The sequence below is a fragment of the Mesoplodon densirostris genome, chromosome 10 (genome assembly GCF_025265405.1).
Source record: "Mesoplodon densirostris isolate mMesDen1 chromosome 10, mMesDen1 primary haplotype, whole genome shotgun sequence".
In the NCBI taxonomy this organism is placed as follows: domain Eukaryota; kingdom Metazoa; phylum Chordata; class Mammalia; order Artiodactyla; family Ziphiidae; genus Mesoplodon; species Mesoplodon densirostris.
In genome coordinates, this window is record NC_082670.1 from 34,452,072 (window position 1) to 34,523,784 (window position 71,713).

At 47.5% G+C, this 71,713-nt stretch overlaps 1 protein-coding gene and 1 non-coding gene across 2 annotated transcripts; one reads left to right on the forward strand and one right to left on the reverse strand.

The window, feature by feature from the left end:
* Positions 1-7,621: 7,621 nt before the first annotated feature.
* LRFN2 (leucine rich repeat and fibronectin type III domain containing 2) lies at positions 7,622-43,995 on the forward strand. The gene is made up of 2 exons (XM_060110633.1): positions 7,622-9,021; positions 43,026-43,995. Exons 1-2 carry the CDS (start codon positions 7,622-7,624, stop codon positions 43,993-43,995), a joined length of 2,370 nt encoding a protein of 789 aa, XP_059966616.1.
* Positions 32,146-32,252, reverse strand: LOC132498123 (U6 spliceosomal RNA). The gene has a single exon (XR_009533735.1). It is a non-coding gene; the product is annotated as a U6 spliceosomal RNA (small nuclear RNA).
* Positions 43,996-71,713: the final 27,718 nt, after the last annotated feature.

Consider the following 71,713-nt stretch of genomic DNA (forward strand, 5'->3'; position numbering starts at 1 on the left):
TATAGCATGAGAGTTGTAAGTAAGTGTGCCCTGGGCTGGATTCCCCAGAAGTGGACTTGAAACAAGGATTTGAGTGTAAGTGGCTTATTTGGCCCATGATCTCAGGACACCCAGGTAGAGGAAGAGGGATGGGAGGTGAAGCGGGGAGGGGAAGGCAGTCAGTCACAGGGTGTGTTAGAAGCAGGTGACTACGAAGGGCCACTGAGGCTCAGTCTCACTGGGGACCCATGGGAGACTGTGCAGAACATGCTTCGGAGTCGTTCCACCCAACCGGCGAGGAAGCTGAGGTCTTTATCTTCCACCCCCCTTTACTAGCCTTGGTTGGGGGGCTGTTCTCCCGGCATGAATGTGCCAGCCTTTCTGGCCTGCCCCAGACAGGGGCGAGCACACTCCTGCAGTAAGAAGGCGTGTACAGTGTCGAAGGTGCCAAGGTGTACGGCTATTCATGCTGGAGCATTCATTCATTCATTTGGTCATTCGTTCATTCATTCTCTCATCAAACATGTCCCTGGTGCCTGCTCTGTGCTAAGTACTGGGCTTGCTACTGGGGATTCAGAGCTGAACAAAATACAGTCCCTGCCAAGAAGGGGTTCCCAGGTGAATAGGGTAGAAAACAGGGAAACACATAATTACACTGCAACAGAATCCAAGCGATCGTGGACGCGTTAACATTGAGGCATCTGCTGTCCCTGAGAGCAGACAGGAAGCAGTTCTGAGCTTAATAACTTACTTAGGATAACAGCTGCTTACCTTGCACAATAGAAGTTTAAACAGAGCCTAAGAGGGCTCATTCTGCCCTTGGATGTTTTAGACTTCGTTTCCCTTTTCTTTCCTGTTACCTCTGCTATCTAAGACCAGTCTTTTTAGCTAGTTTATGAAGAAGTCTTAGGATCTGGGATGTGGCCTCTGTCTGCCCGGCTTTGCCTGGGGACAGCACAGGGCGTGTTTCTGCCCATCCTGTGTGGGTGTCTTTCTGCAGCCACGGAGCTAAGATCTTCCAAGGGCAGGCTTTCGGGTTTGCTGTCTCTGCCTCTCAGTCTCTCTCTCCTTCTCTCCCTCTCCCTTCAAACTAGAATCTGTGACTCCAACGTCAACATAGAAGCTGCCTGTGGTCAAAAGCTATGCCTCCCCCATCAGACTGGGAACTCTCTGAGGTCAGGAGCTATCTCCCTCTCCAACACATTCATTGAACTTGCCCCCATCCCCTCTCTCTCGAGATTCTAGAAGGATTCCTGTGCAAAGCAGCATCAGGGAGGGGGATGGAGAATATCAGTTCTCTGATGCTAACTCATTGCTCTTACCCTTAGAAGAAGCCCCAGACTGTTACTTCCTAAGGGCCTGAGAGGCGGAGGTGCTGGCGATGGACAGGGGCTGGAAGCCTCACACTGGAACCATGCACCAGGCTGGAGACAGGGTCGCCACCTGACGACTCCTAGATCCGAAAAGCAGTCCCTTCAGGAAACCCGTGTCTGGAAATCAAGGTTCCTTTTCTGGTCCCCTGGTTCCTCTGCAGGTCCTTTCAGGGCTCGCCTTGAGTGGTGCGATTTATGGGGAGCAGCATGTACTCTGAGAGGGCAAGTCTGGAAAGGAGACGCAGGCGGCTGCCTCTCCTGGCAGATACGACCCCCTCCCCCTCTTATTAATTCCCACTTTCCTGTCGGCCTGGAGCACCCTGGAGGGGCCACTTCTTTTTACCTGAAGCAGAGACAGGCATCTTACTTGATTTACAGGCTCCAGGGGCGGGTGGCTCCTCGGCTGGTTGCTAAGGTATCTTTTAAATGGAAATCAGGGTGGAGAGATATCACATATATCGTGCCAGCCATCTGCTAAATGTTGCCTCTTCTGTCTGGAACAGCTCGAGGTGGTTCTGGCAGGAAGGCAGGGCCAGGGGCTGGGGGAAGGGCGAGGAAAGTCTGTGGTCTCCACGTGGAGCGAAGGGACAGGAACTTTCCTTTTGTGCTGCTGTGTCTGCCGTGTCCCTTCGTTTCCCCCTTTCTGTCCTCATCGTTCTTTTTCTCCTTTGGTTTTAAATATAAAATCCCATCTGGAGCTTCTGATTACAAACCACCAGCCTAGTTCCACAACTCTACATGCATTGCCAGTGTATTTAATTGTGTGCGTGCGTGCGTGTGTATGTGTGTGACTCACTACCATCGGGCCTGACAGGTGGGTCTTTCTGAGCCAATTAGGCCTCAGCTTCTGAGAACGCCAGCAGCGTTCCTTCCAGGCCCATCCCCAAGCAGGAAACACAAGTGCCCAAATTTAGTTGAACAGCTGGGTTGTCACAGGTTACTAAGCAATCTCATGGTAGAGGCAGCCGGTTTCTACGTACACTAGGCACATGGAAGCCTCTAGAGGGGCCTCTTCTACTCTCAGGGAGGCCTGGAGCCAGACTATCCTGAGTTCAAATCATGATTCTTCTCAGGGGAGATGGGAGAGTTTGGGCAGGTCCAAGTCTCTTTGAACCTCACTTCCTGGTGGTTAAAACAGGGGTAGCAATACTCAGGCCATGAGGTATGGTAGATCAGGTTGCTCACTGCACAAGGCTGTTCAGCTAAGGAGGACTCCAGACGCCCAGTAGGGACACCTCTTTGCAATTACACCAGAGCATTTTTTTTTTTTTTTTTTTTTCCGTACGCGGGACTCTCACTGTTGTGGCCTCTCCGGTTGCGGAGCACAGGCTCCGGACGCGCAAGCTCAGCGGCCATGGCTCACGGGCCCAGCCGCTCCGCGGCATGTGGGATCTTCCCGAACCGGGGCACGAACCTGCATCCCCTGCATCGGCAGGCAGACTCTCAACCACTGCGCCACCAGGGAAACCCACACCAGAGCATCTTAATGGACTAGTGACAGCACTCACCTTGCAGAGTTGTTGTGAAAACCGAGTCCAGAAACCTAGGGAGGAAGGGAGGAGAACTGATCCTACCCTGGGTAAACTCCCGGAGACATGCTGATTCTCTCAGGCACTGCAGGGCCAGGGGAGACTGTTTCTCTTCCTCTCCAGCTCATCGCCTGATCCCTCTGGCAACTTCCCTGACTCGCCCCTCCCCTCCCCCCAGTCCTGGCTCATAGACATTCTGAGCAGACAAGCTTTTGCTCCTTTGTGGATGGATTCCTCCCATGAAGGCTGATTCTGACATTTGATACCAGCATCCATTTCATAGCCTCGCTTCTGATCCCCAGGCACCTCTCTCAGCTTTGGCCCCTCCTGCCTGCTTTCATCTGCTTCTTTGTTCCTGATACCAGCCTTCTACTCGTAATCCGCCACCTCTCCGTGGTCCCCTCCACCACCTACACCATTCCGAGATGATTAGAGGGACCTGGGTTACTCCTTCTAGCATTTGTTCAAATCTCCGCTCAAAAGAGAGATCCTCCCCACCCCGCCTAGGTGTGCACTAGTTGCCTGTTATCTACCCCACTCCCCTCACCTCCCTCCCAACTTGGGGTTTAAGCTGCTTTTTGTTGGCTATAAGAGTAATAAGTGACGGTTCTCAGAATACAATTTTAATTAAGATTCAATAGTCACTTCTTTGTCAGTAAGCTTCCACGCTGATTACTTAAAATATATTTACCCAGCTCTATTATGTCACAGATTTGAATTCATTAGATGTTTGTTAATCCTCAACAAACTCTTTTTTAAAATGTGGTTTGTTTAGCATAATTTACAGGGGCAAAACTGTTTGAAACCATGGGCCCCATGCAGGGTGTGCATCCCAAAGTGTCCAGATCGTTCCCGCTTGCTGCCACTGCCTTTGCTCTCTGCCGGAGGGCAGGCGACAGAGGCAGGGATGGAAAGGCCCAAGGATGCCGTAGGACAGGGCAGTCAGTCTATATCTCACTGATGCCGCCCAGGCTGGTCAGGCTTCCAGGACACAGGGCAGGGTCAGAGAGGGAGGAGAAAGAGGATCTGGAGGGACAGTGGAAGATACCCCCACAGGCCACCAACAGCCTCGGCTCTGGACTCAGATGCACTTGACAATGATTATTACCATTTCCTGTGTGTGCAGCGATGGGAAGATGTTGGAAAGTGCTGCTGAGCCTTGGAAACTGCGGTGTTTACTGACAAGAGCTCATGAGGAGGATGCCCTTCTCAAGGGGCCAGAGGCTTTGAGAGCCCTACCCCCCCATAAGCATACACATGCACATAGACACAGGCACGCGTGCACACAGCCACCTCCAGCTTAACTAGCAAGGGACCTCCTTGCGTGTGGCTATCCCTGTGTCCCCAGTGGGTGTAGGAGATACCACTCACCTCTCCTTGAGTAGATGAAGGGACCAGAGACCTCTGACCTCCCTGACTCTATGACCACAATGAGCCATATGCTTGAAAGCACACGGATGGCTCGCAGAAGATACTTCTGAAGCTTCTGCGTGACCAGGCCACTCCACGAAGATGGTTTTCTCAGCTGATTAGCCAAGTGAGCCCTGGACAGAGCTGATACAGAACTCAGAACCTCAGTGACAATGCCAGAAGCTCCCTTGGCTCAGCACCATATTTTATTCATTCACTCATTCGATACTGATTGGGCACTTACTACAAGTCGTGTGTGGTACTGGGTGTTGGGATACAGTGGTGGGTGGACAGGGTAGATAAATTCCCTGCCTTGTGGAGTTTCCAGTCTAGGGAGACAGATGTGTAAGTGATTAAGGAATTGTATAAGGGTGGTGAGCAATACGTAGGACAAGTATAGGGTGCTAAGGGGTCCATAGCAGGAAGGTCTGTTTTGATCTAGGTTTTGGAGAGGCTTCCTGGAGCAGGTGCCATTTAAGCTGAGCCTGGAGGTGGACTAGGAGCTTGGTCAGGCAGGAGTGGAGGTGGGGGAGAAACTGAGAAGAGAGCAGGGCTTGGAGGAAGTCCCGGAGGAAGATCAAGCCTGGCAATTATAAGTGAGAGAGGTTGAGTGTAGTCGAAGCAAGAAGAACGAAGGAAGAAAGAGTCGTGAGAAAGAAAGTGGAAAAATGGGCAGAACCAGCTCTTGCAAAGACTTGTCCTTGTGCTAAATATAAGAAGAGGGTCAAGGCAGATGGAAAAGATTCCTGTTTGCTTTATCAGGACCCAGCTAAGTATGGACCTAGAAGGCCATGCATTTGGGCATGGAGAAGGTGGCACAAAAGCTTCCACATGTAGACACCTCGGGGATGGATGTGCCTGGTGGGACCTGGGTCAGGGCAGGCTGGTACCCCTCAAGGAGGAGATGGGCGAGAGCAGGGACTGGAAGGGTGGGCTTTTGCTCATGGGAGCTCAGAGCAGAGCTGCATGGAAATAGGCACGTTGACAAAGGTTTTTAATGAGGGTGACCATAATGAAGAAGATGTAAAGAAAAGAAAATCCTCTGGAACAGAGGTGAGCAAATTTTTCTGTAAAGGGCAAGACAGCAAATATTTTAGGCGTTTGCTGGCCATATTCTGTCTGCTGCAACTACTTACTTCCACCATTGTAGCGTGAAAAAAGACATAGACCATATGCAAACATGAGCATGGGCATGTTCTAATAAAACTTTATTTACAAATATAGGTGGCAGGCTGGATTTGGCCCTTGGGCTACAGTTGGCTAACACCTGCTCTAACGGTGCTGTCCATTGTGGAAACTCATAGTCACATAAGGCTATTGAGCACTTGAAATGTGCTCTAAGTGTTAAATACACTTGGATTTTGAAGACTTAGTACAAATAAAAGAATGTTGAACATTTCATTCATAATTGTTTGTATTGATTACATGTTGAAATAATATTTTGGATATAGTGGGTTAAGTAAAATACATGATCAAATTGATTTCACTTGTTTCTTTTCACTTTTTTAATATGGCCATGTAATTTAATATGTAATTTAAAATTATATTCGTGGCTCGTATTATGTTTCTATTGGACAGTGCTGTTCAGGAATAACACTCACTACAGATTAAATACAGAGTAAATCTCACCCTGAAACGGTGGGAAATTTACCCTTAAAGAGACACAATGATGGAACTCAAATCTTCACAATAAAGTCATATCTGATTGGAATAGGTTTTTAAATTTACGATGTATCTTTTTTTTTATCAGTTAGTTGTTTTGTCTGCATCTCTGCTCCTTAAACTGGGAGCAATAGAGCTCTACTTCCTCAAGGCATTAATAGTTGTTACGCAAAAAAATAGGAGTGTATTTCGCTTAAAAAAAGGAGCAATGCAGAATTAAACATTAATTCAAATTTCTTTACTGCCACAGAATTTCTCAACACTTCTACGAACTTGCTAGTGCAGAGAGAGCTTTTGCAAGGGTGAGCAAGAGTGGGCTGTGCTTCCCATTTCAGTGGCCTTAGGAGCCTTCCTTGCAGAACCCTAATTAGCACTCCTAGAAGGCAAATCGAGAGCTGTTGGTCTGTGTGATGCTACACAGCCAGTGTGCAATGATTTTCCAAAAGTCCAACTCAGTTGATGTTCTTAGTACTACATAAATAGAGCCACATGGAATAATGATGAAACTGTAAGATTTGGAGATTCAAAGACCTGATCCAAAGCCCTGTTCCTTCCTTCCCTGGATAGTCATTCTCACAAAAGCACCTACTATGCGACAGGCAGTGCTATAGGCCTTTTATTCAGTGGTGAATAAAAACAAGCCCCAACCGTTTGGGACTTTTTTGCCAGTGCAGAAGACAAACAATAACAAGACACGTAGGTGAAACGTACAGTAGCTTAGATAGTGATCAATTCCAAGGAGAAAACGCAGAGCAAGGAAGAGGGATGTGCACAGAGGGTAGGGCCTTGGTGAGAAGGTGACTTTTGCTTAAGGACCTGAAGGAGGTTCTTAGGCCATGGACAAGTCCTCATCTATATACACAGATAAGCCCTTCCCCGTGAAGGGTGTTCCTGAAGCCCAGATGAGGTGATGTATATGAAGGTCCGGGCAGGGGACCCAGCACATACTAAGTGCTCAGAAGAAGTCCATGCCTTGGCTTCCCATCCCACCCCCTTCTTCACCTCCCTGAACTCCCAGAGATTCACCCACTATGTGGATTCTCCATGGTGAAGAACTTACCCAAAGCCAGTTCCCCACTAACCCTGGCATCTCCCAGGGACAGCTCTCTCCTTGTCCATGTTCTTGTTCTTAGGGAATGCTGGTCCAATTTGATTTCATGCTGAGCCTAATCCAATTAAGAGGGCAAAACCGCTTCAAAATACAGCCATAAAACACTTTTAAAATCCAATGATTATTCAATGAACCACTGGTATGGAATTATCCATCCATGCATCCATCCAACAAATATTTACTGAGCATCTACTATGTTCCAGGCACTGTGCTAGATGTGCAGGTTATAGCAATTAACGAAATAGACAAAAGTACCTGCCCTCGTGGAACTGATATTCTAGTGAGGGAGATAGAAAATATTCCATAAACATAATTAATAAGTAATTAAATAGTCTGTTCCAAGGTGATAAGAGCTAAGGAGAAAGGAAAAAGTAGAATTGTATTGGAGGGACTGGTTGAAGAGATTACACCCGTGTGAGCAGATGCTACTCTACTGCTCCCCAAGGCAGGGGATGGGTGTGAGGGAGGAAGCTCTGGGCCAGGGCTTTAGGAAGTCGCCTCCTGATCCTGATCTTGTGTCCCTCCCTTCCAGGCGCCGCGGCCTGAGTGACCAGACCATGGAGACCCTGCTTGGTGGCCTGCTGGCGTTTGTCATGGCGTTTGCCGTGGTCGACGCCTGCCCCAAGTACTGTGTCTGCCAGAACCTGTCTGAGTCACTGGGGACCCTGTGCCCCTCCAAGGGGCTGCTCTTCGTACCCCCTGACATCGACCGGCGGACGGTGGAGCTGCGTCTGGGCGGCAACTTTATCATCCACATCGGCCGCCAGGACTTCGCCAACATGACGGGGCTGGTGGACCTGACATTGTCCAGGAACACCATCAGCCACATCCAGCCCTTCTCCTTCCTGGACCTCGAGAGCCTGCGCTCCCTGCACCTCGACAGCAACCGGCTGCCCAGCCTCGGGGAGGACACCCTGCGGGGCCTGGTCAACCTGCAGCACCTCATCGTGAACAACAACCAGCTGGGAGGCATCGCAGACGAGGCCTTCGAGGACTTCCTGCTGACGCTGGAGGATCTGGACCTCTCCTACAACAACCTCCACGGCCTGCCCTGGGGCTCCGTGAGGCGCATGGTCAACCTGCACCAGCTGAGCCTGGACCACAACCTGCTGGACCACATCACCGAGGGCACCTTCTCTGACCTGCAGAAACTGGCCCGCCTGGACCTCACCTCCAACCGGCTGCAGAAGCTGCCCCCGGACCCCATCTTCGCCCACTCCCAGGCCTCTGCCCTGACGGCCACACCCTTCGCTCCACCCCTGTCCTTTAGTTTTGGGGGAAACCCACTGCACTGTAACTGCGAGCTTCTCTGGCTGCGGAGGCTCGAGCGGGACGATGACCAGGAGACTTGTGGCTCCCCGGGGGGCCTCAAGGGCCGCTACTTCTGGCACGTGCGCGAAGAGGAGTTTGTGTGCGAACCGCCTCTCATCACCCAGCACACGCACAAGCTGCTGGTCCTGGAGGGCCAGGCGGCCACACTCAAGTGCAAGGCCATTGGGGACCCCAGCCCCCTCATCCACTGGGTGGCCCCCGATGACCGCCTGGTGGCGAACTCCTCCAGGACTGCCGTGTATGACAACGGCACCCTGGACATCCTCGTCACCACGTCTCAGGACAGCGGCGCCTTCACCTGCATCGCTGCCAACGCCGCCGGGGAGGCCACGGCCGCAGTGGAGGTCTCCATTGTCCAGCTGCCACACCTCAGCAACAGCACCAGCCGCACGGCGTCCCCCAAGTCCCGCCTCTCGGACATCACTGGCTCCAGCAAGACCAGCCGGGGAGGTGGAGGTAGTGGGGCCGGGGAGCCTCCCAAAAGCCCGCCGGAACGGGCTGTGCTGGTGTCCGATGTGACCACCACCTCAGCCCTGGTCAAGTGGTCGGTCAGCAAGTCCGCCCCCCGGGTGAAGATGTACCAGCTGCAGTACAACTGCTCCGACGATGAGGTACTGATTTACAGGTGAGCCCGGGACTGCGGCAACACGGGGAGGTGTCTGGCTGGGCCAGGAGGAAATGATGGGGAGGGTTTTGAGCTGTTCCCACCTATGCTCCACCTCCCCAGAGGTGTCTGTGGGATTCTGGGGACAAACTGCGCCATGTGTGCAGGTGAGAGGAAGTAGAATGAACATTACCTACAAGTTTAAGAAGAGGGGACCCCACACGGGCAGCCCGAAGAGATGTGTATGTCGGAGGACCCTACCTCCCAGGGCCGTGACTGTGGTAGGTGGTCTCGTGGCTGTGAGCCTCAGAACTTTCTGTTTTGAGCCTCAGATGGAGGGCACACGATAACAATGAGCAGAACTCTTGGCCAAAGAATCTGACTCCTTCAAGGAGGGATGAATCTGACCTTCACCTGGACTTGTAGGCAGTCACGGTTAAGGTCAGGAGGTGTAAAATTCAGATCATCACTCTGCCACTTGCTAGTCATTTAATTCTCTTGCCCTGCCTCAGTTGTCCTCATCCGTACAATGGGGATAATCTGCACCTGACTTGGTCAGCAGGTAATCTCAACTCAAACTGGCTGAAAAAAAGAAAAAGGGAGAGGTAATGTGTTGGCTCATGTAATTGAAAACTCAGGGACCTACCTGCCTCAGGGTAGATCAAAGGCCTCACAAACATCCTGCATTCTCAGTTTCTTAGCTTCCCTAAGTTTCATTTTTCTTCTGGTTTGGCTTCACCCTCAGACAACCTCTTTCCTCTGGGCAGCCCTAGAAGGAGAAGAGCATCCATGTCCCAGTTGGTCCTGCAGAAGCCCTGGATGAGCTCTGATTAACCAGAGCAGGTCATGTGAGCCTACTGAATATTAGAGGTGGGGTCATCCTGCCCACCTGTCCTGACCACTCTGGGCGTCAGTCTCGTCATCTGGAAATGGAGACATTGATGTTCGTCTCCTTCTGTGATAATCCAAGGGCCATTTCCTAGGCTGATAGAAAGGGAGATTAAGACTGAAAAGCTGGGGGCCTCCCTGGTGGCGCAGTGGTTGAGAGTCCGCCTGCCGATGCAGGGGATATGGGTTCGTGCCCCGGTCTGGGAGGATCCCATGTGCCGCGGAGCAGCTGGGCCCGTGAGCCATGGCCACTGAGCCTGCGCGTCCGGAGCCTGTGCTCCGCAACGGGAGAGGCCACAACAGTGAGAGGCCCGCATACCGCAAAAAAAAAAAAAAAAAAAAAAAAAAAAAGACTGATAAGCTGCAACAGAGTTGCCTACGTTTTTTGGAGGGAGGGAGGCGCCCACAGATGATGTTCCAGGCCAAAGGGTCGGGGGCTGACCACAGGTGTGTTTCCTTCTTGGCCAGCCTCAGCTTGTGTTAAACATGACAGGCATGGCCTAGAATCTTACAGCTCAAGGAATGCATGGTTTCTTTTGAAATCCTGTGTTTTATTGTATGCATTTAAAATGATTATTCTGAGAGGGGATCCCATATACTTCGCCAGACAGCTGAAGCATCCATGGTACAAGAGAGGTCAAGAGCCTTGATCTGTCAATGAGGTTTCTTCCAGCTCTGACTTTCTCAGTTGATGAATCGGTCTCTGGATGGGAAGGTGTGGGGAAAGGAAGGCATTTATTCACCAAATGGAGTCCATGAGATGGAGGGTGGGTGCACCATGGAAGCTGCAGGAGCCAAGGAACTTCCCTTACCTGGCGTCATATGTGTGGCTTGTCTGGAGAGCAGCTTCATTCTCAGGATGTAGAGAAAACAGCATTAGAACTTAACTGAAGTATATGCATGTCATATATATATATATATATATATATATGAAATTAAACAATATATGTTATGTATTCATATATATATGAAATTAAACAATCTGCATACATATTTTTCCTACTTATAAAAGTAATAGTCTTTGTAGAAAATTTGGAACATAGACAAAATGATAAAGAGAGAGAAAAAAATGACCTGTAATCCCACCACTCAAAATTAACCAGGAGCATTTGGCCTCTAAATTTTATTTCAGTTCAAAACAATACTTATGAACAATCTAGTGTGTCCTTTTGTTTCTTAATTCTTTCCACTCAACATTGTAGCTTGCTTAGATCTCATGGTATTAAAGTACTTTTCATTTGGCTATACCGTAATTTATTTAATCGGTCTTCTATTGTTGGACATTTAGGTTGTTTCCATTTTTCAATATTAAAAGTAGTGCAGCAAAGACAAAAAAGTAATGCAGCAATGCATGTATCTTTGTACATAAATACATTTGTGCAACTTCAGTGATTTCCTTAGCATATTTTCTTAAGTGTTGAATCACTGGTTTCACGGGTAAATTATAACCTTTATACATTGCATATAAACATTTATTTATCCTCTCACCAGTGGAAGGTGACAGTGCCCATGTGACCGCACCCTTGCCAATTATAGACTATATAATTACTTTCATTTTTGCCAATCTCATAGGTGAAAAATGGACCTTGCTTTAATTTGCATTTCTTTGATACCTTGTGAGGTTGACCTTTTGAAAATAAGTATATTTCTTCACTTGTGAATTTATTATATGGTTTTGACTTTGACATAAAGTGTAAAGGCAAAAAGCTACCAGCTCTGAGGCTTGCAAAAGCGCAGGATGAAGGGACATGCAATTTGTGAGGGGGAGATACAGACATCAAGGTGGCAGCAAGCCAAAGTTGCCAAGATGGCACCCCTCCCTGGGGGTCTCAGAAACCCTCCGAGGGCCACGGGAGGGGTCGGAGGCATACTTCTGAATACTCAAAGCTGAATTCAAAGTGCTTTTATTTGGTGGTTGAGATCCTGGAGACACTAGCTTTATAGATAGAAATATAGGCACACCTCAGAGATATTTTGGGTTGGGTTCCAGACCACGGCAATAAAGTGAATATTGCCATTAAGCGAGCCGCATGAATTTTTTTGGTTTCCCAGTGTATATAAAAGTTATGCTTACACTATAGTGTAGTCTATTGCGTATAACAGCATTATGTCTAAAAAAAAGTACAAACTTTAATTAAAAAATACTTTATTGCTAAAATATGCTAACCATCATCTGAGCCTTCAGTGGGTCCTAGTAGTAATGTCAGAGATCACTGATCACAGACACCATAACAAATATAATAATAATGAAAATGTTTGAAATTTTGCGAGAATTACCAAAATGTGACACAGAGGTATGAAGTGAGCAAATGCTGTTAGAAAAATATCCCCTATAGAATTCCTCAATGCAGCGTTGCCCCAAATCTTCAATTTGTAAAAAACATTATTTGCAAAGTGCAATAAAGCAACGTGCAATAAAATGAAGTAAATGGAAACATCAGAAATCTTAGGGAAAAAATGCAGATAACAATGCAGATTTCCCTTTATTGTGGTCTTGAAGATTAGAAGAGAAGCAGCGTGGAAAGCTCTCCAAACAGTGCAGGCACGTAATAGTAAGCGTTCAAGGAATACGAATTATTATTATTATTGTTATTAGCAATAGTGACGGTGGTACTAACAGTAATGGTGAGAGTTGAGACCCTTATCTTGTCTGCCATCCTGGGCGAGCAACGGGAGGAGTATGGTTAGAAGCTGGATTTCCAAAATTTAGAGAAAAAGGACCGCGTGAGTCTGTAGCCAGATAATAGTAACAGCAATCACCAGACAACATTCTTGCCAGCTTACTGTGGGTTTCAATGTAGCTTTCCAAGAAGTAAATATCTCATTTAAATCTCCTGGACATACCAAGAAATATAAAAGACCAAAAGAATTAAAACTCTCCCAAGGTTGTGCAGCCAGAGAGAGGCAGGACTGATCTGAACACAGGCCTCTGGTTTCAGTGCCTAGACTTAGCCACCATGGCTGTGCTGCCCTCACCCTAACAGTGAAGCTGGCTGTTAGGACAGATGGGAGACTCCAAGAAGGATACAGTGGATTTTTAGAAAGCAAACTGTCCCCATAAGAAAGAAGAGACACCAGTGGGCTGCACTGTAGCTCTGTGACACGCTTGGCCTTCAAGAGGGATGTGTACAAAAGAGGGGCAGAAAGGCTTCTATCCAAAGAGGAACACACACTGTACAGAGGGCAGGGCTTTTAATCCATGTTCATAGCAGGAAGGACAAATGTGCTGGTTGGGAGGGAGGCTGCAGGAAGACTAGACAAGAGCCACAGGGAAAGCTGCACAGTTTCCAATTGGCCTCCACCTTCCCCGACAAGAACAGGGCCAGTGATAATGGTACACACCTGTGCTGAGAGCTTACTTGAAGCGGGCACTATTCTGAGGGCTCTATGTGTACTAACTCATTGAGCTTCCTCAAAACCCCAGGAGGGGAGAACTATTGTTATTCCACTTCCCATATAAGAAACTTGCCCAAGGTGTTACATGGAAAGTAGCAGAGACAGAACCGGAATCCAGGCAACATGGGAAGGGCAAGACCAATGCTCAAGGAGGAAACCAAGACCAACAGAGACACATCACACGTACCCCAAGGGTCACATCCCAGGACTAGAGGACACTAGCTGAGTTTCCCAAGCCCATGGGGGTGGGCCTGAGACAGCATGGACAGAAAGAGAAGTGCCCAAGATGGGAAAAGGGTGGATAGTCTCCTTTTGAAGACTAGACCCCATAAAGCATAGGATGCTAGGCTTGGCAGAATTGCTCAACAGATGTCTATAAGCCCTTTGCAAAGAATGCTGATTGCCAGGGCCCAGCATGGGTTCCCAGGGGACAAATCCTGCCTAAGTATTCAGCTGTCTTCAGGGGACACTATGCCCCAGTATTTCTTTCTTTTTTTTGTAATTGAAGTATAGTTGATGTACAATATTACATAATTTACAGGTGTACAACATAGTGATTCACAATTTTTAAAGGTTATATTCCATTTATAGTTTCTACAAAACACTGGCTATATTCCCTGTGTTGTACAATATATCATTGTAGCTTATTTGTTTTAAGCATAATGGTTTGTGCTTCTTAATCTCCTACCCCACTCTTGCCCCTCCCACCCACTGGTAACCACTAGTTTGTTCTCTATATCTGTGAGCCTGTTTCTTTTTTGTTATATTCACTAGTTTGTGACCCAGTAGTTCTTTTAATCTGCCTCCTTGTCATTCACGAGGGCAGCCCTCCTCAGTGACATCCCTCCTGACACAGGATTCTCCACGAGACCCCCACCCCTGTGCACCTCCAAGGGGGAAGTGGGCCAGAACCTCTGGGGTGATAGATGCTATTGGAAAACATCCTAGGAGTTTCCATAGCTGTGACTCACTGCCGTAAACAGAGCGCATCACAATTGTAAAGGACACTTGACAAAAATCTCACCCTGTGTTTGGGCCAAAATGGAGATGTGTGAACTGGTGAAGTGGACTTGTAACTGGTCAAGTAATCAGGTTGCTTAACAAATTGATGTGAGCATGGGAGAAAGCCTCTGCCTTGTGCCCATACCTGCCCCCATTCTGTACTGCTCAGTATGTTTTCTTATTGACATGGATAATGACACAGAAAATATGTATTCTCTTTCGGTTCAAAAACTCAACTGCATGAGTTCAAGGTGAGGCACATCTGGCTTGACTGGAATTTTGTGTGGCATCGGCTCAGAGTTCTAGCTGATCTCAAGGACATCATAGCCGCAAAGTGATGGAGCTGCCAAGACTCCTGTAATTTTGGGTTGTATTAACAGAGGTGAAGTGCTCAGGTCATGGGAGGTTACGATTTTAATCACTGAATCATTCAAGCTGGTCGGAGTGGAGCTGTAACACGTTTAATGCAGGATGACAGAGTCTCAAGGAATTTTCTTTACCAATGGCAATATATCCAGAGATCTATTGATGAGAATGGGATTCTAGAATCTTGTGAGATAGGCAGAGGTTACCTTGGAGATGACAGGATTTGGGAAAGGAGTCATATATCCCTTAATTTATTCAAAGAATGTATGAGTAGGAGAGAGGAACACACACACACACACACACACACACACACGAAAGCAGGCACGGACCCATTACAATAAAAAAATTCCAGTAGCAGCGTCCGTATCTACCTCTCTCATTGCTCTCCATCTGGCTGCAAAATGATTTGGCTTGTGTCTTTCTTCCTCTCTAGCATGTGCTATTCATACCTACTCATCTCTGTATCCCCAGCTCCTAGTAAGTCCTGGCCCACAACAGCTATTGAGTCAACACCTGGTGAACTGAACAGAATGGAAATGAACATCAGAGCTGCCCAACAGCAGAATAAACAAGGGCTGCCATAAGGTAGTGAGCTGCCCATACCAGAACGGTTCAAGCAGAACCCGGCTAACTCCATGCCAGGGATGCCGAATGGTCAGCCTAACTGTAACACTTAACTTAAGTGAGCCCACCCTGATGGTCTATGGCTCTGTTTTCTTATTATTCCACGATCAAGACAATATGGTTACCACACTTGCTAAATCCACCTGCTTTTGCCAGTTGGGGCCACATGGCATCTTGCCTCTCAGGGTTAGGGTGCCCTGTCTCACAGGGGTTTAAGCCCTGGGGCCTGAGGCCACAGGCAGGGACCTTGGAGGAGACTCAGTTGTCCAGCCAGATTGGACACATCATTGACAGGTCACCATTGACCCACACCATGGGCCTACAGAAGCCCTGGGGGCTGTGAGCTGCGTCTGAAGCATCAGGTTCTATTCTATATACCAGGAAGGGGGAGCAGAGGCATGGTTCGTTCCAAGCCATGGATAACTTAGGATTTGAATTTGCCTATGAAATAGTGTCTTGCTTTTATTTTTTTTAATCAGATAATTAGCTCCCTAATTATCTAATGGTTTTTGCTGACTTCCCAAGCCATTTGCCTTCCCTGAGTACATACGGCTGAGCCCTGCCAGCAGCCCTGGGTCATGCTGGACACGTACAGTCCGCAAGTGAGGCCTGGCCTGTTTTCCCGTGGGACTGGGGAGGGCCAGCTCCCCCATCTGTCTTCCCCAGGGCTTGCCCTTTCAGGATGTGGCTGGCATTAATGGGGGCAGTGTCAGGGGGTTGGGGAGGAGTCATTGAAGGGAAGAGGAAGGATGGCGAGAGGGGAGTCAGAAAGAAGGGGGCCTCCCCTTGCGCATGAGAAAGCAGAAGCCCATCCCAGCTCTGCTTCATCCCCCGTGTGACGTGGTAAGTTAAGTGCCCTGCATGTCATTAGCAGCCCAAATGACATTCACAAACACTTGCCTCCAGGCATGATGTTGGAACAGTCCCCAGGAGGGCCAGGGGAACAGCCAGCATACTTCTATAGCACAGTGTGGAATTAGCCGGGATGCAACCTTGTCTTTGTGCAGCTTATTCTGCTGTCATCATCTCCGTGTAGAAAAAGTGAGGGGTTATGAGGCAAGAGACCTGAAGGTGGTAGAAGATAGTGACCATTCCATGCCCCGACCCCTAATTATCTTCAGACCCCCCTTTCCATGCCATATTCTTCCATGATTGTCAGACATACTCCCCACCCTGGGGGAGACTGAACCACCCCACATAGTTTTGCAGGGCTGGGGTTGGGGCATTGTTTTTTCACTGTTGCTCTGTTTCCCATCTGGGGAAAGAATAAAATGGCAGATTCAGCCAGTTTCTACCCCATCAGGATCTTATGAATCAACACCTCAGTTTGTCCCCCCTACCCCATGAAAATGTAGCCCTCTCCACCTTGGGGTGGAGGGAAATTTACTGATGAACCTGGGATCTTGTGGATATGGGGAGAAACTGCTAGGGACAGGTGCTCCCTAAAGGAAGGGTCATGCCATATGCAAAATCTGACACCTATGCAGGGGGAAGTTTCCTTGACTCAGCTGCTTCTTTGACATCTCAGCTTCTCCTGAAACAATGGATTGAACCCCGACAGGCAGAGGAAAAAAAGGTATAAAGGAGGAAATTGGGGTGGGTGGGGTAGAAAGATCCCCATCAACTCCCTGGTCAGAGCCAGATCGGCCTGCCTTGGGTTTTACATTTTTCTAAATTTCTTTTACATTGCTTGACAATTGAAATCTGACATCCACAAGTGGAGATGGACAGGACAAATATTATACCCATTTTATAGATGGTGAAACTAAGTCTTTAATGAATTGAGCGGATTTCCCAAGGTTCCACAAAGCAAAGACTAGAAATGTGGTGTCCTACATCCAATGCCAGGTACCATGCTGTGGGGCACATCTCACAGATATCTCAAGGAGTTTTCCTTAAGGCTGGAGACTTGGGCTGGGGGGCACCAACTATAACTTCTTTTTCTCGGAAGGATGGGGTAACCCACTGGGAGTCTGCTGAGATTTTCTCTTCCAGCTTTAGTTGCTTTCCCCACATTTCTAAGGCCTAGCCGTGGCAATTAGGATGAATAGAAAACTTAACCTAATGAGATTTAAGTTCATAAGGGTTTATGTCTCTTGTGTAAGAGAAGTCCAGTGGAAGAGAGTTTAGCCTGGGTTTCTGAGAAGTATGGCCACCAAGGGCCCAGCTCCTACCTCTCTGATCTGCCATCCTCAGCACACAGTTTCTGTCCTTAAGGTTCCCTCATGGTGCAAAATGGCTGCCGGCACTCTAGCTTTCACATCTCCTTTCTATACAGCAGGAAAGATAAAAAGCTGAAGGGCCAGAGGGCAAAGGGGAAGAGATTCTCTGAAGCTCTACTCAATAACTTCTGCTTATATCTCTTTTGGCCACACATGTCTGCAAGGGAGGCTGGGAAATGTAGTTTTCTAAAACTAGGCACAATACACTGCCAGTAATATACAGAAGACAAAGAGGCAGCTAGCACTTCTAGAACCTGAGTTTGCACCCTAACTCTACCATTTACTAGTCTTGGGATCCTGGGCAAAACACTGCATCACTGTCAGTCTCTGTTTTCTTGTCTGTAAAATGGGAACAGAGATTCCTTTCTGCATAAGTTATATAGACAGTGGCATGAACTGAATGAGATCACCTATTTGAAAGTGCATCTTTCATAGTCAACTGTGAAGTACAGGATACATGTCATTACTTATTGTTATTAGGAGCCTGTCCACTTTCCTTTCTTAGCCCCCTCTTTTTGTCCCTGTTCTCCAGGCTTCTTCTTGTGGCTCCATTCTTCAAAACCTTACTCTAAGAGAACTTTAAACTGGGAAAACAATCTGATAGAGTTTTAAGAGATCAAAGGGTAAGGTGTCACCCCTTTCAGAAATCTTCACAGTTCAATTGGAAACTCTGAAGGACCCAAAGGAGTGAATCTCTAATGGTGGAATTTCAAAACCCACAGCAAGTTTGTGCATAGGAGAGAAATTTTTCAGGGGTGCCTTCCAAGAGCATCTCAAATCATATCACCACTTTATCATCCTCCCCTCCTGCTCTGCACAAGAAGATGACTCCACTCAGATTCAAAAACCTTCAGGGCATCTGTTCAGAAGTGACTAAATTCTCTACTTGTCATTCACTCTTTATTCTCAAAAAGTTCTGTCTGAAGACATCTTCGAAGGGAGAAATAATTAGCAGGAGTAAAGGGAGTAGAATTGTGCATCCAGTCTACCTTTCTTTTGGAATGTGGCTTTTCCTCTCTAGTAAGTGAGAACCAGAGAAGCAGCCCCTTGTTAATTTTATATACATTTGGTTGGTTTGGGGGGGGATATTACTTATTTCTCACCAGGAAATTACCAAAGAAGGTTTACAGAGGGAGGGGTTAGGCTTGAGGAGTGTCTGGGACTTGGGGATCATGCTGGTGGTGGCAGCCATCAGAATGACACCAAACACAAACACTCATCTGACAACTAGAATTTCCCCCAAACATGTTCGCAGCAGCCTGCTCCTTTCAGCCTTGTAACAGCTCCAGGAGAACTGTGGGTGGGTGAAGTGTGAAACCCAGGCATTCTGACCTGGAGCCTGAGGTTTCCCAGGAGCTGCATCCTCTCTCCAGGGGATCTTGAGTCAGCTTGGGGTGGGGCCCAGGCATCCCTGTTGTTAAAGCTCTCCTGGTGACTCTGATGTGTGTTCATCATTGGGCTGTTGTACCTAGGGAATAGGCAGTACTAGTGGGCAGAGCTGCTGTAAACCCCACGGCTGGGGTTTGGTCTCTGAACTTCTGGTGAGGGAAGAAGTCAGGAGACCTGGGTTCCCACCCAGCTGTACCTTGCCCTGGTCATCTCACCACTCTGAGACTTGGCTTCATCTATAACGTTGAAATACAAACCCCTTCAAATGGGGCTATCTCCAAAGAGATAAAGTATGTGAAACATTTAGGGAACAAAAGCATCTTGTGCATTTTAGTTGCTGGAGTCATTTTTCTTACCCCTCAGCTGAGGCTTAGTGATTAATACCAGGAGGATCGAATCCAGGGCTCCAGACGTGGTCTCTTATCCCCCTCTGAGCCTTCCTTCTCTGAGCCTCAGGCTTCTCATCTGCAGAATGGGGATGATAATAACTCACAAGGATGTTGTGAAATGATAAAAGATGTAAGACGTGAAGAGCATCTTCAGATAGTGTGAAGTGCTTCTCGTAGCAAAGATCTGATTGGAGTGGTTTGACAAAATTGGGGGTTTGTTTCTGTCATGTAATGGAATTCCAGAGGGATATAGCTCAGGGCTGGTATGGGAGTTCCATGGACCTCAGGGACTGAAGCTCCTTCTTAGGTCAGTTGCAGTCTTTAACATGTGGCTCACTGACCCTTCCCTCTGGGACTTCCTCAAGTGTGCCCAGCCCACAGGGAGGGCAGCTGAAGTGCAGGAGAGTTGACGTCCCCAGGAGCAGCCCCACCCTATGCCAGAGGGAGTTGGAGGATTAACACCCCAGCTTCCTCCCCCAGCGGGAAAGAAGAAGGACAGCTGAGACATGTTCTGTGCTCTCTCCCAGAGGGTCCCAGTAGGACTGAGCCCAGATTGCTCACAAGGGTAAGTTGCTTAGCGAAACAGCCTGTTTGGCCTTTCTTCCCCATTCCAGAGAATCCTGGACCCACCTCCCAAATGAACTACTGGCACTCAAATCTTCATCTTAGAGTCTGCTCCCGGGAAAGCCCAACTAAGACAGGTACCAACCTTCTGGATGAGTCACAGCCCCTTTAAAGAGTCCCCCAGAAGCCCCACCCAATGACTCCTGCTCCATCTCATTGTATTTCCTCAGACCACGTCAGAGCCTGAGAAAGCTGGTCATTTTTTCAGGCATGTTGCTTTCCCAAATAAAATCAGGGCTCTGCAGGGGAGTTAGAAGAAGAGGACGGATGTTGGGCAGGAGTGCAGGCGCCACAGAGCCACATGGGCGAAAGCGTCCATGTCATCCACGTCTCTTGGCACCTGCCCACAAGATCCCGGGAGCCAGTAGCCAGTGTGTAGTTTAGCTGAGGCCAGCCTGGAAGGGAAGGTGATCTGGGCTGATTTTCTGCCACTCTGTGAGTGCTCTTTGCTCATCTCTAGAGACACTGAGACAGAGAGAGAAGCCGAGAGGGATGTCTGAGTCCTTGCCAATTAGGCCTGTGGTCTGGCATGTGTGTGTGTGACGAGAGTGGGCACCCCGTAGGTAACAGAAGGGTTCCAAACATGAAGTCAGATTAATGCCCGTCATCTTCAGAGCCTCAGGGGTGGTGGTGGGGGGCAGCCAGCAGAATCACACAAAACCACAGACTGTGATATGCCAGCCCAAGGTGAAAGCAGGGCCACGGAGACATGCAACACACATGAACAAGCTCATTAACTATTTACAAAGGAGAGCTATTTCTCGCTGGGGTGGGCTCCAAAGATGGGCTCCCACTTGTGCTGTGGCTGCAGGGCTGATGCTGTGGGTGGGAGTACTGGTCCAGATGTGGGAACTAACTGCTCTTGCATCGTCAGGAAGGTACTTGTTCAGAAACTAAACATCACACGGAACTATAAGACACTTAACCTTCTAACCAGAAAATTAGTTAGTGATGATACTAAGTTAAGGGGCATTTCAGTTTAGTAATTAGCCACCTAAAAGGTGAAAATGTAAATGAATTTGCTGGGTGAACTTGATCCACTTGAGCTTTTTCATGGGCTAATGGAAGTGCATTCACATGCCTGGGTTGGGAGGGGTGTATTCTGTGGCTGGATGGGGCAGGTGGAGTGAGGTATAAGCTGTGTCCTGGGGAGTAGGTGGGATTTGGAAGGAAGAGGGGAGGGTTTAGCTGTTTTAGGTGGAAGCAATAAAGAGGCCGAGACAGGAATGATCAGGCCTGGTCAAGGACCCCTGAGAGCCCCAGTATATTAGTCAGTGTCACCACAATAATGCTGTGTGACAAACAAGTTCAAAATCTACGTGACATACAACCTATTGAATCTTCTTACTTGTGGGTCTGCAGGTTGGTTGGAGTTCACCTGGTCTCAGCTGGGCTGGGCTCCAGGCTCTGGGTCTGGTTTAGATCTTCTCTGTGTATCTCATTCTGGAGCCCAGGTAGGGTGTAGTGGCCATCCAGAGTATGTCCTTCTCATGGTGATAGCAGAAATGCAAGTGGGCAGGTGAAGAAGCAAATGTCAAGCCTCTGCTGGCATTACATCTGCTAAATCCCATGGACCAAAGCAAGTTACAAGGCCAAGCAGGGCATGCATATCGCCCACTGTCAGGCCACGGCAAGGCTGTGGAGGTTTTATCTTATTAAAGAGAAGTGAAGAAACAGGTCCAACAGCTCAATCTACCACACCTGGCTTACCTGGTGAAAAGGCTGTCTCTAGTGCAGTGGTTCTCAGACTTGAGCACGCATCAGAATCACCTGGCAGACTTGTTAGCACACTGATACAGGGCCTAGCCCCCCTGAGCTTGTGACTCATTTGGTCTGGAGTGGGGTCGGAGAATCTGCAGTTCTAATGAATTCTCGCAGTGATGCTGAGCTGTCCATCTAGGGGCCACTCTTTGAGACCCTCTGGTCTAGGGAAATAATAAGATGTTTGTTCAGAGGATGGAAGAGGGCAGACAGAGGGTGGCCTTGAGTGTCACACACAATAGCTATATTTACTGAGCCCTTACTACATTCTAGGTATGGTTTTAAAGATGTGCTGTGTAATTTATTCTCTTATGTGGTACATTAACCCTGTGAGGTATGATATTGCCATTTGACAGTTGAAGACTCTGAGCCATAGGGAGGTGACATGACTTACAAGGTCCCCCAGCTTGGAGGTGGTGGAGCTGGAGTTTGTAGCCAGTGCTCTGTCCTGACTTCAAGATTTCTCCTGTTGGCAGTGGGGAGCCATGGTCAAGTTCTGAGGGGCGAAATGACCTGTGGTGGAGAAACTCTGGATCTGGAACTGGATAGTCTAGGCACAAACCGCACTTTGACTTTTGGTATCTAGACTTTTATTTATTCAATCAGTAAATACTTATTTTGTGTCTGCTTTGGGGTAGAATCTAGTCAAGACCATAGGGTTAGAACAAGATAGGCGAAGTCCTTGTCTACAAGAAGCTTACATTCTTATGGAGGAGAGGGATGAAAAAATTTTAATGTGCACTAGGAAGAAAGATAAGTAGTGTAAGGAGACAGAGACTGGGGAGCTGCTGTTTTACATGGGTGGTCAGAGACGACCTCTCTAAAGAGTCAATTTGGAACAGAGACCTGAATGGAGTGAGAGGAAGAGCCATACAGGGGAAACAGCAAGTGCAAAGGCCCTTAGGGTAGGATGCTGGAGATGCAGCAAGACTCCAGTGAGTCTGGAGGAAGGGTGACAGTGAATGAGGTTAGAGAACTGGATGGGGCTGCATCACGTAGGGCCTCATAGGCCATGGCGAGGCCTTGGACTTTATCTGGAATGGGGTGGGAGCCGTTGGGTGGTTGAAGACTGGAGAGTGGCATGATGTGACTAAGAAAGAAGATTCTGGCAGCTGGGTGGAAAAGAGACTATAGGGGCAGGGGTGGAAGCAGGGAGACCAGGTACAGGACGGTTTCAGGGGTCTTGGCAATGTCTTGAGACCCTCCTGGTCCTTCATGTCAGCATCCATAAAATGGGGGAACGACCCCTTCCACCAAAATTTCCCATCTGGGCTTGTTATGACGGTGGAGGGAGGTCAGGGCGTGGGCACGTGAGTGAGCAGGAAATACCCAGGTAGGGAACAAAGCAGCATTTTGTGATGATGTTTCTGGCAGACTCCTTGGGGCTCCATCTCCCTGGCCCGGGAACCTCCCTGAGGCCCAACCCACAGCCGCAGTGGAGAGGAGTTTCCCATCTCCCCCTCCAGAGCATCACAGCTCACCCATCACTGTCCCAGCTCCTCAGTCATCACCCCCCCTCCCCCCAAGTCCTCTCACTCTGATAGGGAGTAATTATTTATGTTCTTGTTTAATTAGCTCATTAGGAATGTGCTGCAGTATTTCTGAGACTACATCTCCCTCTCTAGTGGCTCTTAAGAGCGTTTTTTGCTGGTGCCTGGTTGCAACAATTGGGGTGGCATTTGTGGGTGTGAGGGTGGCCAGTGGTCAGGGGCTGGGTGACCTGTGTTCTGTCTCCTGGGGTGTGTGTGTGTGGACAGATGCGGAGGCTGCTGAGGTCCTAGGCATGGAGACAGGATCTTAGAAGCTGAGATGGTGGCGGCAGCCAGCACTGAACACCAGAGAGATATTTTTACCACCCGTCAGAATGCCACCGTTTATGAGCCAGTGCCAAGGGCTGGTTCCCAATGCTGCTTTTCCACCAAGCTTTGACTATCGATCTAAAGAAGGTCTGAATGGAACAGGGAGGCTTTGAAAATTCTCAGGTTGGCTAGGCTGGTGTTCAGCAGTCCCTTCCCTCAGGCAGGAGGGCTGGAAAGAAGCTTCTGTCCTGCAGAAGAAGTGAGTGCCTGAGGTCGGGAAAGGATTGCCCAGGTCCAGACCCAAACTCCAGTCTCCCTCGTCCTGCCTAGAGTGGGCCTAGGAATAGAATCCCATCCAAAAACACTGCCTTCACAAAAGATCAGAAGATCTGAAATCCACCATTAGAGATGTGTTTCTTTGCATTTGTCATGGGAGATACTCAAGTGGTTTCCTCTGGGACTGGCCAACAGAGGATGCAGACATGATGGAGGGCACAGTGGAGGCTCTAACAGGAGGAGGGAGAGGGGGTCAGGAAGGGGTCATCAGGCATCCTCAAAGCCTAGTTCCCTTGTGTGGACACATTGCCAAGGGCTTGAGAGAGCTCAGGGAGAGGGAGGAAAAGCCAAGGTCTGGGGACCAATTCAGCTGTTCATTTGTTAAAACTCTCTTGTGACTCTGTTGTTCTCTCTTTAAAATGGGCCTAGTTCTTGCTACTCTCATAGACTGAAAAAAGTCCAGAGTGAAAAGGGGACAATTCAAAGTCATCCAGGCCAGCCCTCTCCTTTGTTCATGAATCCTTATGATGCCCACCACCCTTCCTACTGATCACCCCCACTCCTACCACCTCCTTGGGATGCTGACTGGCCCCACGTGGGGATAACTTCCAGACATAGGAACCTGCCCTCTTTTTTATTCAAGAGCCCAGACCACTGCTGGGTGCCTTTAAGCTAAGAAGTTTTTTTCTTACAGGCCCCAAACTCCATCTCCCTCTACCTCCTAGGCTTAGTTTCTGTCTTCATTCTCATCAGGAATAAAACTCATTCTTCTTCCATAATATGTCTATTTAATTTTTGCAGATAATTCTCATGGTTCACCTAGTGCTATTTTTTTCAGATGCAACATCTTCCCTCCCTGCCACCGTCCATTTTTGCCTTTTACTTTTAGTCTTTCAAGAGGTATTTATGTTGCTGGGTCTGGGCCACTCATGGGGAAGACAGCTGAGAATGGGACACCCTGCCCTCCTGCAGCTTGCATTTCCCAGGGAGACAGGCATTAAAGGACTAGGTACTTGTGTAGTCACTGATTCATATACTACAGCTGTGATAAGCTGTGTGAGCCTATGAGAGCCTGGGGTGGTCAGGGAAGGCTTCCTGGAGGTGACCCAGAAGGTCAAGTAGGAGGGCAATCAGTGACGAGACACAGGAGGGATTACAGGTAAAGGGCTGTCATGTTTGTCCCTGGAGCAGAAAGGGACCTGGGGTGTGTCCTGTGGCACATCTCCTGGTCCCATGCCTCAGATGTGTACCAGGTTGTGGCATCCCTCTGCATGTGTGGGATCCAGCTGTGGGCAGTATGCTGGATGTGGCCTGACCAGAGCAAAGTGAACTGGGGCAGTTCCTCATGGGCCGGGGGCGCCCCTCATCTGAAGGCAGCCTCAGCCCCACTGGCCTCCTCTGGTCCAAGTCCCACACTGAAAGGGTGGCCCTAACTAAGCCACTCCCCTCACATGTTCTGAGGCCATCATGCCCCCTCCTCCCTAGGCTCTTCCCAAGATGAAGTGGCCCAGCACTGTGTGGCAACCTGGTGGGTATGCGGGGGTTATAAGTGAGGTTACTGTTTGGACATCACAGCAAACATCCTGGGGTCCTCTAGTTCAAGCCTTCTTGCGGGCTCATGATCTGCCATAAAACATTTTAAGAATTTACTTGTCTCGTTTTATATGTGTTTTTATGTGGCAAGGCCCTTTATAAACTTGGTTGGAGGTTGGTGGATTATAAATCACAAAACCAATTGATGGGGCTTAGGTCAGAAGTGCCAAGTGATTGCAGATGGTTTCTCCTCCAGTAATGGTGATGATAATAAGAGCCGACCTTTCTGAGAAATGATTACGTGCCAGGTGCTCTTCTAAGTGGTTTCCATTTATTGGCTCATTTAATTCTTGCGACATCCCCATGAGATGTTATTATCCTGATGAGAAAACTGAGGCCCGAAGAGGTTAAGAAGCTTACCCAAGGTATCCCACCTGGGATTTGAACCCAGGTGGGCTGTCTCTAGAGTCTGCACCTCGAGACCTTGATAATACACATTTAGCATTTGAATGCTTGCTCTGTGTGTCGTCCCCCCACCTCCCGCATCGAGCATGCGCACAACCCCTGGGAGACAGCTGGGACTATTATGGGCGCTTTGCAGGGTAGGAATCTCTGGGATCAGAGAGGGTAAGTAAGTGGCCCAAGTTCTCCCAGCTTGGAAGTGGCAGAGCCAGAATTCAAACCCAGGTTGGCTGTGCTCCAGAGAGCTCCTGACCCCTCCTTTTCCTCCCAGGACATGAGTTAGGATGGACACGAGCAAGATGGTATCTTAGGGTCACAGGTGGTGTGTTCAAAATAGAGGCCAGTGACTGCGTTTCCTTTCTAGACTGCCTAGCCGCCCCTTCCCAGCCACCTAATCTATTAGCGAACAAAGACCAGCAGCCCGTGTCACTCAGACTACCATGAGGAAGCAGGGGAAATATGAACCAGACCATCCCATGCCACCCACCGTCCACACATAAGGAGGAAATGAGAGGAAAGAGGCGGGTGCTGCAGGGGTGGGTCTCTGTTAGACAAGTGGAAGAACTTCTAGGAGTGCTGGTGGTCTCTGACAAGAAAAACCAGGCTTCTCTGAAAGCAGGAGGCCTCGGCTGCAGGAAGGGCCTGGAGGATTGCATCTGACGCAGGCAGGCTGATGCCTTTTCGTCCCTTCTCCATGCTGAGAAAACTGATGGCCGTGCCCTTGGAGTTCTAATGTATGACTTGCCCTTGGAACCATGGCTGCTTGGCCTTCCCATGGCTGCCTTCTCCCAGGACTGAAATGAAACCCAGGTCATGGGTTCAACCTTAGTGATGGGGGCTGCTCAGGGGAGAGGGGAGAGATTTATGGCTTGGTCTCTGCCCTCAATAAGCCATGGTCCCCCAGAGCTACCGTGGCTGCTGCTTCCTCAGCCAAGCAAGGCCCAGGCCCAGTGCCTAGGGGCCGGCGGAGCGTGGGGCTGGGAGGTGGTGCCATGAATCTCGGACAGCCATGGGGCTCCCTGGCTCACAGACGGCCAGTGGAGGGAGCAGCCGATAGATCGCAGCTGGGCTGTTGACCTTGAGTCTTAAGCGAAGTGAAGAATAAAAGGTCATATTTATTCCATCAGAGCCACGGGAGCTTTGAAATATTGGAGTGTGAATAAAGACAGTGATAAATCACTCACCACCATTGGGGACTTGGCTGATCTGTCTTCTGGCCCCATCACCCACTGGGCAAACTGGGGCTCAGTGTGCTCAGAGGAGAGAAAATAAGAGATGGGGACTCCAGGGGACCCCAAACGGAATAGAGAATCACAGAGATTGGTAGGTTCCTGGAATGTAAGATGTCCTTCACCTCAAATGTCACCCTAAAGGAGGTTATCCCTGACCAGCCCACATGGAGCTGAGTCTGCCCTCCCCACGCCCAGACCCTTTCACCTTCTCTTAATCTGCTATGCTTTTTCTTTTTCCCATAGCACACTCCACTTTCTAACATAGTACATAATTTACCAATTGTGTTAATCATTTACTGTCCACCCTCCCCTCCCCCGCCCAGAATGTCAACTTCACGGGACAAGGACTTGTGTCCTGTGCTCACTGCTGTATCCCCTCTAGCAGCACTGGCACATAACAGGTGCTCCATAAAAATCACATGAACAGATGAGTCTGGAAAGACTTTAGCAATGGTCTAATCCCAACCCCTTACCAGGGAAGAGCAGAGACTCAGATTGAGGATGGGACGTGCCCCAGTCATCCAGCCTATCAGGGGTTGCAGAGCTGGGAGAAGAATCTGGGCACCCGACTCCTGGGCTCAGGTGCCGCGTAGTCCAAGCTGCTATCACACCCAGCAAAGGATGTGCTTGTTAGTCACATGCTATTAACTACCTATAGGACCTGGGAGCTATGCAGCCCAGGGTGGGGCAGGCTGGGTTCTTGCTTGCTTCCTCCTTTGATAAAAAACAAACAACAACAAAAAAACCCAAACAGATAGTAAATTTACTGATAACTAACTTCCTAGCCCAAAGAGGGCCCAAAAATATGGGTTCAGGGAAGAGGTCAGGGAATTTTCCTTCCTGGGAATTTTTTTTTTTTTTTTTTTTTTTGCGGTGCGCGGGCCTCTCACTGTTGTGGCCTCTCCCGCTGCGGAGCACAGGCTCTGGATGCGCAGGCTCAGCGGCCATGGCTCACGGGCCCAGTAGCTCCGCGGCATGTGCGATCCTCCCGGGTCGGGGCACGAACCCGTGTCCCCTGCATCGGCAGGTGGACTCTCAACCACTGCGCCACCAGGGAAGCCCCTTCCTGGGAATTTTTAAGGGTTGGGGTGGGAGTGAAGCGAGAAGCATTTAGTAAGCACCTTCACCCCTGTGTGACTGCCGGTGTGCTGGATCCCTCACATGGATCACTCACTCAATTCCACCTCCCAAGCAGTAATGGAGTGTAGTAACGACAGCTAACGTATTAAGCTGTGTGCCGAGCACTGTTCTTGGTGCTTTTATGTATTCATTCACTTAATCTGCCCAACAACTCTCTGAAGTGGATAGCTTCTCTTATTGTCCCCGTGTTACAAATGAGAAACTAGAGGCAAACATGCCGTCAAATAAATGCTACTGTTCTGGGTGCTCGGGATGCATCAGTGAACAGAACACCTGGAAATCCTCGTCCTTGTGGGGGAAACGGGCAACAAGCACGATAACTGGGCAAATTATAGAGGTGAGGGGAGAAAATCAGTGTTATGCCAAAAGGAACCTGCAGAGCAGGGTAAGGGGCTGGGGGAGGGGGTGGGCAAATTGCAATATTAAATAGGGTTGCCCAGTGGGCCTCACTGAGAAGGTGAGTCAGGACCGAGACTTGAAGGAGGTGAGCCAAACAGAGGTCTATGGGAAGGGCATTTCAGGCAGAGGGACCAGCCGGGGCGAGGCCTCAAGGCTGGAGCATGTCTGAGGAGCAACAGGGGCCAGGGTGGCCGCAGCAGCGGGAGAGAGCGAGGGGCAGAGTCCAGGAGACGGGGCAGGGAGGTAGTGGGGCCAGACCACGAGGAGCCTTGCGGGCCCCTGGAGGGTGTTTTCTCCAGGCTCTGACTCATTCAAACTCTCACCTCCGTTAAATGCTCACAGAGGCTCACAGCCTCAAGCCAACACCCTCCTCTCATCTACTCACACACCAATGATGCTTCTAGTCTGGTCAGTAGACACACACACACACAACACACCTACACACATACACACCAGTCAGTGGACACACACACAGCTCCCCCGCCGGGCTTCAGCCTCCATCCCGCCTGTGTGGGTGGGAGAGGGGCAGGCTGCTCAACCACCTTTTGCCCCCTCTGCAGCCCAGCGACACCCCTCCCAGGCTGTACCAGAAGAGGGAGGAAAGCGAACCAATTTCTGGAGCCTCAGACCCATGCACCCCAATATACAGTGCTGGAGAGACCACCAGAAAGTTACGGATGTAAGTCTGTGATTTACTCACATTAGATTTACTGACATGATTACTTCCATACTAAGATCACACACCCCCAGGGCCATCCTCCAGGGACCCTGAAGCACATTTAGGGGCTCATTGTCCCCACAGGAGCTGCTGCCCCAGGCTTGGGGAGGGGAGGGGGAGGGGGAGGGCAACAATACTGCTATTCCCAGTTAAAACCAGGACAATGCACCTCTAGGCTAGGCCAGCCTCACCTGAAAACTCCTGACAAATGAAGGAATTCCACAGTGAAGCTTACCTTCCCACTCAGCACAAAGTGCCAACCCCCAGGCAACCCACCATTCCCCCCAGATAGTTCACCTTCGCCACTGCCAGAGGTCCTTCTGGGAGATGGGTGGATTGGATGGTGTTAGTATTCTCTATAAAAACTATGATGATAGATAGATAGATAGATAGATAGATAGATAGATAGATAGATACGGACAGATGATAAAGTAGGGAAGCATTCACTAGATACATATATGGTCTATTGAGTATATATCATATGCCAGTGCTTTCCATACTTTATTTCTAATCCTCATATGACTCTGCAAATTAGGTTGGCAGACTGCTTTTACAAACAAGACTGAAGTTCTAGGGAGTTAAGTACTGGGGTAAAGATTATGCAGCCCATAAGTTATGAGTCAGGATTTAAGCCCAGAGCCCCAGTCACTCTGTTGCCAAATCCCATGTGTGCTCAGAATTGGGGACCTGGTGCCCGAACTCCCACAGCTCTTTGATGGCTGTGCCTCGCCTTCCCTCCTCCTGCCTCTCTCTTGCCTCTCCCTCCTCCTATCACCCCTCTCCTGGTGATATTCTTGTGGAATTCTAGAATGTCAGAATTGGACATTGAAGCACAGAGGAGGAAAGTGACTTGCCCAAGGTCACACAGCAATTCCATGAGAGAGCCAGGGTTAGAGCCTTGTCCATCCAGCTGAACTTGAGACTATTTGGTGGGTGGGGACAGCTCTGCTCCTCCATCCACTTGACTGGACAGGGACCTCCCCACTGCCCAATGAGCTCTCACTTGAGAGGTTGTTTCTCTCCTGACCTGATTCGTCCCATCCCGGCCAGCCTGCTTGTTAGAGGCGGAGGTGTCCAGGGCAGGACCAGCAGAAACACAGGCTGGAGAAGTGCTAAGCGGGCTCCTCCAGACCACCAGCTGGAAAGGGCGTCTCTCCTCGGGCAGCAGGCACTCCGGTGCTGCAGCTTAGCGAGCCGGAAGTCGGGCAGGCCTCTTAGTCGTGGAGTCCAGCCTCCAGGCTTGCAGCTTGGAGAAGCCCTCAGGGAGGTGCCTGTCAGTTTCTCAGTCCCTCATTCATGCAGGGGTTCTGAGGGTCCCCATTATAAAAAATGACACCTCAACTTTGTGAGCACTTTACTAAGTGCATCCAAGGAGCTTGGTAGGTTTTCCCAACAATCACCCGGTTCAAGATCCCTCAGCTAGCAGCTGTCAGGGCTAGGATTTGAACTTGATCTTCAGACACCTAATCCACGTATCATCATGGCTGCTTTTGTTTTTCAATAAATTCTGAGGTTTATTTAAGAAACAGCACAGAGAATCACTTATTGCCCAGTTACTAAAGGTAATACTGATTACTGTTATTTTTTTAAATTTTTTTATTGGAGTATAGTTGATTTAAAATGTTGTGTTAGTTTTTACTGATGGCTGCTTTTTATTGCACAAATATAGCTTATGCACTATACTCAGTACTGAACAAATATCACTGTATTTAAGTTTCACAAGTTGCCATAGGATCAATACTATTAACCCATTTTGCAGGCAAGAAAACTGAGTGAGGCTCAGAGATATGAAGTGACTTACCTACGTTGCACAGTCAATAAGCTTTTTACACCATAGCACAAACTTACCTGGGGGGTGATAAAGTTGCCTTCGTCAAGGAGCTTCTGATCTGATAGAGGGAGGGGATTAGAACTGGGGGAAAAGGCAGGGCCCCAAAACCCGTCCATGAGATGACTGAGGACTTCATTTCATCTTGAGTTTTTCTATCAAGGGTCATCACTGACGTCACCATTGTCATTCAAACAAAACCTTGTGTTTGCTGTTCCCTGATTTATTGCCAGGAGTCCTGCCAAATGTTTGACACACTTTACCTCATTTAATCTTGACACTATTCCTACAAAGTAGGTACTAGCATTCTATGTAACTAAGACAGAGAGGGTTAGATAATCTGCCTCAGGTCACACAACTCGTCAGTCAGTGGCAGAGTGAGATTTGAACCCAGATCCAGCTGACAGTGCAGCGGATGCTGGGAACCACCATGCTTTATCTTTTGAAACCTCTTTGCATGCATTTGGTGTGTACCAAGTTCTGCTCTGAAGCTGCCTTGTTCTTCAACACAGGACAGATGTAAAAGAGCAAGCAGGTGGCCAGGGGGCCACTCTGCCCCACCCTGTGCCCTCCCCTGACCTGACTGGGCGAACCAAGCCTGGCAACAACAGAACCACAAGGTCCCTGCCAGTGGTGACTGCACCTGAGTGTGCATCAGCCACACTGAAGTGACAAATGACACCAACAAGCTCTCCTCTTCCTGCCCGCCTGGCAGCATTCGCTTTGTGATAACATCTTTTTGGCCACTTTGTTGTTGTGCTAAAATATACATAACATAAAATTTACCATTTTAACCATTTTTAAGGGTACAGTGCAGGGGCCATAAGTATATTCACATTTGTGTGCAACCATCACCACCATCCATCTTCACAACTTTTGCATCATCGCGGACTGAAACTCTGTACCTATCCGATACCAACTCCTCATTTCCTCCTCCCCGTGGCAAACACTCTTTTACTTTCAGTCTATGAATTTGACCACTCTGGTACCTCATATAAGGGGAAACACACAATATTTGTCCTTTTGCTTCTGGCTTATTTCACTCAGCATAATGTCCTCAAGATTCATCCAAGCTGTAACATGTGTCAGAATTTCATAAAAATATGGAATGCTTCACGAATTTGCATGTCATCCTTGGGCAAGGACCATACTAATCTCTCCTACATCATTCTAATTTGAGTATGTGTGCAGCTGAAGTGAGCACCATCATAGCAGTTTTAAGGAGTTGGTGCCACAGGTGACTTTGCCCCTGCGTGGTGCCCCTGGGAAATTATGGATCTGCTAACTGGGCAGAGTTGTCTGATCAGGTACATCACTGGGTGGCACTGATTTGGCGTCTGCCGGTGGTTCTAGTGCGTTTGGAGGCGGCTGGTGGGGAATCTTCATTTTGTTCACTCCTATGTTTACAATGAGGTATAATTGGTCTGACACCTTCTGCATTTCTTCTGTAAGTGAGGAATTGTTATTGAGCAAGCTTTTCTCAGCTCCTTGAGGAGATAAATGGCAACAATCGATCGTGGCCGTGGCCATCATCGTCATCACAGGAGTACTGAACGGCCCTGGGAAGGGAGAGGAGAGGGCAGTCATGTTTTCCCCAGCACACTTAATGTCTCGTATTCAGCACAGGAGGTTGGGACCGCTAGTTCCATTTCATACATGAGGAAATTGGGTTCAGAGAGAGGAAAAACTGACCCCGAGTCACACTGTTGGTCAGGGGCAGAACCAGCCTTCAAAGAGAGATTTCTGTCAGATCCCAAACCCCACATTTTTTTTTTCCTGTGATGTACCCGCCCAATCCTTGGGGGTTGGGAGCTAAGGACAATTAGATGCAGGAAAAAGGTCCACATCCATAGATACTTGGATGAGGAGAAACAGAGAGAGAGATAAAGATATACAGAGAGAGAAAAAGGCCTGATGAGGGGAGGGGACCTCGCCTGGGTCGACTCAGCCTATGATGGTAGAAACGTTGCTTTAGGGGACAGAATGGGAGCAACGTGGCTTAATTGCAGCCCTGGGGAAATCACAGGGTGTTTCCATTAGCCACCTGCTCAGTGTGAGCCACCGAGGTGATGCAGCTTCCAGAAGGTCCCGTGTTGTCTTGGGTGGGGGGCCTCAGGAGAAGCAGGATGTCTGGTTGGGGGAATGTGACTCTGTTCTCTGGTTCAGACCCCGCCCACCACCCCCATACACACAGAGGAGGGCCAAAGACAGATTGGCATGTGATCGGTGAGGGGTCGCTGCGAGGCAAGCTGGAAAGCGTGTCCCGAAAAGATGGTGGGAAGGAATGGAAATGTTCACTCTGGAGAAGTGGAAACTCAAGGGGGGGTGGTGAGGGAGCTGGTGCACAATTTGGGAAGTGCTGAAATGTGTTCAAGAAAGAAATGCCTTGTCCTGGGTGTCTCTGTGGGGTTGAGTTGGGGCCAGTGGGACCAAGCAGCAGCCGTCAGACCATAGCAACGTGAGCAGGGATTCTGAGCAGCTCGGAGATGCGCGAAGCTGGGGGATGGGGGGCTGCCTGGCGTGTCCCTGGAAGTGTGTGAGTGGAGCGCTGACAGCCAGGAGGTCGATGAGCCCCCTCAACCCGGCTTTCCTGTGGTCTGCGAGTGGAGATGGCACAGGGAGAACTAGAAAGAGCCGGCATCATCTTGGTGGGTCAGCCAGAGAAGTGCTAGGCTGGAGGGTAGGCTGGGGCCAGCAGAAGAGACAGGCTGCCAGAGCTCAGCTGGCTGGCCCCTGAGCTGGGCTGTGTACCTGCCTCACTAGCCCGTATTTAATCTAACCTCATGCTGCAGTATTCATCTCCATCCCTGTTGGGGCCAGATGACTCCCTCCGTCAGAATCACTACATATGCTAAGCTCGCGATGGACCAGGCATGGTTTAAATTACAGGCACTGACTCATTTCGTCCTCAGAGCAACTCTGTGAGGGAGGCCCTATCATCTGTCCCCCTTTACAGAGAGGTTAAGTGGCTTGCCCAAGGTCACACAGCCGGTAAGCGATGGCACTGGGCTTTGAACCCTGGTGGTCCAGTCCCAGGCTCACACTCTCACTCCGGGCTTTATCCCCTTGATGAAGGAGCACCATGGAACAGGATGGAACTTACTCCTGGTACTGTCGTCCCAGCCAAACATGGGGGCTGGCGATTTCCCAAACCCTTGCCAGGCAACTTGATCTGTCACATTTCCCGAGTCAGGGAGCAAAGGCAGGGCCTCCCCAGGTCAGATTCTCACCTGTCACCAGGTAAGCCCTTACTCTGGGGAGATGAGTGGAGGCAGCCTGCTGGGGCTTGGCTGAATTTCCAGTAATCCCTTCATTCACTCAGCCACAGCTGGACTAACACTGGCACCACGTTTCTTCTGAAAAAGACTTTTGGGGCCACACGCAGGGGGGAACATGTCCTGCTGCTGTGAATGTTGAAGCCACGATGTCTCCTATCAGCCCAGCCAGGATCCAGGTGCTGCTCACATCTCCCAGGGTCTAGCTTGCATGAGATTTGCCAGCCACAGACCCTCGAGGCCTGGATGTCCACTATCAGAGATACATTACTTTTAGTTCAGCATCACCCACCCTTTATATAACCAACCCTCCAGTGGAGTTTACTGTGTGCCAGACACTGACCTGGGTTCCTTATGAGTCATGAGTCATTCAAATCTCATAATAACCCTATAGAGCAGAGATTATAAATGCCCCATTTTTTCCAGAAATAGGATATTTCTAGGAAACTAAGGCACAGACAGGTAAAGGAATGGCCCACGGTAAGTGATTACTGCTAGGAAGAGGCAGACCCAGCATTTGACCCCAGCAGTGTAGCTCGAGACTCTGTGCTCCTCACCACTGCCCTCTGCCGCCTCTCTTTCTAATGGTCACTGTTCCTGAGAGGGGTGACATTCATCATGGTGATTGGATTTATCAGGGAGTTTTCTTGATAGAGACTTAACACAACAGAAGTACAAGGGTAACTAGTAGATGGGAAGTGGAAAAGCAGGAACAGGGTATAGCAACGGAGGACCAGAGGGGCCCGAAGCCTCAGTTAGGCCCAGGGCTAGCCCAGCCTTTGGACCGTGGGTAAAGGGAGGTGGTACTGCCACAGGACAGAGTCTTGGGAAGGGGCTGGACCACAGGCTGAGTGGGAGTGGAGAGTCAGAGCACTCCTGGGGGGCAGACGAGCTTGAGTCAGGCCTGGGGGAGCCCCAGAGAGATCCCACTGAACTTGGAGGCCCCAGGAGTTGAGGGAAGCTGGAAGAACCAAAAAGAAGGGATGAAGCTGTCCAGCGTCATGGAGAGAACGCCTGGGAAGATAGAGAGCACAGGGGTCCGGACCGAAGACTTCAAGACCAATTGTCCTGGTGCGGGAGCTGTCCCGGAGCTGGACAAGCCTCCCCGGCCTGGCCCATCTGTTTGGGGTGCCAGGAATCACATAGGAAATGGCAGGATTCCTACTACCTGCCAGAGGGCATAACAAGAGCCCCGGCCAGTAGAACTCTGAGATGGTGGGCTGCCCCCCAGCTGCACTGTCCAGTGTGGCAGCCGCTGGCCACATGTGACTACTGAGCCCTTGAAGTGTGCCTAACGTGACTGAGGAACTGAGTTTTTAATTTCATTTAAATTTAATTAGTTTGAAGTTCAATTTAAAAGGCCATGTATGGCTACTATTGGACAGTGCCGGTACAGGACATTCATTTCATTCACCTGCCTTACAGAATGTTTTTGAGGGCCTACTATGTGCCGAGTGTTGTTCTAAAGGCTGGGGAAACATCAGGGAACAAAGCAGACAAAAAAGCCTGCTCTTAGGAGTGGAAGGAGAGAGAGAGTGAGAATTAACAGGAGGCCTAGTAAATAAGCAAATGATAGTGTCTGTCAGGCAATAAAAGTGTAATGGGAAAAGATGGAACAGAGTAAGGGGCTGGGGGGTCAAGGTAAAGATGGGGGAAGCCCTCAGTGTTAAACGGGACGGTCAGAGGAGGTGACGTTGGAGCAGAATTGAAAGAGGTGAGGCAGAGAGCATATGGACATCTGGAGAAAGAGCATCCAGGCAAGGGCAACAGGTGGTGCAAAGGCCCTGTGGCAGGAGCACCCTTGGCAACACCCTGAGGAACAGCAGGGAGGCCAGGTGACTGGTGCAGAGTGAGCAGGGTAAGTAGGAGGAGAGGAACTCGGAGGGGTGAGAGGCAGGTCACAAGGGGTCTGGGGGCCACGTCAGGACTTTGACTACGTGAGACAGGCCTCACTGGGGGCATTGAGCAGAGGAAGGACTTGGTCTGATCTGGGTTTTAACAGGATCCCTCTGGCTGCTGGTAGAGGAGAGGTGGGGGGAGGGGAGCAAGAGGGTTCATCCAGAGGCCAGTGCAACCAAGAGTTTTGATCCCCACCTGCCTGCTGTTCTGAGGGCTGTGGGAATGGATATTGGGGTTCTCTGCCTCAGAATCTCAGTCATGTTGAATGTGCCTCCTTTACTTGCTGATGGGGCAAAGTCATTGCCAATAAGACAGAGTGTCTCAGGGCACCCAAGGGAGCCCCATGTTCTCAGGAGGGGCACAGGCAGTAGGGCAGCGACAGAGCCTGGCCCCGGGCCCCTGGCCTGTCTCAGAAGTTAATGAGAGGCTCCGGATTCTTGGAGCCCTCACTGAGTCATGCCAGCTCTATGGTAATCCTGCTCTAAAGAGCAGCCATGGGCCTTCCCCTGTTATCACTCAGGGCCGTGCATTCAGGGAAGGCCAGCCTCTGGCACCAAAACCAGAAGAGGAGATTCTACCACTTGTACCGGTATTTCCCATACTTCTCTCTAACGGCTCTCTGATCCTGAGACTAGAAACAACAAATACAAAACAGATTCTTCCAGATCCATAGCACTCTGTCCCACTGAGTTTGAACACAGCCTCAGAATCCTTCTCAAAACTGGCACCCAGCAGATCCTCAGAGTTGGCACACAAGACACAATGTGTTTGCAAGGCCTCTAGAACCTGGCTCCCGGCTACTACCTTGGTGACTTCATTTCCTACCACTCTCCCTTTCCCTCACTCTGTTTCTGTCATACCGGCCTCCTCATGGCTCCTGCCTCAGGGCCATTGCACTGGCAGCTTCCTCTGTGGGAAAACTGCCCACAGACATCCACATAGCTCCCTCATTTCCTTCAGACTTCCCATGAGCATTCAGAAGTAGCAAAACAACCCTCATGGGACTCTCATCTCTACCCCTAATTAGCTATAGGGGGTAATTCAGTTAATACCTGTCTCTAAAATGGGGAGCATAATTCCGAAAGGTACTTCCCAGGGTCATCAAGAGCATTTATTGAAATAATGTGACAGTGCTAGCTTCAAATCTTGGCTAGGCACAAACATTCTCTCTATGAGACCTTGGGCAAATCACTTAACTTCTCTGAGCCTTGATTTCTTCTTCTGTAAAATGGGGATAATAATAGTACCTCCCTCATAGAGTTGCTGTGAGGATTAAATTAGTTAATACAGGTAGAGTACTCAGAACACTGCTTGACATATAGTGTGTTCAATAAATGTTAGCTGCCTTTGTAGTAATATATGTTTCTGTTTTGGGTTTTTAATTGCTGTCAAACAGTTACCCTGACTCTAAGACTTGCTTCCTGCTACGATCTGATGCTGCTCAGTTCAGTTCACGGTAATACAGTATAGGGAAGACCATGCTTGGTGGCCTGGAAGCCCTGGCTAACAACACTGGCTCAGCCGCCTTCCAGCTGTGTGACCTTGAGCAGGTGACCGATCTGCCTGAGCCTCAGTTTCTTCATCTGTCGTGTGGGGATAATTATTCCTACCTCATAGAGTCAGTGTGCAGAATCAGAGACCCAGCCTGTCAAGTGCCGGGCTTATAGTACGTACTCAATGAATCGTACGCCAGATAGAACCAGCCCCGTCTCCTCAGCTCCCTTGCAGTTGTGCAGGAAAGCAAACAGGCCCCTTTGGGGCTGGCAGGTAGAAGGAGAGGCTGGGGAGCCAGGCTGCTTGCCTTGGTTTAATGAGTCCCTTTCATGTGCCCTGAGATGTCATGGCCGGCCAGAGAGGTTGGCAGGCTGGTGATTCTGTGAAGAGCCAGTAATGAGGGCGCAGAGCCTGGGAAGTGGAGTGAGGGCAGCTTGACATGGCGTCTCCAAATTAGTGCTGGGGCTCAGCAGGCAGCCGGCGCATCATCGGTGGGGGAGGGGAGGAGGAGGGTACCTGAAAGTGGTGATGCTGGGAGCTGAGGGGTATGGAGGCTGGAGGTAAAAGAGGTGGCGTTTGCTGACAAGTCCAGGAAGTCAAGAATCGCATTTCTTGTGTAGACACCAGCACCGACTTCTTCCTCTTACACAAAGACACACGCACCTCTTCAGTCACCCACACACACATTCACGCCCTCTTTTTCTCTGTCACACTTACACATAACAGACTCCTCAAGTTCACCTCATCCTATCTGCAGGGGCCTGGATTAGCCAGGAGAGGCCAACGACTACAGCAAATGGATGCAAATGCATAAAGGCTCAGACACGGCAGAATTTGATTTCTCGCTCTCCTGAGAGTCCAGGGCGGTCTATCAGCTTAATCAGGAGGCCTTCCTCACGTGGAGACTCAGGCACCCAGTCTCCAGCATCCCTCGGGTGGGCCTTGTTGTCATCTGCCTGGCCAAGGCTGGTCACTGCACCCAGGGTCCAGCCAGCAGAGGGGAAGGAGAGTCGGGCAAGTACTCCCGCTCTTGTAAGGCCTGGCGCAGAGGTGCACACACTGCTGCCATCATATTCCATTAGCCAGAACTCACCACCTGGACATCACTAAGTGCACAGTTGGCTGGGGAATGCGGTCTGGACTGAGCCCACGAAAGGGGGACAGTAGACTTCGGTGGTCAGCTCATAGGCTTTGCCCTGAGGCCCAGGTGGAGACTCTAAGAACCTCTCCCATCTCCGTTCCCAGATGCCCCAAATAGTAGCTTTAATGGCAGCAGTTAGGAAACAGCAAACTTGGTCTCCTCTGGGAGAGGTTACAAGGGATGTCCCCTCAGGAGTGTTAGGGGACATGTGGAGCCTCTGGGGGGCTGGGTGGAAGAGGGACAGCACAGTGACCACCATTGTCTGGAACTAGGACCTCTGTGTACTATATATAAGTGAACACCTATACGCGCACACACACACACGCACACACACACATGCTCACATATACCCACGCAGCCGGCTCTCAAATGATAGGCACGCAGACATGCCCCCCACACGTCGTTTCACACACATGCACGCACATTCATCTGCTCTCACACACCCCAACACTATCTACATGCAAGTCCATAAAGGTTGTCAGGGGTGTGCTTCAGAGATGTAGAAAACGCCTCTCCCGAGAGATCCTCAGGACCAGGCAGTGTCTAAGGGTCACCAGCTATCGTATTTAATTAAGAATCCCTGACATTTGTATAGGCCTTAATATTTAACAAAGCAGTCTTCCATTCACTGCTCAACTATAGGGTAAATATTTACTCAGCAGTGACGCAAGGCCAGATATGATGACTGGCAACAGAGATGCAAAGGTGAAGACACAGCCCATGTCCTCCGGGGAGACACAGGCATCCACCGAGAAGGGCTCTAGCAGAGGAAGGCAGGGGGGCTGTGGGAGCAGAGAGCAGAGGTTGGGTCAGAGGTGATGTTGAGTCAGGCCTCGAAGGATGAGGTCACCAGGTGGAGAAAGATAAGTGGTTTCTAGGAAGAGGGGCTGCCCTACGCAAAGACGTAAGGTGGTAGATTTGGAGAGTGATGAGTGACTCCGAGAAGGTGGCAAAGTGCTTCCTCCAGCTGGGGTTCTACTAGATAAGATGTGCTACTGCTGACATCAAGTAATGATATTTTTTTCCCAAAGTGCAAGGAAAAAATAAGTTTTTCCTTCTTGTGTAAATTATATGTCCTTGTGTCACCTAGGATGCAGTAAGGAGAAAAAAAACCAAAGAACACTCCAGAGAGAAGAGGGAATTCAGTACTGGGGTTGGGTAAAGGTGATGGGATTGTTGAGAGGTCAGCATCACAGAGATTAGCTACAGCAGGAAGCCACTGCCACCACCCACCCCGCCCAAGGATGGAGGTAATGGAGGAGATGGTTTGATCGGAGCCTAAGATCCAGGTCTCTCTGGCAGGAGGTAGAGCCCCTGGAGCTGGGATCACAGAGGAGGCTTAGGAGCTGAGAGGGAGACACCACTTAAAGCAGAAAAAGGAAGAAATACCTGGTTTCTCCCCTCCTCCCACCCTCCAGTCTTCCTCTGGGGCCTCCAGTGGCCAGCTCTACCTGGGAGGCAAAGGAGCCTGGGAACAGGCAAGGGAGCCTGGGAAATGTAGTTCCTCATTGTCCATGGGAGGGCAGGTGAAAGGGAAGACAGACCTGAGAGTCAATAGCAGAATAACCAGTACACTCCCGTGTGATTTCTTCTTAAACCTCTGCTATCAGCTGTAAACATTTGCTAGTGTTAAACTGTCTGTAGTAGTAATAGTGGGGTCTGCTTCCCAGGATAAGACGGCTAAACACTGAGATGATTTCTGGGCTCAGAGTCCATCTCCTGTGTCCTGGGATTGTGGTGAAGTTTAAATGCAATATTGAATGTGGAAACCCTTGTCACATACCAAGTGTTCAATAAAGCAGCCAGTCCGTCCCCTCCTCCATAGATATGCTCTTCCATCGCTCACAACCCAGAGAGGTGGCGGAACAAGGCGGGTCAGAGTGGACCGGAGCCAGACTGCCTGGGAATGAATGCCAGCTCTGCCATGTTACATCTACTTAATACCTCTGCAGAACAAGGGTCACGACAGTGGCTGCTTCAGAGAGTTGCCGTAGGGCTGAGTTGATAGAAGTCGGACACCAAAAACAGAGCCTGGAACACACTTACCATTAAGTGTTTGCTCTATTATCGTCACCGTTCTGGGTGTGCACAGCTCCTGCCCCTCCAACTCACATCACTTCCCTGAGCGGGGAGGAAGTGGGCCCGTGCAGCCCTGGGCTCTGCACAGCAGTTGGCCCAGCAGACCTGAGGTTCTGCTGGTGGAGAAGCGTGAGCCTCAGTGGGCTCTGAATATTGCTCCAGGGAAGGGGGTGGCTGACCTGCCACAGGCCCGGGGTGGAGGTGCAGTTTTCACTGAGATGAGGAAGTCCAAGTTTGTGGAAAGGCATGAGACCAGACTGTGGATCTAGAAGCTAGTGTTAAAGCCCCCACTGCCTCATCTTGGCAGTCCCAGCTGTGTGACCTGAGGCAAATCACTTAGCCTCTCTGAGCCTTGGCCATTCCTCTTCTGTGACATGAGGACACAGCATTACCACGATCGCCAGGTGAGACAGATAGACCTAAGGGGCTGGCATGCGCCCTGGGCCCCGACCTCCTCCACCCGCCTCTTCCGCCCCATGCACTGTAGCTACGGGTTGGGGATGGGGACGGGGGCAGACTCAATTTCTTCCATGTGGCTTCCCCAGCAACTGCGCGGGCCAAGAGTGAGGAGGGAGGCGGCAGCCTCCAGGGCTGCCCACTGACGGGTTGTCAATACCTGCCTGTCAGTCCCAGCATCTGTGCACGGTTCCCAGGTGGAAGTGTTCAGGCTCCAGTATTTCATATTTGAGATCTCAATTAAGCTGCCTGGCTCTGGGTGTGAGGGGTTGACAGGCACAGATGGTGCCCTGGATTAGTAGGGGACAGGAAAACAGAGGGCTCTTTGAGAGTGGAGGGAGATGGGGAAGGCTGCAGGGAGAGATGTGGCACCTTCAGGCCGAGGTATTTCTGCAGGAGTGTTTATGGGGTGATACAGGTGTCATTTTTAGGGACGCCACCAGAAGGCATCATACTTGAGAGATCACAGTTTGCATCCACGCTTCCTGAAGGTCCAGGCAGAAGGGGCCCAGGCTATGGTGACGGGCCCCAGTGAGGGGAGACTGCTGGCCCCTCAGACCCTCCCTTAAGGTGAGAGACCAGTCAAGGCCTCCCCGACCAGTGATACCCTTTCCCAGGTGTCTTTGGATGCGCCTGGCCTGCTATGGCAGTGATGGAGGACCCGGCCCCTCCCTCTGAGAAACAGTTGCCCACCATTCTTCAGCATTGCACCGTGCCCTTCCTCTCCAAGCAACACCCCCCCCTTCTACCTCCAGTTTTCTTCTGCTTAGACCTCAGTCTGCACCAGCGAGGTTCTCCCTCCCGAGGCATGAGAAAGCCACGTGGAGATGAGGTTGGAGTTGGTCCCTGAGGGCAGGACCTTGTCTGTGACTCAGTGCAGCGCCAGGCTCAGAACAAGGCTCAGTCAGTGCTGAGGAATCTCGCAGGACAGACGAGGGGTGGACCCAGCCTCTGGGAGGGTGCTGAGGGGCCAGGGCCGACCTTACTCTCACCCCCACTGTCCAGAGACCCAGGGACTATTTGCAGCAGACAAGGCAGAAGTGGGGAGGTGGGGAGTCCCTTTTGTTCAGTTTTTGCTTCTTCACACCTTTAATCTCTCTGCCTCTCCTGTCCCTCCCTCTGCCTCTCCCCGTGTGCTTCCTCTCTCCTCTCTGCTGAATCTCTCCCCTTTCTTCCCTGAACCTGCATCTCTAACCAATTTCCACTGTCTCTACCGTCAACTATCCCCCATCTCATTCCCTTCTTTTATTTCCACATCTTCTGGGTTGCTCCCTGCAACTGATCGCCGGTGTCTTTCTCTGTGCACCTGCTTCTGGCACTTCCACCCTCCACCCCGGAATCTTTCTCTCTCGTTTCCCTTTTCGCCCCACCCTGTCTCTGTTCTCTCACCTGGGTCCCGGGTCCCCCTCCTCCCCCTCCCCTTTGTCTCCCCGTCTCTCCCTTTTCCTGTCCCTCCACCTGTCACCCTCTTCTGCTCTGCCTCATTCTGTGTCCTTGCGTCGGTGGCTCTCTCTCCCTCTCCATCTCTCCTGTCTCTGTCACCCTCTCTCTTTTTTCTACTTCTCCTCTGTCCCCCCATCACCCTACTGTTCCTCACCATCCCTCCCCCTCTATGCCCACCCACCCCCCGCAGGATGATCCCAGCCTCCAACAAGGCCTTCGTGGTCAACAACCTGGTGTCAGGGACTGGCTACGACCTGTGCGTGCTGGCCATGTGGGATGACACGGCCACCACGCTCACGGCCACCAACATCGTGGGCTGTGCCCAGTTCTTCACCAAGGCTGACTACACGCAGTGCCAGTCCATGCACAGCCAGATCCTGGGCGGCACCATGATCCTCGTCATCGGCGGCATTATTGTGGCCACGCTGCTGGTCTTCATCGTCATCCTCATGGTGCGCTACAAGGTCTGCAACCAGGAGGGCGCCGGGAAGCCGGCGGCCACCGTCAGCAACGTGCACTCGCAGACCAATGGGGGCCCGCCCCCCGCGCTGGGCGGCGCACCCAGCGGGGCCCCCGCACCTGGGCCGCCCAAGGTGGTGGTGCGCCACGAGCTCATGGACTTCAGCGCTGGCCTGGTCCGAGGCAGCGACTCCTCTTCCTCCAGTTCCCTGGGCATCGGGGAGGCTGCAGGGCTGGGACGGGGCCCCTGGAGGCTCCCACCCCCTGCCCCCCGCCCCAAGCCCAACCTTGATCGCCTGATGGGGGCCTTCGCCTCCTTGGACCTCAAAAGTCAGAGAAAGGAGGAGCTGCTGGACTCCAGGACTCCAGGCGGGAGAGGGTCTGGGACATCGGCCAGGGGCCACCCCTCGGACCGAGAGCCACTGCTGGGGCCACCCGCGGCCCGGGCCAGGAGCCTGCTCCCCTTGCCCGTGGAGGGCAAGGCCAAACGCAGCCACTCCTTCGACATGGGGGACTTTGCGGCTGCGGCTGCGGGAGGGGTCGCCCCTGGTGGCTACAGCCCCCCTCAGAGGGTCTCGAACATCTGGACAAAGCGCAGTCTCTCTGTCAACGGCATGCTCTTGCCCTTTGAGGAGAGTGACCTGGCGGGGGCTCGGGGAACTTTTGGCAGCTCCGAGTGGGTGATGGAGAGCACGGTGTAGGCCTGGGTGGGGGGTGGGCATCCTCCCTCCCACCTTGTCAGGGTGAGAGAAGAGGAAAGCGTCTTTACCCACAAGTCTTTGTGGCGTTTCCATGGTGATGTTTACATCCAGGGACAGTTTTGTCTCCCTGTCAACGGCCTCCCCTCCCCACCACACCACGCACACCACCTTCCCAGGCCCGTCCCCCACCGCCCATCCGGCTGTGCTCAGGGAAAGCAGACTCGATGGCTCAAATGTCAGGCTAAGCCCTGAGTGTTTGGAAAGGCGGGGCTCCTGCCTTTCTAATCACAAATGTAGCCTATAAGCAAGTGGCTTTGCATTGCTGATGGTTCCGGTGTTGTTTTTATTTCTTAATTTCTTTCTTCCACTTCCCCGACTCCTCCTCTTCAGTGACACGGATAACGGAGAGTTTACACACGAAAGCGGGTTCCCAGCAGCCCTGGTGGTGGGGGATCATTGCCAATTGAGAAGAGCAGGGAGTGATTTGGGTTGCACGTTTGTTTGGGGGAAGACTGGAGTCCCCCGCCCAGAAGCCTCATTACTCCCAAGAGTCCCCACACTTGGGAGGGATGAGTGACCTCCCCCATCCCTGGCCCAGCTTCCTTTGCTTCTCAAACCCCCATCACATCAGCTTAAACTAGAAGGGTAACTTCCGGGACTCTACGTGCGGGAGAGGGAGAAGGGTCTTTATGAGACACAAGGACATAAGGGATGTTAACTTTTGGAGTTGCTTTGGGATTTTTGCCTCTTTTGGAGGAAGCTGGGACAGGGAGTCCCCGTGGACATGGGGGGGGGGCAAGAGGGCTTCTCTTAATTAAGGAGAGCAGAGTGGGGTGGCAGAAGGAGCACTGGACACGGGGTCCAAAGCTCTGAGTTTGGGTTCCAGAGCCACCACCGAATAACCAGCTAAACACAGCGGGCAACACCCTTTCTCTATTTGGACCTCAGGCTCCTAATTCATAAAATAATGCGATCATACCAAGTCTCCAATTCCCTTCCAGCTCGAAGGACTAAGGACTCTTCATGACTAAATGAATTGTAGGGTTCTGAAGCCTGAAGAGGTGTTTGCGATCATCTCATCCTTAACCCTCTCTTCCCTTCCCCCAAGGGTCTAAAGGACTTGCCCAAGGTCACATAGTGCATTAGTGACCAAGTCAGGGCAGGGCCCAAGGCCACTTACCTCCTGGGGGTGGTGCTTGAAATCCATTACCCTGTCTTCACTGTAGCTAGGGTGTTTCTATGTCCAAAGTCTGTCCCTTGTTTGTTCCTGAAGAAGGTGGCTCAGGGTGGGACATGGGGACACGGGGGATGCCTTCCATGAATGCCGCTCATGGGGAGGATCCATCATGGAAATGACAGGATGGCGATGGGAGGGGCACATGGGCTCCTTTCCATCTAGGGATTGACCCCCACGCTCCCAGACAGTGGCCAGAGGGGGCAGACGAGATGTGGCGGGGGGAGAAAAGGCTTTGGAAGCATCTGAAGGTCTTTCCCCGCATCTCTGTCTCTCCTGGTCCCTGTGTGTTCCAGGTCTCTCCTCACTGTCAACGCACTACCTCTCCCCACCTCATGCTTCCCTCTCCCGAGCATCTGCCATAGATCTCTAGCCTCTGTCTCTTGTTCTCCCTCCTTCTGCCACTTGCTGACTACACAGCCTACGGGTGAGTCCATTTGGGGCTGAAACGTTCTAATGGGCTCAGACCTGGAGCTGAGCTGGTGGCCCCCAACCCCGCCCGGAACACACAGGGAGAGGGCGGGGAGCTGTCTATGCAGGACTGCCGTCTGGCTCCTCCCAGGAGCCTCCAAATCCCATGTCTTCGTCCTTCCTCTCCCTCCTCCTTTCCCTCCTCACCTTCCCTCTACTCTCCTGTCTTCATTCTTTTTCTTCGGGTGCCTCTCTGCCTCCCCCCAGTCCCTTTCTGGTCCTGACCAGGACATTAACAGACCAGGCCATTAGCAGACCAGGCCAGTCTCTTCCTGAGACCACAAGCTAACGTTCAGCCCGAGTGCCAGAGCACATGCTTTCTGCAGTCATGAGGGCGCCCCTAGCCTCGGTGACTTGAAAGGAAATTTCTCCCATCCTCCCTCTTTCTCGGACCCGTTTTCCTCCACTCCTTTTTCCCTCTGCGCTTTCTCACTAAGCCTTTCTAAATGTAGCCATTGAGGAAGTGACCCCAAATACCACCTCTCTTTTTGCCTTTGGGTTCAGATGCCCAGAGGGGAAGTGGTGGACATCGGAAGGGGGGGGAATCAACCGTCTGTCCTCATCAGCAGCTACGAGCTCTGTCGTGACATGGTATGTACTCACGCTTGTGTTTGTCAGGTTTCTGACTTGGAGTTTTGGAAAGTGACATCCCTGTGGGCAGAATCCAAATGCCAATCTTTTGCTAAAATATATATATATATATATATATATATATATATATATATATATATATATATATATATATATGCAGTAAAATGTACAGTTTTAAAAACAACAACAGATCACACTTCTTGGGAGAGAGCAAAAAAAGAACATTCCTGTGAGTGTCTGTTGTTTATTTCTCTGGAAACGCTGTGGTTTTCTGAAGGTGGCTTTGAGGTGGCATTTTCCCTTACACCTGTGTTTGGTACCGCCTAGTGAGAGCCTGCTTCCTGCCAAGTTCACGTATAAGATGGCAGCCTTCTGAAATAAGAGAGAATGGGGCCGCCCTCCTGGAGTAAAGGTCAGTAGAGGGTCTGGAATTAAGCTCCAGGCTAAGAAGGAATAGTCCATCCCCGGCTACAGCCTTATCCCTCCATCCTGTCGCCTTCCAGCCCTGCCTCCTTTTCCCTGGATGGCCACTACCGCACGTAGCCACTAGGGGAGCTCGAGTACCTTCCACCCACTTTGAGCCCAAGGTGGCATTTTTTCAAAAGGGTCTTTTACTGGGGAACCAGGACAACAAACCAAAGCACAGACCCGCGGTAGAGAAACAAATGAGCTTCTGGAACACAGCTTCCTGACCCTATCTTCCTCTAGCGTCTAGGTCAGCATTGTCCAAGAGGAAAAAAGTGTGAACCTCACTGTAATTTTAAATTCTCTAGTAGCCCATTAAATCAAGTATAAAGAAACAGGTGAAATTAATTTAACAATACAGTTTATTTAACCCAATATACACAAATATTTTCATTTCAACGTATAATCACTATAAAATGATTAATAAGATATTTTACTCTTTTTTTTGTACAAAGTGTTGGGAATCTGATGTGTGTTTCACATGGCACATCTCAGTTCAGACTAGCTGCCTTTAAAGTGCTTGAGAGCCACATGGGGCTGGTACAGTGCAGCTCTACACATACAACCACTGACTTGCAAGCACAACTTCTGGAAGGGGAAGGAAGCTAACGGCTACTGAGCACCTACAGTTCCAGGTCCTGTGTTGCTGCTTCATACGCATGTCTCATGTCACGCTGAATCCTCACTGCAGCCTCTCAAGGTAACTATTATTATGCCAGTTTTACAAATGAAGGGGCTGAGGCTCAGAGGGGTTAAGTAACTTGCCCAAGGTCACACATGGCTGCAAGCCTTAGCTCTGCGCATGACATCACACGGCCTCCCCTATCCTTTCTTCCTCCCTTCAACTCATTCGTTACAGACTGTATTTTATACTGACTGAAGTACTCAAATTTATAGCCTGATCTGGAAACCCTGGGTTTGTCCCGAAGGTCTGCTAAAATTCTCAGAGTGTTGACTCCAGGCAAGGGCCCCTTGGTTAAGTGGTTTCTTCTGACCCTGCACTAGCCTTTCTGGCCCTTTATTGGCTTGTAACACATTTCCATCCAAGGAAAATTCCCCTGATCATCCCTTCTCCTGGCCTGGTGACTGCTAGACATCCCTTGTTTAATAGCTTTCCAACCTCCAGCCTCATCTGGCCCCCTTTGCCCTGAAAACCTGTAACTTTGTACCCTTAAGACAGAAAACCTCACACCAGCTCATTCTAATGTCCAAACCCATCTTCTCGCCTCTTCCTAATTCAAAACTTTTGTCCCTAGCAGGAGAGATTCTTCCCTACCCAGATCCTCTTTCCTGACAGAGAGAAGCCTTTAGCTCTCTCATCTCTCACGGAAGAGAGGTAGCTGATACACTCTGAGCCTGGCTGAATTACTGAGTTTCTGGCAAGTGTTTGACCCCCTCTCCCCAAGTTCTTGATAATGACACATCCCTCAGATTCCCCCTCAAAGGAGATTTCTTTCATTTTGCCATGATTACAGCATTGAAATTCCAAAATAACTTAGACTTGCTTTTTTTTTTTTTTTTTTAAGGGATATCATTTCTAACCGGGTAAGAGGAAGGTCACTGTCTCAGATGTCCCCCTTCCCAAATGGGTAGTAACTTTTCTCCCAGAGTCTGTGGGTATAGACTTTTCATAAGTACAGCCTGAGTACTTCCGGGTCTTCTGTTCTCTATTCTCAGTGTGTCTGCAGTAAAGGTCTCAGGGCTTCAGCAAACTGGGTAGGGTTTCCTCTGTTCTTGCAGCCATGGGGGTTTGCAAACGGCTGCTGGTAAAATAGACACACTTATTCAAAAGAAAAGACTGTTGGCAGGTAGCAGTCAAAACCTGAACACACAATTTTATACAGCACACCCAGATCCCAAACCCAGCAACGTTCCGTGTGATGCATTTGGCAGCAGGAAAAGTTCGTTGTGACAAGAAGGCTTCTCACAGGTAAACACCCGAGGCTTCTACTTTTGCATAATAGAATCAGACCCATCCAGGTTGCTCTGCAAACATCTCAAAGGAACACTGCCCCCCTTCTCAGTTTAAAAATATCTACTTGTGCTTTCAGCCTTTAAACCAAAGATCGTATTTTCTCAGCTTATTTCATTATCTTATTTCAGGTCCCCCAACTCACAGCCAGTGAATGTTTACAAGGCTCGCAAGTTTCCCTTCCCTGCAGCCTCTGGCAGAGGGGAATTGATATGCTTCCCAACAGACCAAAGAGGGGAGCTGAGCTTTACCTCTGCAGCTATCCTGTGGTCCCCATCCTGGCCATTTAGCATGTTCCCACAGGTGCAACAGCCATGTCCTCATTTGGGACGTTTGGCATCTTTCTTCGGCTCGCTGACTCCGGGGAAATGGGCCCAGATTGCAGGCTCTTGTCTGGTTATTTTCCTGTTTTTATTGGGATAACTGATCTGATCCCTTTAGCCAACAGTCAACTGTAGTCCGAGCGACTCAGAGCCAGCATTCTCTCCACCATTTTGTGCTGGAGTCTCTCTGGGGCTTCAGCCAGGAAGATCTCACTATCCAGCCCCTTTCTGAGATGTCCGTGTCTCCCGCAGTTACCCACTTGGTTCCCTACTGATGAGGGGGTGAATCTGGCATTACACCCATCTCCATGGGATCCCCAAGCCCATCTGGTCCACAGCCAGTCAGCCTACTGACCAGCCTCCCACAGCCCTGGGCCCCTCCGTCCAGGCTGCCCATCTGCTTAGGTGATGATGATCATACCCCCTCTTCTTTTGCCACCTCCTCTGTAACATGTGTTCATTGGTGCTCCCTGGCACATCCAGCAACGACTCCAGCATTTATATGTTTTTCAAGGGTGAGTTTTCTTTCTTTTGAATGGCCAGTGCTATCTCCAGATGTCCCCTGTTCCCCAAACCGTGGTTACCTCTGTCAGCTGACCTTCCTGAGACCATTCCCACTTTCTCATGAGACAAAACCTCAGAGCCCCACACCTGTCCCCTCAATCACTGACTTGGCATGTCCTGGTAACAAGCAAGTATCTTGCTCACCATTTGAGAAGGAATATTACCGAGAAGAAGAGAATTAAGCCCTCATTTACATCCAGTAATCTTGAATGTTCCCCTCTTGGGTTCTCTGTCATACTTTTCCCCACACATTCCTTTGGGGAATCTCTCAAGGATATGATTCTGCCTGTCTACCAAGGATGGCCTCGTTGCCTTACCTACCCTGACTAATTATGAGAAAGTTCTTATCCCTTCATTAGGTTGACACAAGGTTGGCATTTTCCAAGTGGATGTTGAACTGCAAAATTAAATTGATAACAGCTGTTCATTGAGTTTCCTATGTGCCATGCACTATTCTAAGAGCTTGCTATAGATCATTTCACTTTATCATCAAAACAATTCAATCAAGTGGGTATCATTATCATCCCCACTGGGGAAGCTAAGGTAGAGAGGGGTTAAAAAACTTGCCCAAGGTCACACAGCTAGTGAGTGGCAGAGCTGGGTAAACACTCAATAAATTGATTTACACTGAAGTTACTAACAGAACTGCACAGACCATTAGAAATGCACAGCTTGCTGGGTTTCAGGTCAAAGGCCTGAGTTCTGGTATATAAACCTTGAATCTGAGAAAACAGTCCAGCAGAAAAAGTGAGAGAGTTGGAGAAATCAGTGCTGTATGTTTTCAGCATGCATTTGCTGACCTACTGTGTGCCCTGCCCTGTGCCCGGTATCGAGAGAAATCAAAATAAAAGTGAAGGACACTGGGCACGCACTGGGGGGGCCTTACACACTTCCAAGGGGCAGGGACATTAGCTGGTTTCTAGATCTCTGGTTTTACAAAGATGGCCTGTTTTCACTCGTTTTAAGATAACCTATAGCTCTGAAGAACCCACTATCCAGGAGGAGACGGATGGGTGGATGGATTGGCCAGAAGCCCACGTGGCACCTCTGGCTGGAAGAATTCACTAGATTTTAATTTCCAAAGGGACCAGCATGGCGAAGTGACTGGCTTTGGGTCAGACGGGCCCAGCCAGGACTGGAATCCTGTGTGGGACAAGCAGGGACAGAAGGAGACAATTCTAGCTGCCCAGGAGCTTCTGAGGTGGGTGGGAGGGGGGCTGAGACAACAAAGCAGGCCTGGAAGAGGGCAGGAGGCGAAGTTGCAAAGAACTGGAGGGTCCTGAGTAGCCCAAGGCAGGTGCAGTTGCTCCTGGTGGGGAGGGGCCATCCAGTGGGAGGAGCTGGGTTCAGAGCCTATTTCTTGGCCTGAGTTTCCTTTCCTGTAAAATATCAATGGTAAGCATCAACTTCAGTAAGTACGCCTGAGAAGTTACCATTTAGTTATACAGATCACACCTCAGGTTGGAAAAGGCAGAGTGATAAAAGTCATTATTATCAATGGTATGCATCATTGAAAACATTATTATAAATTACAGCATATTAGTGATAATAATAGGTATCTCAAGTTCACCGAATCCCAGGACTCACAGAGCTATTAGAGGTCATCCACTCTAGCCTCCCTCTGTGGGTATTAGAATCCCCTGTTCAATATCCATGAAAACTGTTATTAATCTTACTACAGGCAAGATCGTGCAGGAGGAATTTCAGAATTTACCCAGGCAGTCTCTGGCTCCCTGTACTCCAATCAGACCAGTGCCGGATGGTTATGTTTCCGTATTCCTGGTGGGCCCTTGCAGAACCATTATTCCTGTCTTCACGAGAAATCCAGAGCCCAGAGAGAAAGCAGCTTTCAGGGACTGCTGTGGCCAAACCACAGGTAGGTAGGAAACCAGGTACAGAGCCAGGGCCCTGCCTGGGAACATGTGCGGAGGGGCTGTTCCCCTGCTGAGTCAACGCTGGTCATGACATTGAGAGAAGGAAGGAGGTAGGAAAGGGGCAGAAAGCACATGGTAGCCTCTGCAGCCCCTGATACTCCTTTGTGTTCTGAGATCCACTGTCCCAGCAGCTAGAAGGGCCTGGAAGATTCCAGACCTCTCCCCTGGGTTCCCTCACTCATCGGTTCCCCAATCCCTGCTCACACTTCACCCTTGTCTCACATCTGGCATAGTGACGAAAATCTAACAGCCAGGGCTCTGGAATGACACAAATGCCGCCACTAAGAATCTCCCATTGGCTTTTCTTTATTCCTTTGGGTTAAAAGACTTTTTCCCTTCTACAATGTAAATACCCATGGGGAGACTCTGCCAGGTGCCAGGTAAGCCATTTAGGGAGAGGCCGGCTCTGTTCAAGGACGTAGAGTGGGCCAGAGGGTCCCTTTAGTCAGGCGGCGAGCACTTTCCGAGGGGTGGTGGGATGACCCCAGGCAGCCTCTCCCTAACGTCCAGTTCTCCTGTAGCACAAACAACATCCACCTGCCTGAGGAGGGAAGATTAAGATTGGCTCCCAGTTGGGTTTTTACTTCTGAAGCAACACATTAGTCCCAACTTGAATGAAGAAAGAATGTTAGAGAAATATTTCACTCCATCTGGAGGTCAGAGGGGGCTGGCTAGAGTGTGCATAGCTGGACAGGCCCCTTGGGAGAGCTGATGGTGCACGAGTGCTTCAGGAAGGGCAACAGGACACGATGCTGGGGATTAGGTGACCCACACACACCAAGAGCTTGGCTTCCATGTCGAGAGTAAATGGAGACAACAGTGGGTCACCTCAGAGGTCTGGGAGGAGGTGGGGAGGACCTCAACAGCAATCAAGGGGCCAAATTCTTCCTTGATGTTCACACTTTTAAGCGTTCTGATGAGATTCTACCTTCTGAGGAATCCTGCAAACAGCTGTAGCTTAGTTCAGCCCTGACCTGTTAGGGAAGCAGAGGCTGGGACTTTTCTCTTGAGCTCTAGGGCCTTCCACCTCCCTAAGATTTCTGGAAAGTGCGGCTTTGCGCCAGGCAAGAAAAAGCAAGATCCTCTTGCCTGAACCCTTCCATCTTTGGTTTGGAGTAAAGAACAAGATGGAGTGGGCCCAGGCAAGAGTATCCAATTCCAGGGGCGGTCAACCAAGTTTCCTCCCCTACCTCCAACTTGTCTGCAGAATCATGAGGGATGAAACCTAGCTGGAGACATTTAAGATACCCAGTCAGCAGCAGAGTTAGACTGTACAGCATCTCACTATTACAAATAAATTCTTTCACACGGATTACCATTCCTTCCATTCCTTACCTAAAAACTCCGATTTACACATTACTGCTTTCCCCACATTATACATTTTCCAAATTGAGGATGAAAGTTGTCCATTTTCCCCCAAGTTCTCATAGAGCTTATGAAGCAGAAGTGGGTCTCAAACTTTGTACCTTCTCACCCCACAACTGGAGTTCTCTTCATGCCACACCACTGACACTCAGCCGTTACAGTGCTGGCTGCCACAAGAGGTAGGAAGGCAGCCAGAGGTAGGAAAGACAGTAGCCCCACAAGCAGGTCTTGGAGAGGCAGACAAAGGCTATAGGACCCTGGAAAGTTGAGAGACAGGTCCGAGAAGGGCAGCTCTGCCAGGGATTCTCTGTGGACATGAGGCTCTCTCAGCCCTCCAGGGCCAGTCCAGCTGGGACAGGGGTTAGACACCATCGTCCACTGTGGGCTAAGCAAAACAGAAGGGACGTGAGATGGGTCCAGGCAAGGACGAGTAGGGCGGGGATGAGGGGCAGGATGAGAAGAGCTGTTGGCAGGGCACAGCTGTGCAGGTCCGAGGTGAGGATCCAGCCCATGTGCCGTCCACGTCTAGAAGAGGGGGGAGGAGCAGAGGACAGGGCTCGGGCTCCACGTGGAGTGTCCTTGAGGGCCCTCCGCCTAGTGAAGCCAGAAGGCTAGCAGGGCCCATCCGGGGGTTGAGGTCGTTTTCAGGATTCAAGTGACTGTGTTGTATGCTCTGAGGCTCTAGTTTCTCAAAGGAACTAGTCTGGCAAAGACTCTTGACCCCGTGTAGGAAGAGAGAAGCACATTGGAAAATCGTGGCTACGTCTACACCTGCATTTCAAGGTCTAGTGAAGGAAGGAAGGGCTGGCTTCTCCATGAATACTGGAGGCTTCGGGGCACAGCCCCACCATCAAATCCGTTTGTCCCTTCCAGTTCTCCACGAGGGGATGGCTGGAGACTAAATGAGTGGAGAATGATGGAAGGCAATGAGCCCCAGGCCTTTCAGATTGTTCCAGGTGCACTGACCTGTCACACCAGTCTCGGGGGGGGGGGGTGCTGTTGCACAGAAGGATGGAAGTCTTTCAGAAAGTTTTATGGTATCTGGGTTGGTCTTGAAACAGCTATGGGAGGGAGGACTTGGGACTCTCTCCTTTAGGTTGTGATACACCATAAATAGGCAAGCTCTTGACAGAATACAGAGGACTGTCCAAGCAGGAGAGAGGGAACTAGTGTTATTTACCAAACAGTGTAGTAAGCACCTCATAAATGGGTTAGATCACCCATTTTCTCACTGAGAAAACAGACACGCAGACAGGTGTTAATGACTTGCTGCCAGGTCATACAACTAGTTAGGGGGAGGGCTAGGGAATCACTTGAAAACTGGAGTTGCCCCAAAGTAACCTATGGAACAGCAAAGGACATTAGAATTTCAGCAAATCCTCTGGAAGGTGAGCAATGAGGGTTAAGAACAAATGTAACATTAAAAAGCAGACGACATGGAGAAATGGACTGAGCAAATATCTAGTGACTTCTCTGTGCCTGTCCCAGTGCGTCCTAAGAGTCCTTAAACTTTGTCCTGACAAACTGAGCGTTAAATAATCCCCAGATGCCTGTTTTCTTTTTTGTTTTCACTTTCCAAAGTGTGAGGGTTGGAGACAGGGGAGGAGTAATATAGCCACAACAAGGCAAGTGCACTGCATACCCCCTCGCTCAAGGGAGTTGGGTCTTTTTCCCGTTTCAGTATCCTCATCTGTAAAATAGCATAGTATCTCTCTACCTCCAACGATTTTTGTGTTTGTAAATCACAGAGCTCTATACAGTACAAATAACCCATAGGATTTGAGAAGTCACCAATTCATGATGAGTAATGACACGGATCAATGATAACACTGTTATAAATTACGGGACATTAGTGATTATTATATGCATATCAGGCCCAGAGTCTTAGGGCTGGAAAGATCAGAGGTCTCCAAATAAGCCCTCCTCCATGCACCAATATCCCTGCCAGGTGGTATCATGATTATAAATGAGTCTATACCTTTAATTCCGAAGTCCACCAAGGAAGAGAATAGATGAAGAACACGTGAAGAACTCATGCCCTGTGCGTCAATGAGCTCCAGGTTTGTACAGACTCCACCATTACTGCTCCTTAGAAGGTCCCCAGAGTCATAACAGAAGCCAACTCCCAGAATATTCTGTGGTCACCACTGGGGTAGAAGAGAACAGAACCAGGGCCCCAGATGGGGAGTCTTAGGGATGTCTGTTCTCTTGCCAAATCAGCTCTGGTCTCCATGGCACACGGGGAAAACAGGTAGGGGAGAGGGGCAGGGGCACCGGGTAACCTCTGAGTCCCCAGTAAGCTGATGTTTTGCATTCTGGGACTTTCACTCCCAACTGTGGGATCCAGGAAGGTTGCCCACACCTGTCAGGTACACAGCACAGGCCGATGATGCATACCTGTGCTCCTCCATTCCCACTCTAATGAGGACAAAAACCCCCTCCATGCTCTCCCACGCGTGAGTTGTTCCAATTCTCCCTTTATCCTCAGTCAAGGACGAAAAGAACAAGGTTATAAAAATAGTAACTAATAAAATTCCAGGACCTCAATATGAATCACTGTTTACCTGCTCCTATACCCTTCCTCGTGACCTGACATTCTGGTGGATAAATTTGTTCCTTTAGTTCCTGCCCTATTACAACGCAAATGCTCAGCAAACTCTGCCAGGTGTCTGGTAAACCAGCTGGTGCCAGGTCCCTAGATGAGCCAGTGATGAGTTTTATTCAAAGGGGGAGGTGGGAGGGCCAGGGGTGCCCATTTTAACAGCCCTCCCACCTGCCCCTCTTTGCATTTCCCCATGGCACAAACACCATCCACCTGGTTTGGGTGGGAAGGATAGAAAGGATCCCTCTGAGTCTTCACTTCCAAATCAGCACGCTGACCACAAGCCAGTGGTCATGAAGGACAAGTGCTCAAGGACATGAAGACTTTATTAAACTTTTCCACTCGACCTGTGGTTTGAGAGGCCCAAAAGGGGGGGCCTAGCTGACTGACCAGGCCCCTTGAGCCCCACAGGCCTCCTGCATGGAAGGGCAGTTTTGAGGAACAACGTAATGCACAAAAGAGGGAGAATATACTTGTGTTGAGAGCCAAGTTTCCATGTTGATGGTAAATGGAAAAGCCTTGGGGTCAGAGCGGAGCTCTGGGACAAAAAGGGAAAAGAAGAGTGAGGAAGGGAAGGGGCCCAGCCCAGCCCTCTCTACTGAGGGTCATGGGAACCTTGGCCTTGGAGGCAACCACAACCCTGAAGGCTCGGTTTTTCTCCTGCTGCCTGAAATTCACGTCTCCTCCCTGAAGGTAGAGTACTGGATATCTGGAGGGGAAGGGGTGGGAGTGGTGCCGGGAACAAAAGTCGGGGTCCTCCTAGCAGCTCCGTTTCCGGATGGCTAATGCCACAGCAAAGGCTGGGAAGGAAGGAGCCTGGGAAGGTCCACTGGAGCGGGGACTCCTGAAGGGTGCTTCCCAGTTCCTAGAAGATGGCGGGGTGGACAAAAGGGCTGCCTCCATGCTCTTTGTTACGGCTTGACTGACCCATCCTGTGGAAGTAAAAAGGCAATCAGAAGAAACTTGGTACCTAGAAAGGCAGCAGCTGGGTGGCGGGGAGTGGGAAGAACAAAGTTAAAATCACAAGAAGTAATTTGTAGCACATGCATTTTCAAAAGACACTCACATAAATCACTCCCATTCTCACCAAGATTCTGAATTAGCATTATGATTTTGTCACTTTCCAGGTGAGAGCACGTACCCATGAAGGGGTTAGTGTATTTCCCATGATCACACAGAGCTTAGAGGGACGTCTTTGGACTTGAAACTGAGATCCCTGACCCCCCAGGTGTCCAGTTTGTCCACCCCAACCCTTTACAAATCACAGCAGGAAGGGAGTTGAGAAATGAGACTAAGAAGCCAGGAAAAATACCCTCAAACCCGGAAAGAGAGGCCTGGTAGGAGCCGGCAGAGAGCAGAGCAGGGCACACAGGAATGGGCTGGGAGGTCACTCTGCCAGGCACGTACTTGTCCCCGGAGTCCCAGTGTCTTTCATGGCATTCAGGTGGCTCTCCTCCTTGGGATGGGAGACTGGAATCCTTCCTCCATGAGAGAGGCAATAAGAGGTAAAGGGAGAAAAGAGCAGAGAAATGTTCTGGTGAGGCCAGAGGCCAGGGGGAGGGGGCTTGGGAGGGGCTTCGGGGCCCTGCCAACCACCGCCCATCTCCTGGCTGGACAGGAGCACCAGGCCCCCAGGACGGCAGGACTGTGGCCCCGGGGGACACTCCGGCCACAACTTCTGCAACCAACCTGGGTTGAGGGAGAGTGTGCCCAGTTCTCCATGTCCTGGGCCTCAAGGGTTTTCCTGCATCCTTATAGCAGTTCTGATCTTCCTGGAGGGGGGAGTCCCCAAAAGCCTGTTCCTCAGCTAAGTCAGCGCCATCTCAGGGAAAATGCGCAAGGCGCTCCCCGAAATTAACTGCTCCCAGCTGCTTCTCCTCCAGCTGTTGGCCACGCCCATCAAGCCACCCTCCCACCAAGCCTCCTCCAATCAGAGGAGACACACCCCTGCGGTGTGTAAGGGGGAAGCGGAGGATGGCCTCACGCCTTCTAGAACGTTTCTGAGCCTTTGACTGGTCCTACACCAGCAGTCCCAAGGCAGCAGTAGGGGGAGAGGCCGCCTGGACTCCGTGGAGTTTGGGGGCTTCTAGGGAACCTCTGAGTCTTGGATGGGCCAAGCACTGTGAGTAGGAGTTGGGGGTGTGGGAGGGGATGGGAGCCCACAAACCGTCCAGAATGTAGACAGGCTGCAGTCTGGCCTCTGAGGGCAGTGGCCCTCACTTTATATTTAGCAGACCATCAAACCACATTGATAATGTGATGCTTGTGATCCCAGAATCCTCACTTCCATTTTACTTCAGAAAAAAGCACCATCCAGCTATAGGAGCTATAGGAGAGGTGTGAATAGCTTGAGGCCTCATAAGAGTTAGGGGCAGAGCTGCAATTCAGAGCCCCCTAATGACAACTTCTGACCTTTTCCCACCAACCAAAGGCCTCTCACTACAGAGGAAACTTTACCCAGTCTCAGCTAGCCCTTGGGGACCTGGACCCTTATAGGACGGTTTACCATTATCCCATGCTTCCTTGTGTCCCTGCCACAGGACCTGGGGGACCCGGGTTCTCACTCAGAGCCTTGGCATCAAGGATCCAGCCAATGGGAGAGGGTTGCTGAGCAGATGAGGATGCCCCTGACCAATGAGAATAAGAAAATGTCTTAGAGGCCAGTTGGAGGAGGCCCATGTGTAAATATTCACTGGGCACTTATTTTGAAAGACTCAGTCCTGAAAAGTTCAAAATCCATCATTGTATTTGAGCATCCCATATTACTTCTTTAAAAATTGAAATAGGGAGTTCCCTGGTGGTCTAGTGGTGAGGATTTGGAGCTTTCACTGCAGAGGCCGGAGTTCAATCCTGGTGGGGGAACTGAGACCCCATTAAAAAAAAATTGAAATAGAATTCACATAATATAAAGTTTATCACTTTAACCATTTTTAAAAGTACGATTCAGTGGCTTCACAACGTTGTGCAACCATTACCACTATTCCAGAACATTTTGTCACACACCATCCCCACAGCCCGGGGAGTCCCATACACATTAAGCAGTTAATCCCCATTCTCCCCTCCCCTTTGCCTCTGGCAACCACTAATCAGGTTTCTGCTTTGATTTGCCTATTCTAGACGTTCTATGTAAATGGAATCACACAGTATATAACCTTTTGTGTCTGACTGCTTTTAGCATAATGTTTTCAAGGTTTATTGGTGTTGTAGCACGTATCAGTACTTCATTCTTTTTAAGGCTAAATAATATTCCACTGCACAGATATACCGTATTTTCTTTATCCATTCATGTTGATGGACATTTGGATTGTTTCCACCTTTCGGTTATGAATAATTCTGCTATAAATATTTGTGTACACGTGTTTTTTTGTTTGAGCATCTGTTTTCAGTTCTCTCTTGGGTATATATCTAGGAGTGGAACTGCTGGGTCATATGATAAGTCTATATTTAACTTTTTGAGGAACTGCCAACATGCAATTGATGTACCATTTTGCATTTTTACCAGCAATATGTGAGGGTTCCAGTTTCTCTACACCTTCATCAACACTTTTTACTTTTATTAAGAAAAATTATAGCCATCTAAGTAGGTATGAATGGCATCTCACTGTAGTTTTGATTTGCATGTCCCTTGTTCTTTGACTTTTCTGAACTCGTTTTGGAAAGTTTGTATCCTTTGTTATATGTGGTCATTAAAGTCTGTTCTGTTAGATTAATGCTCAGTTAGTGGTTCAAGAGAAATTTCCTTATGCTCTTAGAACTAAAAGAAAAAAATCCCCCAGCCTTTGCAGATGGACTGTGTGTGCGTGTGTGTGTGCATGTGTGTGTGTGTTGGGACATGCATTCCAACACTCAGCCAAGCAGACTACAACTCCCCCTAAGCCTTCCCTCCCTGCTCCTACAGAGCCTGAATTCAGCCAGAGGTAAGAGCCTAGGGCCTTCTCAGGTCATTTCTTAGCATATGCCCAGCCCTGAATAGGTGCATGGCCTTCTAGATTCCCAGAAATAGGTGACTGCTTTTCAAAATCCTTATTCCCCAAATCATCTCATTTCCCAGCCTTTCCTCCCAAGCTTTTAGGTTAGTCTATTGTTTTCCCCAACCGTTATTCCCAATCTCAGGAAGCAAAAGCTAATACATTTGCCTTTAAATGTTTTGAAAAAATTTTCCCTGGGTAGCTACTTCAACCCTGGGAATGTTCTGAGTGAGGTGAAATAAAGCAAGCCATTTGAGAGGGTTCTTCAAGGAGCCACCAGACGGGTTTAAAAAAACCTACATTTGTTTGAGAATAAAGTCTGTTCTGCTTCCTCTGGTTCCAGGTACATACTAGGAATGCCAGCTGTTGTCTTCATGCCACTGCAAGCTGAGAAGCGGGAGATGGTATCAGGGTAAGTTAAAATGTCACAAAGCTCTCTTATCTAGACTCATCTGTTTTTTTTTTTTTTTTTTTTTTTTTTTTTTTTCTTAATCAATTAATCATTTCTCTGCTTGTGGTAATTTTTTTTTTTTTTTTTTTTTTTTGCGGTACGTGGGCCTCTCACTGTTGTGGCCTCTCCTGTTGCGGAGCACAGGCTCCGGACGTGCAGGCTCAGCGGCCATGGCTCACAGGCCCAGCCGCTCCGCGGCATGTGGGATCCTCCCAGACCGGGGCACAAACCCGTGTCCCCTGCATCTGGCAGGCGGACTCTCAACCACTGCGCCACCAGGGAAGCCCGTGCTTGTGGTAAATTTTGATTCGATTCCAGAGTTTTGAAAAAAGTTGATTCTCACAGTTTTTGCCAGTTTATTTATTTCTTTTGTGGAGAACAAACTTTTGGAGTTTGTTCCTACTGCACAATTTTTGCGGATGTCACTCTCCTCATATCCCTTTGAAGTAAATACTTAGTAGGAGCTAAGGTCCTGAGAGGTTCAGTAACTTGCCCACGTTGTATCAAGGAACACTAAGAGCAAGGATTTGACTCATGTGACTCTAGAGCCGATTTTAACCAATTATACATTTATTCATTAACTGAAGAATATCTATTTTACATCTATGAAATGCTAGGTACAGTTCTAGAAACAGGATTACCTCGTGGTACAAAATTGCAAATGTTCCTGTCCCTGAGAACTTGTATTTTTATGGAGGGAGATTCATGATAAACATACTATATATTTGATATTAGAACTTAAGTGTTATGGAATATAGAAATTGGGGTACTTAATGGGTATAAGGGCTGCTATAGGAGAGGTGTGAATACAATTTTTTAACATTTATTTTGTTTTAGTTGCCAATTTATAGAAAAGTTCCAAGAATAGTACATGAATTCCTATACTTGCTTACTTAGATCTATTCATGGTTAACATTTTGCTACATTTGCTTTATCATTCTCTCTCTCTCTCTCTCTCTCTCTCATTTACTAGTAATTTACATTTCATCATGCCTGTTTACTCTTCCATAGTTATTTTTTTCCTAAGTAGAAGGAAATTCTGTTGTATGAGCTCCGTATCATTAACAATCAGGAAAGTTAACATCTATACAATACTAGTATTTAATCAACAATTTATATTCTAATTTCTTCTCTTATTCAAGTAGTGTCCTTTGTACCAATTATGTTTTCCAGCCCGGAATTCAATTCAGCATCATTCTGCATTTAGTTGTCATGTCTCTTTAATCTGGAACAGTTCCCTCTTCTTTTGTATTGTATTACATGTAGATTGGATTCAGTTAGTGCATCCTTGGCAAAAACTCTAAGTGAATTTTGTCCTTGTCAGTGAAATACATAGGGGGCCATGATGTTGGTTTGTCCCATTATTGATTAGGCTAATGTTCATCACTTCATCAAAATGTTTTTAAGCCAGATTTCACCGTTGTAAAGTTATTACTTTTTTCTTTTGTAATTAGTAAGTAATTTGTTGGAAGATACTTAGAGATGATGTAAATACCTTTTCCCTCATGTTGATTCAATTTTATTCTTTGAATATGTGAAATATTAACATGATTCTAAATTTCAAACCATATAAAATGTATAATCAGGGTATATGCCCACTAGTGGGATTGCTGGGTCGTATGGTAGTTCTATTTGTAGTTTTTTAAGGAACCTCCATACTGTTCTCCATAGTGGCTGTATCAATTTACATTCCCACCAGCAGTGCAAGAGTATTCCCTTTTCTCCACACCCTCTCCAGCATTTATTGTTTCTAGATTTTTTAATGATGGCCATTCTGACCAGTGTGAGATGATATCTCATTGTAGTTTTGATTTGCATTTCTCTAATGATTAATGATGTTGAGCATTCTTTCATGTGTTTGTTGGCAATCTGTATACCCTGAGAAAACCATAATTCAAAAAGAGTCATGTACCACAATGTTCATTGCAGCTCTATTTACAATAGCCAGGACATGGAAGCAACCTAAGTGTCCATCAACAGACGAATGGATAAAGAAGATGTGGCACATATGTACAATGGAGTATTACTCAGCCATAAAAGGAAACGAAATTGAGTGATTCGTAGTGAGGTGGATGGACCTAGAGTCTGTCATACAGAGTGAAGTAAGTCAGAAAGAGAAAAACAAATACCGTATGCTAACACACATATATGGAATCTAAGAAAAAAAAGTCATGAAGAACCTAGGGGTAAGATGGAAATAAAGACACAGACCTACTAGAGAATGGACTTGAGGATATGGGGAGGGGGAAGGGTAAGCTGTGACAAAGTGAGAGAGTGGCATGGACATATATACACTACCAAACGTAAGGTAGATAGATAGTGGGAAGCAGCCGCATAGCACAGGGAGATCAGCTCCGTGCTTTGTGACCACCTAGAGGGGTGGGGTAGGGAGGGTGGGAGGGAGGGAGATGCAAGAGGGAAGAGATATGGGAACATATGTATACGTATAGCTGATTCACTTTGTTATACAGCAGAAACTAACACACCATTGTAAAGCAATTATACTCCAATAAAGATGTTAAAAAAATGCATAATCAGTGAACTTTTACTCAGTCCCCTACTCTTTCCACCCACTTTATTTGCATATATGTGTGGAAAATAGGCACATTTTTAAAAACGTTCCTATATATGAATGATTATTCCTTTCTTGTCAATTCTTTTTCTTTTCTTTTTTTTTTTTTTTTGTGGTACGCGGGCCTCTCACTGTTGTGGCCTCTCCCGTTGCAGAGCACAGGCTCCGGACGCGCAGGCTCAGCGGCCATGGCTCACGGGCCCAGCCGCTCCGCGGCATGTGGGATCTTCCCAGACCGGGGCACAAACCCGTGTCCCCTGCATTGGCAGGCGGACTCTCAACCACTGTGCCACCAGGGAAGCCCTCTTGTCAATTCTTATTATATAAATTCATGTTTTCTTATTTTTTTCTAAATTAGATTAGCTACTATTTTGTCTCTATCAGTCAGTTTCCAAAAGCACCCTGGGTTTATAATTTATAGTTTAGATTTACTACTTTCCTGTTCTCTGTCTCAACTATTTACACATTTAGCTTTATTATTTTCTTCCTTGTGTTTTTTTTGGGGGGAATTCCTTCTTTTGGTTTTTGAGGTGAAATTTTAATTATATTATTTTTATTCTTCCACTTTTAGAGATATAGGTGTTTATGACCATAATTTTTCTCTGATCTCTGCTTCAAATGTGTCTTATAAATAGGATATTTAGTGCTTTGATTATCCTTTCTTTTCAGAATTCTCTCATTCCTGTTGGTATTTTTATTCTCACCTAAGAATTGTTTAATAAAAGATTGTTTTTCAATTACAGTTGGAAGGACATCTTAAAAATACTTTTCCATCTTAAAGTCTTTTCTTTTCTTTTCTTTTTTTTTTTTTTTTTTTGCGGTACGTGGGCGTCTCACTGTTGCAGCCTCTCCCGTTGCGGAGCACAGGCTCTGGATGCGCAGGCTCAGCGGCCATGGCTCACGGGCCCAGCCACTCCACGGCATGTGGGATCTTCCCAGACCGGAGCACAAACCCGTGTCCCCTGCATCGGCAGGCGGACTCTCAACCACTGCACCACCAGGGAAGTCCTTAAAGTCTTTTCTTAACAGCTTTATGGAGATATAATTGACATACAATAAATTGCATGTATTTAAAGTACATACAACTTTATAAGTTCTGACAATTTTAAACACCAGTGATATCATCACCATTACAATCAAGGTAGTGAACAATTAAACTCAAGTTTCTTTTTATCCCTTTGTAGTCTCTCTCACCCTTCATTACCCTCAAGCAACCACTGACCTGCTTTGTCACATAGATTAGTTTGCCTTTCATGGAATTTTATATAAATGGAATCATGCAGTATGTACTTTATTATCTGGCTTCTTTGACTCACCATAATTATTTTGAGACTCATCCATGTTTTAGTGTTCATTTCTTCTTACTGCAGAATAGAATTCCATTGTAAATATGTACAGCAATTTGTTTATCAGTATTTATCAACTGATTATGAACATTTGTGTTGTTTCCAGTTTAGCTAATATAAATAAAACTGCTATGAACATTAGTGTACATTTGTAAGGACATATGCTTTCATTCTCTTGGATAAATACCTAGGAATAGCATGACTGGATCATATGATGTGTGTATGTTTTAAGAAACTGCCAAACTATTTTCTAAAGTGATCCCTATGTTCCCTAGAGCATATATGAGAGATTCAGTTCCTCCCTATCCCACCAACACTTAACATAATCAGTTTTTAAAATTTTAGCCATTGTAAAATGTGTGTAGTAGTATCTCACTGTGGTTTTAATTTGCATTTCTTTAATAACTACTGATGTTGAGTATCTTTTCATGTGCTTTTTTGCCACCCATATATCTTCTTTGGTGGAATGGCTGTTCAAACCTTTTGCCCATTTTCTTATAGATTTGTATGGTTTATTTTTATTAAGTTTTGAGAGTTTTTGTATATTCTGTATATAAATCCTTTGTCAGAACTATAATTCACTCATATTTTATCCTAGTCTGTAGCTTGTCTTTTCATTCTTTTAGGAGTATAAGAAAGAGGGGCTGTTTTGAATTCTGATGAAATACAATTTATAAATTTGTTCTCTTATGGATCATGATTTTGATATCCTATCTGAAAAATCTTTGCCTAACCAAAGGTTGCAAATGCTTTCTCCTATGTTTTCTTTAGGAGTTTTATGCTTTTAGATTTTACATTTAGGTGTGCAATCTGTTTCAACCTAATTTTGTTATATGATGCAAGGTATATCAGAAAATTATTATATTTTTACATACAGATATTCTGATTTTCCAGGACCATTTCTTGAAAAGGCTATCTTTTCTCTACTGAATTGTCATTGCACCTATGTCAAAAGTAATTTGTCCATGTATATGTGGGCTTATCTCTAGACTTTCTCTTCTGCTCCACTGATTTATTTGCCTATGTTTATTCCAATCCTGCACTGTCTTGATTGCCATAACTTTATAATAAATCTTGAAATCAGGTAGCATTAATCTACCAACTTTGTTCTTCTTTTCAAAGTTGTTTTGGCTATTCTGGGTTCTTTCATTCCCATGTGAACTTCAAAGTCAGCTTGTCAATTTTTACCAAAAAAAAAAAAAAAAAACCCCAACTCTGCTGACATTTTGATTGGAATTGCTTTCAATCTAATGGTAAATTTGAGAATTCACATTTTAACAATATTGAGTCTTCTAAAAATGAACATGATATATCTCTTCATTTACTTAAGTCTATTTTAACTTGCCTCAGCAATGATTTATAGGCTTCAGTATACAGGTCTTGGCCATCTTTTGTCAGATTTATTTCTAAATATCTCACATTTTTGATGCTATTGTAAGTGGTATTTATTTAATTTCAACGTTCTCTTGTTCATTACTACTATATAGAAATAAAATTGATTTTTGTCTACTGTCTGGTTTCATGCAAACTTGCTAAACTTACTTATGAGTTCTAGTAACTGTTTTTGTGGATTCCATAGAATTTTCTACATAGAAAATAATGCTGTCTGCAAATATAAACAGTTTTATTTCTTTATTTATAAGCTGGATGCTTTTTAGTTTTCTTCTTTGCCTTACTGCTCTGGTTAGAGCCTTCAATAAATATTGAACAGAAATGATAAGAGCCAACCTCCTTATCTTGTTTCCTTCTTTTCAGGGGAAAGCATTTAGTTATTCACTATTAAGTGTGATTATATTTGTAGGTTTTCCAAAGACATTCTTTTATCAGGTTGAGGAAGTTCCCTTCCATTCTTACTTTGCTTAGAGTTTTTATCAGGAATGGATATTTGATTTTTTTCCAAGTGATTTTCTGAATCCATAGATATGATCATAACTTTTATTTTTTAGTTTCTTAATATGGTAAATGACACTGACTGATTATTTTAAATGTTAAACCAAACTTGAATTCCTGGGATAAATCCCACTTGGTCATACATATTATTCTTTTAATATTTTTGCTGAATTTGATTTGTTAAAATTTTATTAATAATTTTTGCATCTATGTTTATGACAGATATTAGTCTTTAGTTTTATTTTCTTATAATGTCCTTGCCTGGTTTTGTCATCAAGGTTATACTGGCCTCATAAGATGAGTTGGGTAATATTCCCTTCTTTCTAATGTTCTGGAAAAGCTGGTATTGAATTGGTATTATCTCCTTCCTGAGTGTCGATAGGATTCACCAGTGAACCCACCTAGGTCCAAAGGATTTTTATTTGAAGGTTTCTAATTATAAGCTAAAATTTTAAAATAGCTCAGGTTATCTATTTCTTCTTGCACAAGTTTTGGGAGTTTGTGTCTTTCGGTGAATTTCTCCACTTCAGTAAGTTGTCAAATTATTTGGCATAAAATTGTTCAAAATATTCTGCTATTACCTTTTTAATACCCATAGAATCTGTAATAATGTCACTTCTATTATTTTTGATATTGATAATTTGTGTTTCATCTGTTTTTTCTTCGTTAGTTTAGCTGGGAGTTTACTGATGCAAGGCTATTCTTTTCTAATTTGGGTGTTTCTCTAGTGCTATAAATTTCCCTTTGGATAATGCTTCAGCAGCATCCCACAAATTTTTATAATTTTTTGTTTTCATTTTTATTCAATTCAAAATACTTTCATTATCTTTTATGATTTATTCTTTGATCTGTGGCTTATTTAGAAGTATGTTATTCGTTTCCAGATACAAAGGGATTTTCAATTTTTCTGTTTCTGATTTCTGCTTTAACTCCATTGTGTTCAGAAAATATATTTTGTATGACATGAATCTTTTTAAATGTATTGAAACTTGTTTTATGGCTCAGAATATCTTTGTAAATGTTTCATGTTTACTTGAGAAGCATACATATTCTGCTGTTCTTAATGGAGGATGATAAATGTCAGTTAGGTCAAGGTGATTTATTGTGTTCAAATCTCCTATATCTTTACTGACTTTATGTCTCTGTTGTACCAGTTATGTAGAGAGTGGTATTAAAACTTTCAACTATAATTGTGGACTTGTCTATCAGTTTTTATTTCATATATTTTACAACTCAGTTATTGGGTACATAGACATTTAGGATTTTTATGACCTCTAATTTAGCATATGAAATTACATTCCTTATCCTTGGTAATAGTCTTTGTTCTAAAATCTACTTTGTGTTATATTAATATAGCCATTCCAGCTTTCGTTTGATTAGTCATAGCACAGTATATCTTTTCTCATTCCTTTACCTTATTTGTGTCTTTATATTTAAAGTGAGTCTTGTGTAGTCAGCAATAGTGGAGATTGCTTTTTCATCCATTTTAAAAATCTCTGCCTTTTTATTGGGGTGTTTAGACCATTTCCATTAATATGATTATTGATATAAAGTTTAAATATGTCATCTTGCAGTCTGTTTTCTATTTGTACCATATATCCTTGATTTTTCTTTTCTTGCTTTCTTTTTAATTAATTGAATTTTTACTCCATTTTCCTCTCCTTCAGTGGCTTATGATCTATAACTCTTTGTTTTGCTATTTTAGTGGTTGCTTTAGGATTTATGGTATACATCATTAACTCATCACAACCTAACTCAAGTGATTTTATACTACCTCATATATATTATAAGAAACTCTCAGTAGCATATTTCCATTTATCTCCTTGCAGCTTTTATGCTATCTCTGTCATAGAGTTCACTTTTACATATGTTATAAACTCCACACTACAGTGGAGTTTTTTTCTTAAATGTTATTATCTTTCAAAGAGATTTAAATAATAAGAAAAAAATTTATATATGTATCCACATAGCTACGATTTTCAGTGTTCTTCATTTCTTTGTGTAATTTTATATTTCCTTCTGGTATCCTTTTCTTCTGCCTGAAGGACTTCTTTTAACAAATCTTATAGTGTGGTCCTGCAGGGCATGAATTCTTTCAGTTCTTGCATGCTAAAAAATTATTTATTTGCATTAGTTTTTGAAAGATAGTTTCACTGGGTATTGAATTCTAGGTTGACAGTTTACTCCTTTCAGTACTTTAAAGATGCTGCTTCACAGTCTTTTTGCTTGTATTGTTTCCGACTAGAAATCTGCTAGCATCCTTGTCTTTGTTCCTCTGTAAGGAGTCTTTTTCTCTGGTTGTTTTTAAGGTTTTCTATTTATCATTGGTTTTGAGTAATTTTATTATGATTTGGTTTAGTGTTGTTTCTTTGTGTTTATTGTGCTTGGGGTTTGTTGACCTTTTTGGGTTTGTAGATTAATATTTTTTAATCATATTTTTAATATTTTAAGCCAATATTTTTTCAGACTTTTTTGGTTTCTCTCTATCTTATCCTTTGGAGACTCCAATTATAGGTATAATAGGCAGCATGAAGTTGTCCTACAGCTCACTGATACTCTTTTCATTTTGTTTTCTTATTATGTTTTCTCTGGGTGTTTAATTTTAGGTCATTTCTATTGCCATGTCTTAAAAATTCACTAATCTTCTCTAATGTCTAATCTGTGTTAATCCCACCCATTGTATTTTTCAAGTCAAGCCTTGTAGTTTTCCTCTCTAGAAGTTCAGTTTGGGTCTTTTCTGCATCTTCTATGTCTCTGTACTAACTTTTGAACATATAGGTTATGGTTATAATAACTGTTTTAATGTCTTTGTTAATTCTAATATTTGTGGCCAGTTCTGGTTGGTTTTAATTAATTGATTTTTCTCCTCATTATGGGTTATACTTTCTTGTTTCTTTGTACACCAGGTAATTTTTTATTAGATGCCAGACATTAGGAATTGTAATTTACTGGGTTTTGAATATTTCTGTATTCCTAAAAATATTCCTGAGTTTTGTTCTGGGATGCAGTTAAGTTACCTGGAAACTGTTCAATCCCTTCAGGTCTTGGTTTAAAGATTTGTCAGATAGAGCCATTGCAATGTTTAGTCTAGGGCTAATTATTCCCCACTTTTGAGGCAAGATCCTTCTGAGTACTCTATATAACTAACATGAATTATGAGGTTTTCCAGCTCAGCTAGTTGGAGCAGACACTACTCTAGGTTCTGTGAGGGTATCCAGCAGTGTTTCTTCTTATCCTTTTTTTAAAAAATAAATTTATTTATTATTTTTATTTTTGGCTGCGTTGGGTCTTCATTGCTGTGCACGGGCTTCTCTAGTTCTGGTGAGCAGGGGCTACTCTTCGTTGCAGTGTGCGGGCTTCTCATTGCAGTGGCTTCTCTTGTTGGGAGCACAGGCTCTAGGTGCGTGGTCTTCAGTAGTTGTGGCACTCGGGTTTCAGTAGTTGTGGCTCACAGGCTCTAGAGTGTAGGTTTAGTTGCTCCACAGCATGTAGGATCTTCCCAGACCAAGGCTTGAGGGTTGGAGCCCTGCAATGTCCCCTGCATTGGCAGGTGGATTCTTAACCACTGCGCCACGAGGAAAGTCCCTCTTCTTATCCTTTTAGGAGGTTCTTTCCGCGGGTTTTTTTTTTTTTTTTGCTTTATAACAAATTTAATCAGTTATACATATACATATGTTCCCATATCCCCTCCCTTTTGCGTCTCCCTCCCACCCTCCCTATCCCACCCCTCCAGGCGGTCACAAAGCACCGAGCTGATCTCCCTGTGCTATGCGGCTGCTTCCCACTAGCTATCTACCTTACGTTTGGTAGTGTATATATGTCCATGCCGCTCTTTCACTTTGTCACAGCTTACCCTTCCCCCTCCCCATATCCTCAAGTCCATTCTCTAGTAGGTCTGTGTCTTTATTCCTGTCTTACCCCTATGTTCTTCATGACATTTTTTTTCTTAAATTCCATATATATGTGTCAGCATACAGTATTTGTCTTTCTCTTTCTGACTTACTTCACTCTGTATGACAGATTCTAGGTCCATCCACCTCATTACAAATAGCTCAATTTCATTTCTTTTTATGGCTGAGTAATATTCCATTGTATATATGTGCCACATCTTCTTTACCCATTCATCCGATGATGGACACTTAGGTTGTTTCCATCTCTGGGCTATTGTAAATAGAGCTGCTATGAACATTTTGGTACATGTCTCTTTTTGAATTATGGTTTTCTCAGGGTATATGCCTAGTACTGGGATTGCTGGGTCATATGGTAGTTCTATTTGTAGTTTTTTAAGGAACCTCCATACCGTTCTCCATAGTGGCTGTACCAATTCACATTCCCACCAGCAGTGCAAGAGTGTTCCCTTTTTTCCACACCCTCTCCAGCATTTATTGTTTCTAGATTTTTTGATGATGGCCATTCTGACTGGTGTGAGATGATATCTCTTTGTAGTTTTGATTTGCATTTCTCTAATGAGTAAAGATGTTGAGCATCCTTTCATGTGTTTGTTGGCAGTCTGTATATCTTCTGTGTCTATTTAGGTGTCTAATGTCTATTTAGGTCTTCTGCCCATTTTTGGATTGGGTTGTTTGTTTTTTTGTTATTGAGCTGCATGAGCTGCTTATAAATTTTGGAGATTAATCCTTTGTCAGTTGCTTCATTTGCAAATATTTTCTCCCATTCTGAGGGTTGTCTTTTGGTCTTGTTTATGGTTTCCTTTGCTGTGCAAAAGCTTTGAAGTTTCATTAGGTCCCATGTGTTTATTTTTGTCTTTATTTCCATTTCTCTAGGAGGTGGGTCCAAAAGGATCTTGCTGTGATTTATGTCATAGAGTGTTCTGCCTATGTTTTCCTCTAAGAGTTTGATAGTGTCTGGCCTTACATTTAGGTCTTTAATCCATTTTGAGCTTATTTTTGTGTATGGTGTTAGGGAGTGATCTAATCTCATACTTTTACATGTCCCTATCCAGTTTTCCCAGCACCACTTATTGAAGAGACTGTCCTTTCTCCACTGTACATTCCTGCCTCCTTTATCAAAGATAAGGTGACCATATGTCCGTGGGTTTATCTCTGGGCTTTCTATCCTGTTCCATTGATCTATCTTTCTGTTTTTGTGCCAGTACCATACTGTCTTGATTACTGTAGCTTTGTAGTATAGTCTGAAGTCAGGGAGCCTGATTCCTCCAGCTCCATTTTTCGTTCTCAAGATTGCTTTGGCCATTCGGGGTCTTTTGTGTTTCCATACAAATTGTGAATTTTTTTGCTCTAGTTCTGTGAAAAATGCCAGTGGTAGTTTGATAGGGATTGCATTGAATCTGTAGATTGCTTTGGGTAGTAGAGTCATTTTCACAATGTTGATTCTTCCAATCCAAGAACGTGGTACATCTCTCCATCTATTTGTATCATCTTTAATTTCTTTCATCAGTGTCTTATAATTTTCTGCATACAGGTCTTTTGTCTCCTTAGGTAGGTTTATTCCTAGATATTTTATTCTTTTTGTTGCAATGGTAAATGGGAGTGTTTTCTTGATTTCACTTTCAGATTTTTCATCATTAGTATATAGGAATGCCAGAGATTTCTGTGCATTAATTTTGTATCCTGCAACTTTACCAAATTCATTGATTAGCTCTATTAGTTTTCTGGTAGCATCTTTAGGATTCTCTATGTATAGTATCATGTCATCTGCAAACAGTGACAGCTTTACTTCTTCTTTTCCGATTTGGATTCCTTTGATTTCCTTTTCTTCTCTGATTGCTGTGGCTAAAACTTCCAAAACTATGTTGAATAAGAGTGGTGAGAGTGGGCAACCTTGTCTTGTTCCTGATCTTAGTGGAAATGGTTTCAGTTTTTCACCATTGAGGACGATGCTGGCTGTGAGTTTGTCATATATGGCCTTTATTATGTTGAGGAAAGTTCCCTCTATGCCTACTTTCTGCAGGGTTTTTATCATAAATGGGTGTTGAATTTTGTCGAAAGC

Coding starts and splice junctions, on each gene's coding strand:
- LRFN2 (XM_060110633.1), top strand. CDS start 7,622: ATGGAGACCCTGCTTGGTGGCCTGCTGGCGTTTGTCATGGCGTTTGCC. Junction 9,022..43,025: donor GATGAGGTACTGATTTACAG/GTGAGCCCGGGA, acceptor CACCCCCCGCAG/GATGATCCCAGCCTCCAACA.